This window comes from Populus nigra, chromosome 3, assembly GCF_951802175.1.
Source record: "Populus nigra chromosome 3, ddPopNigr1.1, whole genome shotgun sequence".
In the NCBI taxonomy this organism is placed as follows: Eukaryota; Viridiplantae; Streptophyta; class Magnoliopsida; order Malpighiales; family Salicaceae; genus Populus; species Populus nigra.
Window position 1 is genome coordinate 9,764,209 of NC_084854.1, and position 72,089 is coordinate 9,836,297.

The window sequence follows — 72,089 nt, forward strand, 5'->3', positions numbered from 1 at the left end:
AATGAAAAAAGATATATTAACAACAACTGAATTTAATGATATATTTCATTTAAATTAATCTTACCATCCATTTCGCATGTGTAGCAAACGAAATGGAGCCGCCAGTGTGAGTTGTCACCCCGCCATGAATTGGCCGATTCCTGTTGCCAGCACCGGACTGTGAGCGTCATGTTAACCGCTCAGACGTCACGTGCTCAAGATAGTGCGGCCATATATCTTCCGGGATGTATATCGGTTTGAAATCCCTCCAAACCGCAACATCGTTCCAGCCTTGGAAACCCCTATCCCTCGCGGTTTTTTTTGCCTTTTTCTGTGCTTCATACCAAAAATCACACAACCTGCTTCACGTAACCAAAAATTACATTTCGAAACATAAATTTTTGTCTAAAAAAATCCTGTATTGTTTTCGATCTTACCTAGTTGCCGTGTGATTTTCCCACACGCTCCTCACAACAGTGTTATACTCAATGTCCCAACAGAATTTGTGCTTTGTATAAATAAATAAGTTTAAATAAAAATAATAATTTATTTACAATTATATTAATAAGCTGAAAATTATAAATTAATACCAACCTCAAACCTGTTAAACCATGCATTGATTTGAGGCATCCATTCAGGATGCTTGGATATCTGACTCCATTGAAACAATGGAATCTCCATCAACGATTTAAACGTCGATGATATTACTCGGGCGGCTTCAATGTTTGTGAACCTGAAAATAAATGAAATAAATTCAATAGTGATTACTTCATAAATTATGTTGTAATTTTTTTTAAAAAAACTAAAACCTTAACAAACTTACATTGAAAGGTCGTCATTCCACTGTGCCTCGTACTGGCGGGTAAATTGATTCCGCTGCGAAGGCACGCCACCTCTGCGCGGTGAAGTACCGCTGGAAGAGGCAGCATCGGTTGACGGCGCAGGTGGTGTAGGTGCCTCTTCTTGAGAGGCACCTAAGGAAATATCATCCTCGCTGCTAGACGAACTAGCTGCGACCGCACCTGAGCGACCAGCTCTGGTTTTCGTTCTACACATCTACATAATTTGATACAAATAATTATATAATTAAATTCAAATGTAAAAAAAAAATTCGACAGCACCTCCCCTATACCAAATACTACCCAAATCCACAAACCTGCACATATTAACAATAGCCACAACCAATTTACCCAATCTATACTAATTATTCCAACATATTCAATTACTAATCCTAAGGTAAATTCAACATTAAAAATTACAATTCAAGTAATTATTCAATAATTATGCCAATACAACAAAACAATAAATAAATAAAAACTCTAGAATAACAATCAAAATAAATGGAAAAAATTAAACACTAAGCATGCAATAATAGAGTAAAACTAATAATTATTCCAACATATTCAATTACTAATTCTATGGTAAATTCAACATTAAGAATTACAATTCAAGTAATTATTCAATAATTATGCCAATACAACAAAACAATAAATTAAAAAAAAAACTCTAGAATAACAATCAAAATAAATGGAAAAAATTAAACACAAATCATGCAATAATAAAGTAAAATTAATAATTATTCCAACATATTCAATTACTAATTCTATGGTAAATTCAACATTAACAATAAAAATTCAACAAATTAACTAATAATAATTATGCCAATACAACAATAAAAAATATTCAATAAATTCAAAAAACAAAGTATATACTTTAGCAATGAATTATGCAAAAAAAAAACTATAGACTTTATCTACATTACAAAAAATACACCAAAACAAAAAAAATAACCAAAAAATAGCAAAAAAAAACTATTAAAGTAAAATGAAATAGAGGAAACACTAATCTTTTAAACTGATGAAGATGATGAAGAAAACTTGCTAGAGATTGGAGGTGAAAGCTTTGAAGAATGGAGAGGATTCACCGAATAAGAGAAACGAAGGAGAATAAAAAATGAACTGAACGGGCGGTCACTTAAACTTATATGGCAGTTTTACCGACGGATTCACCAACGGATATAAAATTAATTATTATTTTAATTTATTCCATCGGTGATGTGTTAAAAATCCATCGGTAAATTTTGAATTTCGCACCAAACTTTTTAATGACCCTCCATATTTTTCGTGGTCCGTCGGTAATTCCGTCGGCAAGATTACGCGGTCAGAGGCGCATTAAATGCACAACCCTTTGAAATTCACGCGGTCCGTTGGTAATTTTGTCTGTAAAATTGACCCGCCGACAACTTACCGACAGATTTAAATTCGTCGGTGTAGCCGTCGGTGATCGGGTGGCATTTCAAGTAATTATTTTCGAACTCTCTGTGAAATGCCGACGGACTTAAGTCTGTCGGTGTGGCCGTCAGTGATCGGGTGACATTTCAAGTAATTATTTTCGAACTCTCTGTGAAATGCCGACGGACTTAATGCCGTCGGTGATTGGGTGGCATTTCAAGTAATTATTTTCGAACTCTCTGTGAAATGCCGACGGACTTAAATTCGTCGGTGTGGCCGTCGGTGATCGGGTGGCATTTCAAGTAATTATTTTCAAACTCTCTGTGAAATGCCGACAGACTTAAGTCCGTCGGTGTGGCCGTCGGTGATGGGGTGGCATTTCAAGTAATTATTTTTGAACTCTCTGTGAAATGCCGACAGACTTAAATTTGTTGGTATAGTCGTCGATGATCGGGTGGCATTTCAAGTAATTATTTTCGAACTCTCTGTGAAATACCGATGGACTAAGTCCGTCGATGTGGCCGTCGGTGATTGGGTGGCATTTCAAGTAATTATTTCATGTCACAAAATATATCATCCATGATCAATAATTATTTCAAGTAATTATCTCATAATAGTGGCATTTGAACTAATTATTTCAAGTAATAAATATTTTGTGTTTCAAAATATATATATCATTCATAATCTAAATTACATGAAAAAAAGGGTTTTACATAGGGCTTCATTTTGGTAGTTAGTCAGAATTTTCTTCTTCTTCGTCATCAATTGAATTGTCATCACCTTCATCGCAATCTTCAATATGAATATCATCTTCTTCATCGATATTTGGTTGTCCGCTAGAGCTCAAAACAAAATTTAACTCCTCTGCATCAACATTAACAAGACTATCATCGAAAACACGAAAATTTGAATTTTCTTCCAATTCAATCGAAAGAGCAACTCGATATGGTTCAACCACCTCACTAACTTGAAAGACTTTATCTCGCACACTTGTGTCTTCGTTCTCATCCTAAACAACCTCGACACGACCCCGGGGTTTTATTTTTAAAACGGACAACCAATCCACTCTTGATCGATCCTTTTTAAATGAAGGGGTGTATGTGTAATAAACTTGTTGACATTGCTTTGCAAAAACAAAGACATCGTTTATGTTGCAGAGTCTAGCTTTTGAGTTGATTTCGACCAGACCATAGTGTGGATCAACTCTGATTCCTTTGTCAGTCGTGTCATACCAATAGCATTTGAATAAAAACACTATATTCTGCTCGTTATGATATTACAGTTCGACGACCTCTTCTAATCTACCATAATAGTCAACTTCTAACTCACTACTAGTGGATCCCTTAACACAAACACCGATGTTGTATGTCTTTCTTCCTTGCCCGTATTCTTCAGTATGGAAAACATATCCATTGACAAAATACCCGTTGTAGCACTTACATTTTCTTTCAGGCCTCAGGCTTAGTGAAGACAATGACTTAGGTGCACTCCTTCCCATTTGATAAACCTTATATGTAATGTACATCAATAAACAGTAAATGAACGAGAATCTCGTAATGAAATGCATACGTACAGTAATTTTACAAGTTAGAATGAGTTTGTGATAGTGCTTACATGTGTTCTGAACCACGTGGCAAACTGCTCATCTTGTAATTGAAAGATCTTGGATTCGGTAAGCTGTGAGTTATTGGAGAGCAAATATTGACGATGTTGCCTACAAGTGATAATGAGTGTATGATATTACAATATATAATTAACAGTATATTACTAACAAAGTTTAATTAGTATAAACTTACTGAATAAAAGGTCTCAACTTATCATAGTTAAATAGAACATAGTTGTGTGCTTGTTTGAACTTTATTTCCGACAAATATCTTCCTCTTATGACATTTTTAGGTGTGGGTCGTCCAGTATTGGAGAATATTGACAAGTTCCCACTGGAAGGCACTTCATCGCCATCATCATGCCGTGGAACGCGATTGATTCTCGTTCTCGGATGAGGTTCGAAATAGTACGAGATAAATGTTGAGATCTCCTCAACAATATAGGCTTCACATATCGAAGCCTCAACATGCGCCTTGTTCTTAACCTTTTTCTTGAGATTAAACAAGTACCTGTATTGAATTAATTAAGTATTTTCAATTAAGAAAAACATAGAAAATACTTTTATATATGAATTACATTGCAACTGTAATATCTAACCGTTCGAATGGGTACATCCATCTATATTGGACTGGTCCTCCAGCTTTTGCCTCGAATGGTAGATGTATAGGGAGATGCTCCATTGAGTCAAAAAATGATGGAGGGAATATCATCTCAAGTTTGCATAGTGTCTCGACGATATTCGTTTGAAGCCTCTCAATGTGATCAACATTCAACTTGCTGGAGCATATATCTCTGAAGAAATAACTTATCTCTGTGAGTGCATCCCATATTCCCTTTGGCAACAAATCACGAAAAGCTAATGGGATGAGTGTTTGTATAAACACGTGGCAGTCATGACTCTTCATTCCATACAATCTGCAGTCCTCTATATTAACCAGCTTTGATATGTTCGATACATGTCCATCCAGAAAACGCAGACTCTTAAGCCATTTGTAGACTAGCAGTTGTGCGTTTTTCTCTAACACGAAGCTTGCTCTTGGTTTTGCGACCCGTGACTCATCATAAACCAACTCCATATTTTTACGGTTATAGTATAAAGCTATATCCAATCTAGCCTTGATGTTGTCCTTTGTCTTCCCCTTCACATCCATGACGGTGTTGAAAATATTCTCAAACATGTTCTTTTCGATGTGCATGACGTCAAGGTTATGGCGAAGCAGATTGGTCTTCCAATAAGGAAGCTCAAAAAAGATACTTCGCTTTACCCAATTATGGGTCAAACCAAAACCAGGAAACTTTTGCTTACCTGATTGAAGGCCAAACACAATGTCACCGTACTCTAAGACAACATCATGCAATTCTTCACCAGAAAGACGCGGGGATGCAACATCTTTTTCAACTCTGCCAACAAAGAAATCTTTTCTGTTCTTTCTGTACCTGTGATGAAGTGGCAAGAAGCGACGGTGACAGTCAAAAAAAGAAGCTTTACCTCCATTTGCTAGCATGAATGCCTTGTTGTTTTCCATGCAGTATGGACATGCGAGTTTCCCATGCGTGCTCCAACCAGAAAGCATTCCATAATCTAGAAAATTATTGATAGTCCACATCAATGCCGCCCTTATAAGGAAATTTTGTTTCCTCAATATATCATAAGTCAGAGCTCCGGAGGACCACAACTGCACCAACTCATCAATCAACGGTCGAAGACAAACATCTATATTCAGCCCCGGGCTTCTTGGACCGGGTATGACAGTAGATAAAAACATGAACTCTGGCCTCATACACATTCCCGGTGGCAAGTTATAAACTGTGAGTATGACCGGCCAACAAGAATAAGGAGCAGCAAATGACCCAAATAGGTTGAATCCGTCTGTATACAACCCTAGACGCACATTCCTTGATTCAGCTGAAAATTGAGAATGAACACTGTTAAAGCATTTCCACGTTTCACCGTCAGAAGGATGAACCATCACTCCATCAACCGCATGGTGTGCTTGGTGCCATGTCATGTGCTCAGCAGTCCTTGGTGACATGAATAACCTCTGCAGTCTAGGTGTGATCGGGAAGTATCTAAGTTTTTTATATGCCACTAGAGTCTTTCCCCTGCCAGTTCTAGGTTTGTAACGGGAATGCCCGCATGTCATGCATTCGGTCATCTCAGCATTTTCAAGGTAGTATAACATGCAGAAGTTAGGGCACATGTCAATTTTCTGGTATCCTAAACCGAGGGGTTTCATCATGGACTTTGCAGCATAGAAGTTCTCTTTCAGTCTGTTCCTTTCAGGTAAAATGCTTCTTGCCCATTCAATAATCTTGTCATACCCGGCCTCACTCAACCCGTGATCTGACTTGATGGTGAACACCTGTGCTACGGCCGATAATTTACTGTGGTTCGTGCAGCCATCCCATAATGGTTCGTCAGAATCTTTCAACAAATCAAAAAACCTAGCTGCATCTACATTAGGTTCTTCTTCTACAATTGGACATTGACTGCCATTACCTTGATTCATTCTCATTGCATCCATAACCATATTTCTGTAAGGATTAGTGTTGTCATTTGCCGTTTCATGCACGTTGCTAGCACTAGAAGTAGACCCAACCACCGTTTCTTCCATTCTCCTCTCACTCTCGCTAACAAATACTTCTTCATGTGCATACCAACACTGGTAATTCTCCATAAACCCTTTGTGTAGAAGATGCATCATTACAACATCTGGATGCAAATACTTTTTATTTTCACACTTCCTGCATGGACACCTAATACCGCCTCCAGTAAAATTTCTGGGAATAGATGTTGCGAAATTAATAAAACCCTGAACCCCATTACAATAATCCATCATCCGCAATCCTTAGGGTGAATCTCGATACATCCATGAATGATCATCCATGACTTATATCGAACCTCTATAAAATTATGATGACATCATGTATTAATTAACTAAGTTAGGTAAATAAACTTGTAAAAATATTACTTTACCTCGAGATTATCCAACAAACCAATCACAACTTCTCATAAATATTAAATATTCATTATCATTTATCAACGTCCATACGAATTAAAATATATAAATTTACAGAAATTACCACTCCGCAATACCATTGATAAAACTTTAAACGGGCCCATTAAGCAAGCTATTAATTATTTCAAAATAGCACATGTAATTCGGTAATTCCATAAAGAAATAACAATTTACAAACAAATACAATCTTACAAAATCTAAAACAAACCATAACAGGTACAAAATTATACATTCATATACTACAAGTTTGCTTGAGAAATAACAATAAAACATGTACATCTACTAACAAAATACATATACTAAAAAAACAATAAAATTGACATTTAATTAAATGTTAAAATTTAAAAAGATATAATTACTTATAAAAATTGATAAAATCCATCGGTAAATCAGAACACGGATGTTGTGACCACAAAACTTCAAGAAATATAACTTGTTGTGCTGATATGAGGAAGATTTTTTTTGGGGGGGAGGGGGGGCTGGTTGTTTGCAGATGGGGAGAGTTGGGATGAGGAAGAAGAATGAGAAATAGGGGATGAGAGGGTCAGTAGAGTTGTCATATATTAACTTTTTCTGATGGTTTCACTGACAGAAACTCCGTCGGTTATTACGTCGGTGATTCTGATGGAAACATAGACACGTCACCGTACGGATCTGCCATTTCAAATCTCTCGGTGAGTTCATCAGCAATTTAAACGGCGAACCGGTCGCATCACTGTACGGGCTGTCATTTTGAATCCGTCGGTGATGCCGTCGGAAAAAAATAACCCGCCAAAACCTCCACGTCAGCGACCCGCCTTTTTTTAAAATTTGAAAACTTTTCCATCCGTAATTCAGTCGGTAACTACCGACAAAAATTTTCCATCGGTAGTTACCAACTGAATTACGAACTGAAAAGTTTCTGTCGGTAATTACAGACTGAATTACAGACGGAAGGTGGCTGTCGGTAATTTCAACCTCAAAATATCGACAGAAATATTCCGTCGGTAAATCCGTTGGTATTTAGCGAATTTCTGGTAATGATTAATGCAGAAATTATGAATCGAAACACTAGAATTGAAAATTATTCTGAACCCTACTATTCACTAACACCAAAGTCAGGAATATCATATCTTTTTCATAATATTTACTAACACCAGGGTTTGAAGTATTTGTAGTTGAATATTCATTAACGTTAGAGTCAGAAATATTATAGGCAGATTATCAAAAGCATAATACAACAAATCCTTAGCAATTTAAGACAAAACCAACAATGCAACCTACCTCAAGTAAGACGTTTTAGGGATGATAATATCTTTTCTTTTATGTAACTAGTCCCGTACCATAGAATCTCTATACTAATTAGGGTTCATAGTGATCACAATACTAGGTGGCGACTCCATAAACCAGATCTTTTTCCCCTCTAAAAACAAGATGTCAGATGTCTATTCTTTTTACCTAAATCTTTAAAGATCGCTATGATGTCGAGTGCAACAAATTTGATTATTTTAAATGGATTTTACCATTGAATAATGGATAATGCAAGAAAATTTTAAGCCCCAAAAATTTCTTTTAAAAAAACAATATGATAAATAAAAATAAAAAATAATAATGATATGGGTTGTTTTGAAAGTTTAATAAGGTAGTTTGGACTAAGTTAGTTCAAAAAATGGTACCAAGTACTAATAGAAGTTTGATAAAATAATCAAGATAATAATTAAGGGAGATTGTGGGGCAAAATCACAAATAAAAAAACTATTCTCTCCCTTATAATCCTAGGAGGCTGGTGGTACAATCAAGAGAAAAAGGAGAGGGAGTGTTTGAATTTCTTCCAATTTCTAATGCTAAAAACTCCAAAAAAAAAAGGGTAAAATCAAGTGATTAGAGTGAATCTTGAGGAGAGAAATACATAAAAACACTGCAACTAAAGAAAGAGAGAAAGAGAGAGAGAGAGAAATTAGAAGGGAAAGTGAAGAATAGAGGGGAAGAAGGAAAAGGTTTTGGAAAACTTAACTGGGTGATCATTCAAAACTCAATTTATGATTCTATAAGATGTTTAGAGCTTGTTTATGTTAATTTTAAATGAAATTTGCTTGCTTTTCATTAAGATTCTAACATATTGATTTAAGGTTCTTGATGTAAATTTGGGGGAAAAAGAAAATTCCTTTGAAATTGATTCTTTAGGGACATTATAGATTATGGAATGAAAAGAATTATGATGGATTGATAAAAAAACAATTGAGGGGCTAAATAGGTCTTGATAGTCGGCCATGGGCAGGGAAGGAGAATAGTGATGGGTTCATAATAGCTTTTATAAAATTATGTTATAATTATGTATGAATGATGTGAACAATGATTTAAGGATGATTGATGTTACTTTACGTGATGGTAATGAGTTTTTAACGAATTAAAAATTTAGTTCAAATGGAGAAATTGTTGACTAAAAAGGTAGAACTTGATATTTACTATGTATACAACATGCTTATATGAAGATGTATTTTTAGAAATTATTAACAAAAGATTTTAGTGGTTTATTGTGTAAAATGAGTGATTATATCTCATTTTACTTTTGTTATCGTAAATTAGAAATGACATGTATTATTTTTGAATTGCTTATAATGTATTTAATTGTATAATAATGCCTTTACTTTTGATGCATGAATGTAAACATGCTCATTAAATTAAGATGTATTTTATAATTTTATAAATATATTTGATTTATAATTTACTTAGGATATATGAGTGTCTATGAATATTTCTTTTAGAATTTGGTGAAATGATGCATATATCATTGATGAGGATAAGATTCATGAAGATTGGATCTTGAATCGAAATGTAAATTAAAAATTTAACAGGTTATTGTTAATCTGGATCTCTAATTATAAAATAAATTCTGCTGAAATTTCATAAAATATTTTAAAAAATTGTTGAGTTTTTCATATGTAAAATGTTAATACAAAATGATTTTTAAAAAATAAAAAAATATCATCTTAATAAATTTCTAAATAAAAAACACTTTAAACCGCAATCGCTACCACAATCTCAAATAGGCCTCAATCCTTTGCAAATTCCAATTCTTTATTCAAAAGATCTAATATTTTACATTTGGAGACATAAAAATTTTATACAAAAGAGATTTATATTTACAGATCAAGTTTTAAAAACATCAAATTTTGATAATAAAAAATAAATAAAATGATGAGACTAATCTCATTCATATAAAAAAAAACAAGAAAAACTAGGTTGTTATTTTTTTGTTGATTGTAATTCAAACCAGAATTTAAGATTATAGAGAGAGAGAGAGAGAATAAGTAATACCAATATGTATTTGAGATTAGTATTTCTTATTAATTTGATGGGCTGAAGGTTCTAGATCAAGCCACGTGTTATCATAGAACATCATGATTAACAAGAGAGATTATTAAATAATTAATACAATTAATAAAGTCAAGTTTTAAGACGACAAGTTAACCTCTCAGGGAACGTAGTAATAAGAAAAATTGGCTTAGCTACCATTATCTACCTAACGTATATACTTAATAATAGTGTTATACCTAGGGTGTAACTTAACTTGTTAGGTCCTAAGTCTGTTTCATAGAAATCATCAATTCTAGTCTCACAAACCTCAGGATCACTAGAAACTTACATGGTCATTAACTTCAGGGCCCATGAGATTAATCGAGATACACACAAACTAACTCAGACATCAACATTTATAAAAAAATAATAATAATAGTGTTACACTTTACCTATAAATTGAATTAATTTTATTTACCATTATCATATAGTTTCCATGCCTCCTTTTATCCCTATTTCCAACAAGTTAGTTAATTAACTAGAAATCATTTAGAAGAGAAATAATTTTTTTTAAGCAATAGGAAATGAATTCTTATTTTAATTAACGATCCAGATAATAATTTTTTATATATTTTTTTTTTGTGTTTGCCACTTATTCTTTAAAAAAAAAAACGTTAACTATTCTCAACAGAAAGCAGAGAAAAGGGTAATATTAGAAATAATTTAGAACGTAATATTGTTAACGAGTTAATAAATGGTCATGGGTGTTTTTGTAACTAACCTAAAAAACTTCTTATCACTTAAGGACCGATTTCTAAGTATTTTATGTATGAGTAACTAGAATTTACATGTACAAAGGCAAAGGCAGAGTGGAAAACGTTTGGAAACATGGTTGTATTTGTGTTTTTAAAAAATTAATTTTTTTTATATATTTTGAATCGTTTTGATGCGCTGATCTAAAAAATAATTATTAGAAAAAATAAAAAAAACATTATTTTAATGCATTTTAGCACGAAATTTTTTTTAAAAAACAATTACAACTACACTACCAAATAGACTAATTGTGGCTCATTAAGCGAAAAGTCAAAAAGATCTAGGAGATGCCGTAAGAGCGATGGTAGTAGAAAAGGACATTTTTGTCCTGTTGTATTCACATATTAATCATACACAAGTAACACAACCCTTAATTTAGGTAATGATCATTTTTAAAGTAATTTTTTATTTAAAAATATATTAAAATATTTTTTTAATTTTTAATTAATATCAACACATTAAAATAATTCAAAAAACATAAAAAAATATTAATTTTAAACAAAATAAATTTAAATTTTTAACAAACACATAGCCACGCATTACCGAACATGTTCACGCATTACTGAACATGTTCTTAGTTGCTTAAGGAATTTTTTATATAATAATGTTTCATTGATTTTCCTTGTATTATAATGTTTTAAAAGAAAATAAAAAAACATAAAATATTATATAATGATAAATCCAAACCGCATTTTTAAAAAAATGTTTTTGCGTGTGAAACTAAATAAAATAATTTATAAATAACAATTCATTCACCATTAATACCACGTTACCTTCACAATCATGCATCCTTTAATTTCAACCTTCACCTTATAGTCACTCATGACAATCACTCACACGACAATCATTATCATTACAATCTTCGTCGTTAATATGTTATCATTTTCATATTATTACTTATTATCAAATATTTTTGTATTGCTGTCCTAATTAAGTACAAAGCTTGCTTTCGGCAACTAAGGACAAAAGCTATACATTTTACGTTTTACGGTTTTTTTGTTTTTTTTTTTTTTTTGTGGTAGAAACGGTATTTATTAGGTGACCTCAGGGGAGGGGAAAAGAAAGAGAAAATGATGGGTCTAACGTTAAGAGTGCAATGGTAACGATGGAAGTACGGTGTCGTTTGAATATTATGGCATAGCATTGCGTTTTGGGGTTATATGAAGGGTAAAGCCATTGACTGGCAGGTCACGTAATAGGCCCATTTTCCCTTATGCTTTAATTAATTTAGGGTTTTTTTTCGCCGTAATTAAAATAGGATTTTGTCATGTATCAATTCGGTTTTTAGGTTTTTAGGTTTTTTGTTTTTGTTTTTCTTAAAATACTCGATAACGAGTTTTTAAGCTTTCAAAACCATACCAAATGATCTTAAAAAGATGTGACGTGGTTGCTGATTTTGCTTTTTTCAATAGAAAAATTAAAATAAAATAAGTTTTTTGTTTCTGTTTTTGTTTTCAAAACAGTGAAAATAAAAACAGAAAAATAAAATTATAAATAACACCAAACAATAGTTATAAGTATTAATAACACTTTTGTTAAACATTGGAGAGAAAAAACTTGGACATACTTAGTAATAACAGTGTTTTCAAATAATTTGGATAATATATATATATATATATATATATATATATATATATTATTCTTGCAAACATTCTAGTTGCAATATTAATCCAATTAAACCAAATTAGCATCCTACCTACTTAAAAATATTAGTTACATACTAGATGTGTGCATGCGCTACATTGGAAGTCAATTTTATATTTTTCATAAAAAAATAATGTTTAGGTGCTAAAAATATATTTGAAAGAAAAATTTTGTCTTGAGTTATAGTCTTGACCAGTAAACAAAACTAATTTTCTTTTAATTAGATGATAAAAAATAAATAACAATAATAAATAAATAAAAAATAAAAAGAAATAACTACGATCTTGCTCATTGTATTCAACTGAGTTCTAAAAAATCTCAGCATTAGAAATATTGATTGTGCTAATTTTGTTATTTTTCCTTGATTTTTCTAGATTTATTTTTGTTAGTGTTGGATTTTGTTGTTATTTCCCTTTTTGTTTTAAGATTTTGATTTTTCTATCTTGTAAAAGGTTGGCTTATAAAGAAAAGCTGTTGAAAAACTGACAAGAAGATTCGTTCAAGGAAGAATTGTCATGGTTTTCTTCAAGCTAGCAAAAAAGTTTGTTTTACCATAGATTCATCTCGTGATTCATGCACATATATCATTTATGAGATTTTAACACATTCATCAATGGAGACAGGGTAAATGTAGGCTTTTTTTTGGTAAGAATATAACAAGCTCATCTAGAAGTCAACTTTCACCGAGCTACACAATCAAAAAAGTTTGTTTTACCATAGATTCATCTCGTGATTCATGCACATATATCATTTATGAGATTTTAACACATTCATCAATGGAGACAGGGTAAATGTAGGCTTTTTTTTGGTAAGAATATAACAAGCTCATCTAGAAGTCAACTTTCACCGAGCTACACAATCAAAAAACCACTACTATCTTTGATTTTTTTTACACGGAGTGTTGTAACCCATTTTTGGGTCCCCACAAAAAAATAAAAATAAAAAGCCAAAGGAGGTTAGAAAAATAACAGGAGGAAGGAGCGCTCAGAAAATGGTCGGAAAATTGGTCAAGGAGGTTAAAAATACAAAGATTTGATTTTTGACAGTATATTCTTGAAGGATGAGAGCCCTGTTGAGAAGGAAAATTTGAATTTTGAGGAGAAAACCCAAATTTGGATGTTTATGGACTTAATTGGATTTTCATTTTTGAACCTATAGAGGATTTGATTGCAAGAAAAATTGATTTTTAAGTCAATTTGGGCTTTAATTAGAAGAAATTAAAGTTCTGGGGCCAAATTATAATTTTTAGGATTTTATTAGGTCCAATCAGGGGCTTAATTGCATAAATATTGAAGTTTAATGGCTAATTAGGGACTTAATTGAGAAAATCCAAAACCAGGGACCAATTTGGAAAAGGCGCGTAAATCAGAGGGGCTGTATTGGATTTGATCCGGGGCCAAATTGAAGAAATTAAAAACTGGAGGACTGATTTGAAAACAGAGCAGGGAAAACCAGGTGACATGTCGCCTGTTACTGTTCACTTTCTTCCTCAAAAAGCTGCCTGAGTGGCTGCTTTCCAGGCGCATTTGCCGGCTCGTCTGGCCTTCAAATCAGACAAAACATGCACCAACATGTCCACATGAAACCCCTTTATCCCGGAGAATGGTCCGGTCGGGTCGAAAAATTTATAAACGGCTCCGTTGAGTGGCTCAAAGTGGCCACCTCGGGCAGTTCACAGCCTTGAGCTGCCAAATTTGGCAGCTCGAGGTGCACACTTTGAACCAACGGTTTGGATTCCTCGAGTCGAATCAAGGGCTGAAAATTTTCCCCAATATAGACAATATGACCCTCTTACACCACCTATAAATAGAATCTCTGTTGAAGACCTGGAGGAGGAGAAAATCTGTTCCAAAGTAAGCCAAAAAACCAGCATTTTCGCCCAATTTCTGCAGATTTCTTCCTTTACTTCCAACGCTGGCCGCCAACTCCAACCCCCTCCCCCTGGGCTCTTGATTTTCTTCTTCCCCTCAGCGACCAGCAACGAGGGACAGCCCCCCTCTCCTGCAAAGCCAAACCAGAGCAGCCATTTTGCTCCCACTCCATTTTCCTCAAAAAAAACCGCTACCCCCATTTCCTTATCTCCTCTCTCCCAGCCGGTTTTCTTCTTCCTCTCAGCAGCGTCTCCTCCTCCTCCAGACCATCAACGTTTTCCAACCAGTAGCAGCTCCTTCTTCCAGCGACGCCCAGCAGCAACCAGTAGCAGCTCCTTCCTCCAGCGACGCCCAGCAGCAACCGAAGCAACAGCAGTCCTCCATCCCCGCAGCAGCAGCAACACCAGGAGAAGAGCAGTAGCAGCAACCCCAGGAGGAAGATTCCAGCAGCCACACCAAGAACCACGGAGAGGGGAATACAGAAAAGGAGAACGTAAGGAAGCAGAAGAGGAGCTGACCGAACAGAAGCAGAGGACACGGTGAAGAGATATTACAGCACCACCATCTTCGCCGTCTTCGCAAAAACCAGGTATGCCTGCTGCTTTCTTCTTATAATGTTGTGTTAATATGCAGAAATGAAAAGAAAATCATAAGAAAACCATCACTGTTGCAACACTCTGTTATCCCGTTTTTTTGTGTCATGCACTGTAATGCAAAGGAAGGTGATGAACAGTGCGAAGGTGATTTAATTACCTTCGCACTGTTCATGCACGCGTAAAATATTACACGTGCAGGTGCGGACTGGAGGGACTGGTCATTGGCATGGGCCAGTGACCAGGCTGGGCTTGCTAGGCCCAGCCCAGCTATGCAGGTTGGCTAGGTCCAGCCCATTCACATGGGCCGGGCGGGGCCCAACCCGAAAAAATAAAAAAAATAAAAAATGAAATCTTCTTCGAAATTTATTTCAAAAAAATATGTGATGTTCTGAAATTATGTTTATTGTATTTTGGATCAATATAGTTTGTATTTTTATATTGTAAAAATACAAATTCGGTATGAAAATACCCGGTTTTCGTCAAGATATCAAAAAATAAAAAATGTTTTGTTTTCATGCATACGGCCAATACCCTAACATTGTTTTTACGTCTTTTATCTAAAAAACAAATATTTGAAGTTTCAAAAATGTGTTTTCGCACGGATTTCTTAAACACAACAAAAATCATTTTTCTTGCATTTCTGGATTTTACAACATGTTTGTAAAACTCCAAAGGGTATTGGCCAATATTCCAAAAAAATATAAAAATCTTATTTTGGGAAAATTCATCTATTATTCACCACTAATGTTTGGATAAAGAAATCCCTAAAGGACGAATATCCAAAATATTATTGGGGATAATTTGTTATTATTCACCACTAATGTTTGGATAAAGAAATCCTTAAAGGACGAATATCCAAAATATTATTGGGAGTAATTTGTTATTATTCACTGTTAATATTTGGATAAAGAAACCCGGAGTGGTAAATATCCAAAATAATTTTCTAGGAATAATAAATCCGCACACATCCTTGAAAGAAGCCTTGATTATAATCGAGGACATTTCAAATTTTTTTACTCCACGGTTTGCGAACCTTGAGAGTATAAAACACTAAGATAAAAATAGGTTTTTAAAGCACCCTAGATTTCGTTCATCAGAGCAGACTTATCCTAGGAAACTGATGGGATTAGAGAACATCAACATATTAACAGTTATAGGACAAATCAAACACCAAGCAGCTTACCTTAGGTAGGGCGTACTAGGGGTGCTAAAACCTTCCCTTTACGCAACCAGTCCCTTGCCTTAGAATCTCTGAAAGACCAGTTAGGTTTCCTAGTGACCATAATACTAGGTGGCGACTCCTTTTTTTTTTTCACAACAGAAAGACCCCAACATCAATCCCCGCAAACGAAGGATTGGGTCGCCGCGACGTCGAGCTCTCGGGAGGGTGCGACAGGATGGCGACTCCACTGGGGATCTTAGGACTAGGCTTGATAATTGGTTTGTTTATGCTGTGTGTTTTTGGTTTTTGTTTTCTTACATGAATGATACTTTGTTTAAAAGCTTTAGCATGCATCTTTATATTCTGTCATACATGATATAGTCATGCATCACTTATATTATTACTATCTTGTCAAGAGCACACATTAAACTTTAAGTTAGGTGGGGGACTAGCAGCTTGCCTTATGACTTGAGTCAAGGTTTAAGTTTGTGTAAACCCCAACTCTTTGCTGAGTGTTTAGACTGATAGTGATTGGTACATGTGCCATCCCACTATCTACTGAACCCCCATATTGCCTTTAAGAGGGCGATCACTGGGACAGCGAGAGACCCTTGTTTAGAGACCAAGTAGTAAACCTACCCTATGTCTCACATAAAGGAACTAGAACCTATCCTTAGGGTGTATGATCCATAATACCTTTTGCATCAAAACAAGTCTAACCCCCAGCATTTTGAATTGCAGGACTTGTGAACGAAATGGCCACCATCGCTACATTTTCCATCATAGAATATGGGAAAAACTCTGAACTGTCACAATTGACTGAAGGAGACTGCCTTAGAAGCGATGCTAAGAAACTGTCACCAATCAAGAACCTGAATTGCATTATGAATGAGGTGAACAAGTTAACGACTCATTTTCAGAATGTGGATAAGGATGCATTTTTTAATAAATACGGACGTTTGATGGAAATTGCAAGGGTAGAAGTTTTAAGCCCAGCTGTGCGAGCCATAGTTCATTTTTGGGATCCAGACTACCGGTGTTTTTCTTTTGGAAGCATAGACTTATGTCCCACTATGGAGGAATATGGGATGTTGACTGAGTTTCCAAACAATCTGTATCATGTTTATTTGCCTTTGAGATCTGACAAGATCATCCCCAAACTGTCAAAACTGCTCAGAATCTCCAACTTGGAAAAGTTTTTGGAAAAGAATGCTACCGGTCTGAAATGGAGGATGCTAGAAATTGAACTGGAAAAGAATTAGAAAAAGAGAGATTGATTGCCCTGGGCATATTTGGCCTTGTGTTGTTCCCAAGCCAGACGGGTTTAGTAAGCTTGGAGGCCGCTGCTGCTTATGTAGAGTTTGAGAATACACAAATCAATCCAGTGGCTGCTATTTTAGCTGAAACCATCTTGACGCTTAATCATTGTAGGAGGACCGGAAAAGGGGCAATGAGATGTTGCACGCAGTTGTTGTATATCTGGATGGTTAGCCATATCGAAGCAAAAAAAACCTATCTTCAATAATTTTTGGTGGTTCACCCAAAGACCCCTGAAGTTAGTAGAAGAAGAAGAATGGGGAGATCTAGACAACCAAGGTTGGGTTGACAAATTAGAAGGTTTGCCTAATAGTGATTTTAAGTGGAGAGCCCCCTGGATAACGACAGTGAAAGTCCTAATGAGTTGTGGACAAAGACGTTGGGTACCATTGGTAGGGATTACAGGTTATGTGAGTTATGCTCCTGCCCTGGTGGTAAGGCAACTTGGGGGCATGCAGTTTGTTCCAAGGACTATGGGAATTGCTCAATTCTTTGGTTTGTTCAAAGATCCCATTGCACAAGAAGTTTTGGAGATCATCAAACAAGATTGGAAGCATCTGGTTTTGGTTGAGATAGAAGGTTTGAAGGATCCAAGTGCAAGTGAAGGATATGCAAGATGGAGAGATTTAGCATCTTCAGCCATGCCTTATGTAGGGGTCAAATCTCCCCAAACTATAGAAGAGCCTATTAAGAGGAAAAGGGTCAATAATGAAGAGGAGTTGAGAAGACAAGTGGAAAAACTTCGGATAGAGTTGAGCAAAAGCAGAAAAGACAAGGCAATGTTGGAAGAAATGATGCTAGAAGAAGATAAAAGGAGAGCATTTCTAGATGAGCAAATACAATCTAGAGATGCGCGAATAACAAAGCTTGAGTTAAAGTTGGGTGAGGAGAAGATTGCTAGGGAAAGGAGTGAGAATGAGCTAAGAGGGATGAGTTTGGATTGGATGCAAAGTTGCTCTGAACTTGAAGCAATGGAGATTGACTTTAACGATTGCCAAGGAAGTGCAGAATATTTCCAAGAAAAATTTGCACAAGTCCAGTTCAAATTGATGGATAGGATTGGGAAGTATGAGGATTTGAGCAAGAAATATATGGAGTTGGAAAGCTGTTTAATGGTGATTGCAAAAGAAGAAACTAAAAAGAAAGGTTTTGAGGTTGTTGAAACAGAATTAGCGGTTAAGAAGAATGAGATAAAAGTCATGAGGACAAAGCTCGACAAGGAACGTGAAAAGGTGAAGAATTTGGACGAGAAGCTAGCAGCAATGGAAAAACACAAGGATCAAATCGACGCCAACAACACTGCTTTGAACAGAACCAATATGTTGCTCATAGAAAAGATGACCAAGACAGATGAGCAAATGGATGAAGCTGCTGCACATGCTCGAATTATTAGAATTAATGCGCGGAATGTGGGAGGGGACATCATTCGCTATCGCCGAAGCCTAGCTGAAACCGATGCCTTCCTAGGGAAGATTGAGAACCGTGGTTTTGCTTTCCTACCTTTGGCTAGAGAGTTTGTGGAGGAAAGGGATTAATAAATTTTGTATTTCCTTTTTATTTATTAATGTAATAAACTTATCAAACATTAATGAAAAGGGCGTTGACCCATCTCCTTATGCAAAATCTGTCTCTTGGTGAATATGATTCAAGCAAACGACTTGAAAGGTAGTACTCCTAGCAATGTGACAAGAACCTATGTTTATAAGATGGTGGCTATTATTCGTTCACAAGAAAGTTGCATCCATACCCAATATACAAATCATTCTCAATCATGCATTTTTCTCATACATCTATGCACGCATCTGCAGATTAAGAAACATAGGTCCCCCTTCTAGAATCCACAACACTCGACAAAGAAAAAGAATGGAAAACGAAGAAAGGCCACAACCAGAAGCTCAGTACCAAAGAGAACTTGAAGGAGTTCGGAATGATGTGGCGCACCTAACCAGTATGTTAGAGCAAATGTTGAGAGCCAGAGATGGAGAGGGAACGTCTACTCAACCTGATGAAGCACCAGCAGCAGCTCAAATTCCTGTCGCACCTATAAACGTGGGGGCAAATACACCAAATAAGCAGCATCCTAATCCCACTCGGCCCATCCAAATCCCTATTACAATGGATTTAACAAACGAGGACCCACATGACGTCAAACTCTCTAATCATGAAGGGTATGATAAGTGGACTGCACTAGAAGAGAGGCTAAGGGCAGTGGAAGGAAATGATTTATTTGACCCAGTTAGGGCTGCTGAAGTATGTTTGGTGCCTAACATTGTTATTCCAAAGAAGTTCAGAGTGCCAGAGTTTGTTAAGTATACCGGGATGGAATGCCCAAAGACCCATCTCCGTTCTTACTATAACAAAATGGCAGAAGTTATACACGATGATAAAATGTTAATTTACTTCTTCCAGGATAGCCTGACAGGATCGGCCCTTAGTTGGTATATGAGGCTGGACAATATTAGGATCAAGAAGTGGACAGACTTGGCAGATGCTTTCTTAAAGCAATACAAGTTTAATCTTGAGATTGCTCCTGATAGGACCAGTCTAATTACCATGGAGAAAGGAAATCAAGAGTCCGTAAGGGTTTATGCTCAAAGGTGGCGTGACCAAGCTATCAATGTACAACCTCCACTAATAGAGACGGAGATGGTGACACTGTTTGCTAATACTTTTAGGGCTCCATACTATGAACACCTTATGGGTAGTTCAGCACAACATTTCTATGATGTGGTGCGGATTGCTGAGAGGATTGAACAAGGAATCCGAAGTGGGAGAATTGCAGAACCTATAGAGAAGAGAGGTTTCATTGGGAAAAAGAAAGAAAATGAGGTGAATAACCTAGAAGGTGGATACAAAGGGAGAAGCAAAAACTACCAAACACCTACCACCCAAGTCACCAGTATCAATTTTGCCAAACCCTCCATCCCAAACCAACCCAATCAAACAAAATTCCCAGCAAATAACCAAAGCAATTACCAAAGAAGAGACAACCGACCATCGGAAGAACAATTACCACCTTTACCAATAACCTTAAAAGAGTTGTATGCCAAGCTGTTGAGTATTGGGCAGATAGCTCCCCTACCCGTACCACCTATGCAACCACCTTTCCCTGCCTGGTACAACCCCGAGGTGACTTGTGAATACCATGCTGGTCACGCAGGTCATAGCATTGAGGCTTGCTTTGCTTTTAAAAGGAAGGTGTTGCAACTGATCAAAGTTGGATGGGTCACTTTCGAGGATTCACCTAATGTGAATTCAAACCCTCTACCCAAACATGCTGTAGGTGGTAGTGGAGTGAATACTATGGAGGTCGATAGCAAAGAGAACGTGCTAAGAGTGACCATGGCAAGGCTATATGAAATGTTGGTACAATCTGGACATTTGGAGAAACCATCCGAACATTGCATAAGGGAAGATGATTTTTGCCCATTCCATAAAAAGAAAGGCCATCACATTGATGAATGCATTGAGTTTCATCAAAAGGTTGCGAGAATGCTGACTTTAGGAGAGCTAAGGATTGAGGCTGCAAGAGATAACAAAGAGATCATGATGATAGAGAATCAGGGGAAATGTAGAATCCAATCAACAGCTAATGGGCTCTCGAAATTGGTATTAACTAAGCCCCCGATGGCAAACAAAGCAAACTATGGAGCGATGCCTGGAGATTATGGTTATACCTCGAATATTGAAACTCCTTTGCCGCTGTTCCGAACTGAGATAAGTGGACTAACTCGGAGTGGTCGTTGTTTCACACCTGAAGAGCTAGAGAAACAAAGAAAGGCTAAGGGCAAGGAGGTGTTGGACCTCGATAAAGAGTTTGAGGTGAATAAACCTGTGACTGAGGAAGAAACAAATGAGTTTTTGAAATTGATGAAGCATAGTGAGTACTGTATAGTGGATCAGTTGAAGAAAACCCCTGCCAAGATCTCCATCATGTCATTAATACTCAGTTCCGAGCCGCATCGTAATGCTTTGCAAAAAGTACTGAATGAGGCCTACGTACCCCAAGATATTGAACAAAAGACTATGGAGCATCTAGTAGGGAGGATCCATGCTGCCAATTACTTATATTTCACGGAAGATGAACTTGACGCTGAAGGAACTGGACATAACAAGCCCTTATATGTCACAGTCCGATGCAAAGATTGTCTCATTGGTAAAGTTCTCATCGATAACGGCTCAGCCCTTAATGTGTTACCAAGGCATATGCTGGATGAAATGCCAGTGGATCCCTCACACATGCAACCCAGTGTGATGACGGCTAGAGCCTACGATGGCTCACCAAGGCAAGTGATGGGGACAATTGAGGTCGAACTAGCTGTGGGTCCACAAGTCTTTCTAGTAACCCTTCAAGTGATGGATATCCACCCTTCCTATAGTATGTTGTTAGGAAGGCCATGGATACATTCTGCGGGAGCTGTCACCTCCTCGCTGCATCAATGTTTGAAGTACATTGCCAATGGCGTTCTGGTTACTGTTAAGGCTGAGGAGACTATATCAATGGTAAGAAATGTGGCGGTTCCATTCATTGAAGCCGAAGATTGTAAGGATGGAAACCTTCATGCATTTGAAGTTGTGAATACCGAGTGGGTACCCGAGAACACTGTGGTGAGAAAACCAGAACTCTCGGAGGCCACCAAAATGGCCGCTAAAAGCTTTTTGAAGCACAAGATTCCTTGCCCATATGTCATCGAGAAAGGAAAACTTGAATGGATTGATATAATCAAGCTGAAAGCTGCAGAACAGAGGTTTGGGCTTGGATATAAGCCCAAGAAAGAGGATTACAAGCGAGCTGCTGGTGCAAGAAGGGAGAAAAGAATGGCTAGGATTGAAGGAAGGAAGCCTGAAGAAGAAAGCCTAGTCATCCCTCCAATCAGGACTTCTTTTCCAAAGGCCGCATATGTGATGCAACCTGATAAGGGACACGGAAACCTCTTTCAGAAGTTTTTTTCAATAAACATAAACACTCTGGAGGAAGACCAAGTCAAGAACATTGCTGAGAAAATTGAATCTGGAAGAAAGGATGAAGAGCTGCCACAATTAACCATCCACATTTTGGAAGAAGTCACCGACAGGACTTTCATTCGAAAGCTAGCCGAAGGAGAGAAGTTCCAGAATTGGGAGACCCAAGAAGCTCCATTGGTTTTCAAAATGTAATCAACAATGATTTGTTGGATTATAATTTTATCTATGTTGTTTGCCTTTTCTTTCTGTTTTGTTTTTATTCATTGACAATCGAGGCTCAAGATGTTAATTGGATTTTATTTTTGTTTTTGAGCCAATCCTTTCCTTTTAATGAGATCATGCATTTTCAAAATTCATCTTGATGTCTTACTGTGCATTTACACACTTTCCGCTTTCAGGAACCCTGAAAGCGGATCCTCCACAACAACACCTGCACTTTACATTGAGAATGAATGGCCAAACTTTAAAGAATACATAGTAGCTGTAGAAGATGAGGAATGGGAGGAGAAAAACATAGGGGAATTCACAAAATTAATAGAACAGCATGAACAGGCTTGGAGGCCCGCTAAAGAGGAACTTGAAACCATAAATGTGGGTAATGAAGAAATCAAGAGAGAGCTGAAAATAGGGACTTTGATCACTCCGGAAGAGAAGGAAGAGTTGATTGCACTGCTCCGAGATTACGTAGATGTCTTTGCCTGGTCCTACGAAGATATGCCTGGTTTGGATACGGACATCGTAGTACATAAGATACCACTGGTGGAAGGATGCAAGCCGGTTAAGCAGAAGTTAAGGAGAACTCATCCAGAGATCTTAATCAAAGTAAAAGCAGAAATTGAAAAGCAATGGAACGCTGGTTTTTTGGAAGTAGTCAAGTATCCACAGTGGGTGTCAAACATAGTGGTGGTACCCAAAAAGGAAGGTAAAATCAGAGTTTGTGTGGACTTTAGGGACTTAAACCGGGCTAGCCCTAAAGATAATTTCCCTCTACCACACATAGATATGTTAGTTGATAATGCAGCACGCAGCTCCATATATTCCTTTATGGATGGATTTTCAGGCTACAATCAGATAAAAATGGCGCAAGAGGATAAAGAGAAGACAACCTTTGTAACACCGTGGGGAACATTTTGCTACAAAGTCATGCCATTTGGTTTAAAGAATGCTGGGGCCACCTACCAAAGGGCTATGGTGACTTTGTTTCATGACATGATGCACAAAGAGATTGAAGTATACGTGGACGACATGATTGCTAAATCTAGAGAGGGAGAGAATCATGTCCAAATATTGAAGAAATTGTTTGAAAGACTAAGGAAATATAAGTTGAGGCTTAACCCGGCAAAGTGTTCGTTCGGGGTGAAATCTGGGAAGTTGTTGGGATTTGTGGTGAGTGATAAAGGGATAGAAGTAGATCCCGACAAAGTAAAGGCTATTCAATCTATGCCACCTCCCAAGACTGAGAAAGATGTGAGAGGTTTCTTAGGAAGGTTGAATTACATTGCTCGGTTTATATCTCAATTAACCACGACTTGTGACCCGATCTTTCGTTTGTTAAGGAAGAAGAACCCTGGAAGTTGGAATGAAGAGTGCGAAGAGGCTTTTGAGAAAATCAAGCAATACTTGTTGAATCCGCCCCTGCTTGTTCCTCCTGTGCCAGAAAGGCCATTGATATTATACCTAACGGTAACAGAAACAGCAATGGGATGTGTGCTTGGGCAACACGATGAAACCGGAAGGAAGGAAAGGGCCATTTATTACCTAAGCAAGAAGTTCACGGAATGTGAGTCTAGGTATACTGAGATCGAGAAGCTGTGTTGCGCACTGACATGGGCTGCAAAGAGATTACGTCAGTATATGTTGTATCACACTACGTGGTTAATTTCCAAATTAGACCCGTTAAGGTACATTTGTGAAAAACCCTATCTATCTAGCCGAATTGCAAGATGGCAAGTTCTATTGGCTGAGTATGACATAGTATATATGACAAGGAAAGCTGTGAAAGGGAGCGTTATTGCCGATCACCTAGCTGACCATGCTATGGAAGATTATGAGTCATTAGACTTTGACTTTCCAGATGAAGATGTGCTTGCAATCGAGGAAGAGAAATCAGATTGGTGGATTATGTACTTTGATGGTGCTGTAAATGCATGTGGTAACGGAGCTGGTGCGGTGATAATCTCTCCTGACAAGAAGCAGTATCCGGTTTCAATCAAGCTACAGTTTAGGTGCACCAACAACACGGCTGAGTACGAAGCTTGCATTCTCGGTTTAGAGGCTGCATTGGGGCTAAACATCAAAAAGATAGATGTGTATGGAGACTCAATGCTGATCATTTGCCAAATAAAAGGAGAATGGCAAACCAAGGAAGAGAAGTTAAGGCCTTACCAACAATACCTGTCTAAGCTGACTGGAGAATTTGAGGAAATAGAGTTCACCCATCTAGGAAGGGAAGGAAACCACTTTGCAGATGCTTTGGCTACACTAGCATCTATGGCCAAAATAGACTTCGAGCACAAGATACAACCAGTACCCATCAACATCAGAAATAACCCAGCTCATTGTTGCTCAGTCGAAAGAGAAGTGGATGGAAACCCTTGGTACTATGATGTCAAGAATTTCATCCAAAACCAGGCATATCCCATGGGGGCATCCAAAATCGACAAGAAGACCTTGAGGAGGTTGGCAATGGATTTTTATCTTGATGGGGAGATTTTGTACAAGAAATCATCCGACGGGACTTTGTTGAGATGTTTGGATGAGTTTGAGGCAAAAAGAGCATTACGAGAAGTCCATGAAGGGATTTGCTCAACCCATGCTAATGGACACGTGATGGCTAGGAAGATACAAAGAGCCGGTTACTTCTGGATGACGTTAGAAAAGGATTGCATCGACTATGTCCGAAAATGTCATAAGTGCCAAGTATACAGTGACAAAATCAACGCCCCTCCAGCTCCTCTATTTAACTTGACATCTCCATGGCCCTTCGCGATGTGGGGAATTGATGTGATTGGACCTGTAAACCCAAAAGCCAGCAATGGTCATAGGTTTATTCTCGTGGCTATCGACTACTTTACAAAATGGGTAGAAGCCGGGTCATTTGCTCATGTGACGCAAAAAGTAGTGAAGAAATTTATTGAGAGAGATTTGATTTGTCGATATGGTCCACCAGAAAAGGTTATCACTGATAATGCCCAGAATTTCAATGGCAAGATGATAATAGAACTTTGTGCTAAATGGAAAATCAAGCATTCCAACTCTTCGCCGTATAGACCAAAGATGAATGGTGCGGTAGAAGCTGCTAACAAAAATGTCAAAAAGATTATTCAGAAGATGGTAGTCACCTATAAGGATTGGCATGAGATGTTGCCATTTGCCCTTCATGCGTATCGCACTGCAGTCCGAACCTCAACAGGAGCCACCCCATACACGTTGGTATATGGAATGGAGGCGGTTATGCCTTTAGAAGTGGAAATCCCCTCATTGAGAGTACTGGTAGACTCTGAGCTGGAAGAGGTAGAATGGGCAAAAGTTAGATATGAACAGCTAAATCTGATCAGTGAAAAGAGGATAGCCGCAATTTGTCATCATCAACTTTACCAAAGAAGGATGGCCAAATCATACGACAAAAAGGTTCGACCTCGAGGATTCCACGAAGGAGATCTTGTACTGAAGAAAATATTGCCCTTACCAGGAGAAGATCAGAGTAAATGGGCGCCGAACTATGAGGGCCCTTACGTAGTAAAGAAAGCATTCTCGGGAGGAGCTTTGCTGTTGTCTAGAATGGATGGAGAAGATCTAGTTAGGCCAGTGAATTCTGACTCTGTAAGGAAATATTACGCTTGATGTATTCCGTAATCCCCCAATCAATAAAATAAAGTTTGGCTATGAATTTTCTCTGTAAAAAACCTTTCTTCATAGAAAGCATGATCTCATAGCATTTGAAATCTTTTACTTAAACAAACTCTTTTCTTACACATGACTAAGGAGATGACTCCATCAATTGGAGAGAACCAAATCAAATCTAAACTTGGCATATTTATGCACACCACACTGGGGGCAAGAAGTGTACGAAGTGCACATAGGGGTCCATAGTGAACCAAAGCCCAAAAGGGTATACCATAAAACTTCTAAAAACATCTTTTATGAGAATTGCTAATTGCATTGAAAGTTTTCCTTTTGAAATAATAATAAAGCACAATACTCAATGGAGCAAGAAAGGGCCCCATAAGGAACCAGAGATCTCTTCATTAAGAGGATATGGTATATTTCAGTTCATGAGAAAAGGTTGAAACAAGAGCTCGAAGAAGTTTACGATGAAAGGGGGACCTATGTTTCCAAGATAGGTAACAAAAACATACATGCATATTGACCATAATGCATTGCTTTCAACATGTGTCAGATCGGTGTTTCATCACCATTTCTCAGGTAGTGTGTTTTCTAACCCTTCCTCATTTTGAGCGTGCCTTTGAGCCCTCACTTCTTAGGTAGTGCGTTTTCTAACCCTACCTCATTCCGAGTGTGCCTTTGAGCCACCACCATTCAGGTAGTGTGTTTTCTAACCCTACCTCCTTTTGAGCGCGCCTTTGAGCCCTCACTTCTTAGGTAGTGTGTTTTCTAACCTTACCTCCTTTCAAGTGCGCCTTTGAGCCATTGTCAACATTTTTTCTGGGTAGGTCACCCATCACAATGAGACCATAATTTTGTTTCTGGGTAGGTCACCCATCACAATGAGACTACTATCTTCCATTTGGGTAGGTCACCCATTATAACGCGACCACTTCACATTTTTTCTATCTTCCACCTGGGTAGGTCACCCATTATAATGCGACCACTTCATATTTTTTCTATCTTCCACCTGGGTAGGTCACCCATTATAACGCGACCACTTCATTTTTTTTCTATCTTTCCACCTGGGTAGGTCACCCATTATAACGCGACCACTTCACATTTTTTTTATCTTCCACCTGGGTAGGTCACCCATAACAATGAGACCACTTCATATTTTTTTCCATCTTCCATCTGGGTAGGTCACCCATTATAATGAGACCGCACTTCACATTCTTTCCATTTGGGTAGGTCACCCATCATAATGAGACCGTTTTTCACATTCTTTCCACTTGGGTAGGTCACCCATCATAATGAGACCATCATTTTTTTCTGGGTAGGTCACCCATTAGAATGAGACCATTCTTCATTTTTTTTTTTTTACTTGGGTAGGTCACCCATTATAATGAGGCCATTCTTCCCCCTGGGTAGGTCACCCATAAGAATGAGACCACTCTTCCCCTTTTCCACTTGGGTAGGTCACCCATCACAATGAGACCATTTTTTCTGGGTAGGTCACCCATTAGAATGAGACCATTCTCCATCTTTTTTTTACCTGGGTAGGTCACCCATAATAATGAGGCCATTCTTCCCCCTGGGTAGGTCACCCATAAGAATGAGACCACTCTTCCCCTTTTCCACTTGGGTAGGTCACCCATCACAATGAGACCATTTTTTCTGGGTAGGTCACCCATTAGAATGAGACCATTCTCCATCTTTTTTTTACCTGGGTAGGTCACCCATAATAATGAGGCCATTCTTCCCCCTGGGTAGGTCACCCATAAGAATGAGACCACTCTTCCCCTTTTCCACTTGGGTAGGTCACCCATCACAATGAGACCATTTTTTCTGGGTAGGTCACCCATTAGAATGAGACCATTCTCCATCTTTTTTTTTACCTGGGTTGGTCACCCATAATAATGAGGCCATTCTTCCCCCTGGGTAGGTCACCCATCACAATGAGACCATCATTTTTTTTCTGGGTAGGTCACCCATTAGAACGAGACCATTCTCCATTTTTTTTACTTGGGTAGGTCGCCCATAAGAATGAGACCACTCTTCCCCTTCTACACTCGGGTAGGTCACCCATCATAATGAGACCACACACATTTTTTTGTTTTGGTTGTGGTTAAAGGAGATCGCTAGATGGGATCTCAGGTTAACCCAACCCCACAGAGTTTAGTTTTGAATCACCGAATGGGATTCCAAAGTGAGTAAGCTATAAATATAGGTTTTGGCTAAGGAGGTCGCTAGAAGGGATCTCAGGTTAACCCAATCGTAACACCGATTTTAACTTTGGCTAAGGGAGATCGCCAGATGAGATTTCAGGTTGGACAAACTACAAATATGACTTTTTAGAGACCGCCATAAGGGATCTCGAATGGAATTCCATATTGATCAAACTGAAGTGAGAATTCAAAGGAGATGGCCAGAAGGGATCTCAAGATGACTAAATTTTGATCATAATTTTTGGGGGCTGAGGAGGATTGCTGTAAAAGACAAGTTTCAGATCAATCAAACTTCGACCTGATCAGTTTCGGGAGTTCTGTTTTGGGTTTATCTTTATAAAACTTACTGCGCAAAACCCTTGCTCCGTAAGCATTATAAAGAGGGGGCATCTGTTGTAACCCATTTTTGGGTCCCCACAAAAAAATAAAAATAAAAAGCCAAAGGAGGTTAGAAAAATAACAGGAGGAAGGAGCGCTCAGAAAATGGTCGGAAAATTGGTCAAGGAGGTTAAAAATACAAAGATTTGATTTTTGACAGTATATTCTTGAAGGATGAGAGCCCTGTTGAGAAGGAAAATTTGAATTTTGAGGAGAAAACCCAAATTTGGATGTTTATGGACTTAATTGGATTTTCATTTTTGAACCTATAGAGGATTTGATTGCAAGAAAAATTGATTTTTAAGTCAATTTGGGCTTTAATTAGAAGAAATTAAAGTTCTGGGGCCAAATTATAATTTTTAGGATTTTATTAGGTCCAATCAGGGGCTTAATTGCATAAATATTGAAGTTTAATGGCTAATTAGGGACTTAATTGAGAAAATCCAAAACCAGGGACCAATTTGGAAAAGGCGCGTAAATCAGAGGGGCTGTATTGGATTTGATCCGGGGCCAAATTGAAGAAATTAAAAACTGGAGGACTGATTTGAAAACAGAGCAGGGAAAACCAGGTGACATGTCGCCTGTTACTGTTCACTTTCTTCCTCAAAAAGCTGCCTGAGTGGCTGCTTTCCAGGCGCATTTGCCGGCTCGTCTGGCCTTCAAATCAGACAAAACATGCACCAACATGTCCACATGAAACCCCTTTATCCCGGAGAATGGTCCGGTCGGGTCGAAAAATTTATAAACGGCTCCGTTGAGTGGCTCAAAGTGGCCACCTCGGGCAGTTCACAGCCTTGAGCTGCCAAATTTGGCAGCTCGAGGTGCACACTTTGAACCAACGGTTTGGATTCCTCGAGTCGAATCAAGGGCTGAAAATTTTCCCCAATATAGACAATATGACCCTCTTACACCACCTATAAATAGAATCTCTGTTGAAGACCTGGAGGAGGAGAAAATCTGTTCCAAAGTAAGCCAAAAAACCAGCATTTTCGCCCAATTTCTGCAGATTTCTTCCTTTACTTCCAACGCTGGCCGCCAACTCCAACCCCCTCCCCCTGGGCTCTTGATTTTCTTCTTCCCCTCAGCGACCAGCAACGAGGGACAGCCCCCCTCTCCTGCAAAGCCAAACCAGAGCAGCCATTTTGCTCCCACTCCATTTTCCTCAAAAAAAACCGCTACCCCCATTTCCTTATCTCCTCTCTCCCAGCCGGTTTTCTTCTTCCTCTCAGCAGCGTCTCCTCCTCCTCCAGACCATCAACGTTTTCCAACCAGTAGCAGCTCCTTCTTCCAGCGACGCCCAGCAGCAACCAGTAGCAGCTCCTTCCTCCAGCGACGCCCAGCAGCAACCGAAGCAACAGCAGTCCTCCATCCCCGCAGCAGCAGCAACACCAGGAGAAGAGCAGTAGCAGCAACCCCAGGAGGAAGATTCCAGCAGCCACACCAAGAACCACGGAGAGGGGAATACAGAAAAGGAGAACGTAAGGAAGCAGAAGAGGAGCTGACCGAACAGAAGCAGAGGACACGGTGAAGAGATATTACAGCACCACCATCTTCGCCGTCTTCGCAAAAACCAGGTATGCCTGCTGCTTTCTTCTTATAATGTTGTGTTAATATGCAGAAATGAAAAGAAAATCATAAGAAAACCATCACTGTTGCAACACTCTGTTATCCCGTTTTTTTGTGTCATGCACTGTAATGCAAAGGAAGGTGATGAACAGTGCGAAGGTGATTTAATTACCTTCGCACTGTTCATGCACGCGTAAAATATTACACGTGCAGGTGCGGACTGGAGGGACTGGTCATTGGCATGGGCCAGTGACCAGGCTGGGCTTGCTAGGCCCAGCCCAGCTATGCAGGTTGGCTAGGTCCAGCCCATTCACATGGGCCGGGCGGGGCCCAACCCGAAAAAATAAAAAAAATAAAAAATGAAATCTTCTTCGAAATTTATTTCAAAAAAATATGTGATGTTCTGAAATTATGTTTATTGTATTTTGGATCAATATAGTTTGTATTTTTATATTGTAAAAATACAAATTCGGTATGAAAATACCCGGTTTTCGTCAAGATATCAAAAAATAAAAAATGTTTTGTTTTCATGCATACGGCCAATACCCTAACATTGTTTTTACGTCTTTTATCTAAAAAACAAATATTTGAAGTTTCAAAAATGTGTTTTCGCACGGATTTCTTAAACACAACAAAAATCATTTTTCTTGCATTTCTGGATTTTACAACATGTTTGTAAAACTCCAAAGGGTATTGGCCAATATTCCAAAAAAATATAAAAATCTTATTTTGGGAAAATTCATCTATTATTCACCACTAATGTTTGGATAAAGAAATCCCTAAAGGACGAATATCCAAAATATTATTGGGGATAATTTGTTATTATTCACCACTAATGTTTGGATAAAGAAATCCTTAAAGGACGAATATCCAAAATATTATTGGGAGTAATTTGTTATTATTCACTGTTAATATTTGGATAAAGAAACCCGGAGTGGTAAATATCCAAAATAATTTTCTAGGAATAATAAATCCGCACACATCCTTGAAAGAAGCCTTGATTATAATCGAGGACATTTCAAATTTTTTTACTCCACGGTTTGCGAACCTTGAGAGTATAAAACACTAAGATAAAAATAGGTTTTTAAAGCACCCTAGATTTCGTTCATCAGAGCAGACTTATCCTAGGAAACTGATGGGATTAGAGAACATCAACATATTAACAGTTATAGGACAAATCAAACACCAAGCAGCTTACCTTAGGTAGGGCGTACTAGGGGTGCTAAAACCTTCCCTTTACGCAACCAGTCCCTTGCCTTAGAATCTCTGAAAGACCAGTTAGGTTTCCTAGTGACCATAATACTAGGTGGCGACTCCTTTTTTTTTTTCACAACAGAAAGACCCCAACATCAATCCCCGCAAACGAAGGATTGGGTCGCCGCGACGTCGAGCTCTCGGGAGGGTGCGACACGGAGCATGATCAGAGCATGAATATAATTTTTTTTTATGTCAATTGACACTTCAAAACTCCATCCTAAAATGTACTTTGATTTCCTATCTAACTATATGGAGATTGTGACATTAACAAATTAAGGTGTCTTATTCTGTCATGAATACCATGAACGACGATATTATATGTGCAACCTACAACCAAATAATAATAGAAGATCCCTATTTCAAATACACAATACTATTTTTGTAGAAATCAGTATGATAGTAGAAATATCAAAGCCTTTGCACTAGTGAAATATCCAAGTTTTGCTGGCATGATAAATAATTCTATCTACATCATTGCATTGGATGTGAATTTTTTTGACTCAAATACTTGGAGACAGAAGTTGTTGAAAAAAATAAATTTACTATAAGAAGAGTTATTTTGTTGCATAACAAAAATATCTATGAATAGTTTATTTTATTAGCTGGAAGAGAAATATATTTATATTTTATTAAAATATAGAAAACCATAGTTTTCAATTTCCCTACCAACTTTTAAAAACATTGGAAATAAAGATATTTATCGAATACGAAGGAAAACTTCTCATAACCTGCATTGATTAAAAAACATTTCATGGAATTATAGTTCATAAATGATTATAACAGAAATTAATAGAACAAGAGGCAGATAATAAACATAAAGGCTTTATTAAGAAAATAACCTCGTGTGATTCCTCTTGCTTTATGCAATGCTGACATTATACTAATACGATAATATTTTCCTAAAGTAATGTACCTCGACTAAATAACCAGAAGCATTGATATGCTATTATTAAGAAAGGGTTTACTTCATGCGTGTCTCCCATTTCAACCAACTTTTATTGTCGAGGAAGAGGCATAGTTGGAGAATGGTTATAAAAAAGAATTGATAGCCTTGAAGAAGAGTTTGCAAAACCCAATTGCTGTTTAAAAAAGTCCTAGGAGGAGAAAAGACATCTAGCCGCAGTCAGGGTTCTAATAAATACAGTGAATTTAACCATTTAGGTGGTGGTCCAGTAGTAAGAACTTAGAACCAAGAAGTTTGCTCCCTCTATAGTCTCAAGTTTGAGCCATGTGGTTGCTCATATGATGTCTACTGGAAGCTTACATGATCGTTACTTTCAGGACCTGTGGGATTAGTCAAGGTACACGCAAACTGGCCCAAACACCCACGTTAAACTAAAAAAAATATAGTCAATTCCTAGCATGCAACCAGTACCACCATGTCTAAAATGGTATAAGCCTTGACTAAGCTTGTAAAATCATTCTAGCATGGTTCGACATAATATTGAAAGTTATCATGCCTTCAAGAACAAGCTCCTCCATTGAATTGTAGTTTTTCCAACACAATGCCAGGGTATAAAAGGGTCGACTTTGAAAACTATAAATGTTAGAGCTAGGAAACCTAATATGAAGAGGAGACAGTTGTTGCAATTTTTCACATATTTTGGGAATTGCAAGGCATTTTTAATAAAGCATTCTTTTATGTCTTATTGTTGCTACAAAATCCTGAGATAAATATAAAAAGACAAAGCTTCACGTTTATTCTCATCAAAAACCATAAAAATCCATTTCAACCCTATATAAAAAGGAAATATCTTGCTAAAAAAATATTATTTAAAATAAAATTGAATAATTTAATGATGGTAAATGAACTGCATTTAGGTTGTGGACCAACCAGTCCCAAATAAAAATATTATAATTTTTTTGCTTTTCAGATTGTATTTTAATTATATAATAAAGAGGTATGCACCAATAATATTTTTGAGTTTGATGATAGGTAAAATAATTATAAAACTGGTAGTAGATAATTGGCTTATATAATTCAGAATCTATTATATAATAGATCATTTGAAAATTTGAAAATAAACAAAAGATGATACAGACCAACGGACGGGTCTTCCACTATATATTATACAAAAGTGAGAGTCTGCCCTATTAATTACTCGACATAGAAATAGTCCACACCTAATTAAATTAAACAAAAAACTAGGCATTGTTTATATCATATATTTTTTTACAATTTAATAGTAAAAAATGTTTATTTACTTTCTTTAAAAACTAAGCTAGAATTTTATACTACTCCAAGAACAAGTTATATATATATATATATAGAAGAAACCAGGCCTCATTGTGATATATTTTTTATATCCATCTCTCTTCGAAAAGTAAAATTATGGAATAACTATTAAATAACAACATAATTTCTTACTTTTATTCTAATTCATTGGAATTCGTACTACCATCAGATATGTTATGTGTGCTCTTCAATTATTTTTTCCTTGTTATTTTTTATTCTATAATTTAATTGTTTGTGTAGCTATGCTGTTTTCATTTATTTATATTTGGTGGTACTAAAAATTCCGTTATCATAGTGGTAGTTGTTTTTCAAACTAATTTTTATTTAAAAAAATAATAAAATAGTATATTTTTTATTTTTTAAAATTTATTTTTATTAATAGCATATCAAAATAATTCAAAAACAATGAAAAATTAATTTAAAATAAAAATAAATAAATTATTTTAACAAAAACATGTTCAAACTCACTCGATCCTGGGCACCAACAAATTAATATCTTCTTGCATATTATAATGCATGTAACCTTTAGCAAACATTTATTTACAATTTATTTACAAATCTTTTAATGAACTAAAAATTAGAGGAAAGTAGCTAATAAGAGTACGTACAACACGGCATCCAGCTGCTATTAATTTCGTGGTTTCACTTCATTGAAACATAAATATGGAAAACTCGAAACATAAAAGGAACTTCAACTCTAAGGTAAATTACAATAACTCCCTCAGGTATCATGAAATTACAGAAACCATCAAAAAGTTAAGAAATTGACAAAAAAAAAAACCTCCTATTATATCTAAAATGCCCTTATTTACTATTTAGGAAAAAATAGTTGAATTAAATATTTACTAATTGTCTGAAATTAATATTACTAGTTAGGTGGCCTGCATTACGCCGCAAGCTTATCTTTTAAAATATTATAAAAATTTAAGATCCAAAAGTATTGAGTTTGGCTGCAATGTCAGACCCAAGAGCGTTGAGTCTGGCTGCATTATTATAAATTATGTTTATTTATAATATTTATATTAATATTTATAATATTAATCATAATATTTAATTTATCTGCAAAAAAAAATTATGTTTTTAATCTTTCAAAAAAATTATAGTTTTTCTTCGATAGTAATAATAGTTTTTTTAAAATTTATTAATAATAATAATTTTACACTTCAAATCAAATCTATGGTTGTTTTCTAATATTGATAATAATTTTTTTTCTAATTTATTAATTATTTTATTAATAATATTAAGTATAATAAACATAATAATATTTATAACACAAATAATAATATTTTTAATATTAATACTTTTAATTATAATAAAAATATTTATATTTATAACACAAATAATAATATTTTAGATATTAATACTTTTAATTATAATACAAATAATTATATTTAGAAACCTACGACCTAAGAACCTTGGGTCCTAACGTAGGATCTATTAGCCCTAGGTCCTCACGTCGGACCTAAGAGAATTGAGTGCCGATGCAGGATCCATTAGCTTTGGGTTTTGACGCTGAACCTAAAAGCATTGGGTCTTGACGAGCCTAAGAGAATTGGGTCTTCACGCAGGACCCAAAAGTCTTAGGTCCTGCATCAGAACCTATTAGCCTTGAATCCTAACAAAAAACCAAATAATCTTGGGTCAGATGTGGTGCAAGACCCAAGAGATTTGGGTTTGTATTCTAGCCACACCCAAGCTCTTTAGGTGAGGTGCCCCTTTCCAGACCCAAGTTTCTTGGGTCTGGAAGGAGGATGTCTGACTTAAGTTAATAATAATAATAATAATAATAATTAATTTTACCCTTCAAGTCAATTCTATATATTTTTTACAAATTTAATAATATTAATGAATATAATAATATTTACAATATTAATAATAATATTAAACTCGCCATACCTAAGTTCTTATAATATTTATAACATAAATAACACTATTTTTTTATTAATACTGTTAATTATTATAAAAATAATAATATTTATAACATAAAAATGCTATTTTTCATATTAATATTTTTAATTATAATAAAAATAATATTTATAACACGAATAATACTATTTTTTATACTAATATTGTTAATTATAATAAAAAATAATATTTATAACACAAACAATACTATTTTTTATACTAATACTGTTAATTATAATAAAAAATAATATTTATAACACAAATAATACTATTTTTTATACTAATACCGTTAATTATAATAAAAAAATAATAATTTTGATAACAAAAATAATACTATTTTTTATTTTAATACTTTTAATTATAATAAAACTAATAATATTTATAACACAAATAATACTATTTTTTATATTAATACTTTTAATTATAATAAAAATAATAATATTTATAACAGAAATAATACTATTTTTCATATTAAAATTTTTAATTATAATAAAAAAATATTTATAACACAAATAATACTATTTTGATATTAATATTGTTAATTATTATAAAAATAATAATATTTATAACACAAATAATATTATTTTTCATATTAATACTTTTAATTATAATAAAAATATTAATATTAATATTAATAACACAAATAATACTATTTTGATATTAATATTGTTAATTATTATAAAAATAATAATATTTATAACACAAATAATATTATTTTCATATTAATACTTTTAATTATAATAAAAATAAAAATATTAATATTAATAACACAAATAATACTATTTTTTATATTAATAATTTTAATTATAATAAAAATAAAAATATTAATAACACAAATAATACTATTTTTTATATTAATACTTTTAATTATAATAAAAAAAATAATATTTATTATAAATAATAATATTTTTAATATTAATAATAATAAATTAAAAAAATTTATAATACAAATAATAATATCCTTGGGTATGGCTACACAGCCAAACCCAAGGATATTGAGTCCCGTTGCCTAGCTAGACCCGACCCTTTTTTGAAGTGTTTTTGGTCTGGTTAAGTCATACCCAACACTATTGGGTCTGTTTGTGCAACATGACTCAACGTTGTTGGTTCCTTTTGGAAGTGTTTTGGGCATGGATTGACAGCCAGACCCAATAACTTTTGGTAGAGGAGACAATGCCCCTAGTCGCAATTCTTGACAAAAAAAACACAACAAAACATGCCCCCGGGGCTCTACAATATTTATAACATAAATAATACTATTTTTAATATTAATACTATTAATTATAGTAAAAATAATAATATTTATAACATGAATAATACTATTTTTTATATTAATACTTTTAATTATAGTAAAAGTAATAATATTTATAATACAAATAATACTATTTTTATTATTAATACTTTTAATTATACTAAATATAATAATATTTATAACACAAATAATCTATTTTTTATATTAATACTTTTAATTATAATAAAAAAATATTTTTAATATTAATAATAATAAAATTTAAAATATTTATAATACAAATAATAATATTCTTAAGTATGGTTGCACAGCTACACCCCAAGATCTGTGGGTCTGGCTATCAGCCAGATACAGTCTCGTTTTGAAGTGTTTTGGATCTGATTTAGCTAGACCCAACACTATTAAGTCCTGCTAGGCAGCAGGACCCAACACTGTTGCTCTGTTTGGAAGTGTTTTGGGTCTGGCTTGGCAACCAGATCTAACAGCTTTTGGTAGAGGAGGCAATGCCTCCGGCCACAATTCTTGACCAAAATACAGTAGAGGAATGTCTCCCAGGGCTTTATAGTGTTGTCCACAGTGAAAACAGTTTATAACTATAATGTCATCTACAGTGCAATGTGTCTGTGTCCACTCCCACACGTTTTGAAAGAGCCCAGCAAAAGGTAAACCCAAATAATATAATCCACAATGAAAGCACTCATAATCTATAGTGATTCGAAACAATGCAATCCACCTTTGTTTCCTGTACTGCTGCCAGGCGCGCGGGTCTGACCCTAGCGTCTTGGCTTGAAGCCAAGCGTCCGGTGTCTATAGCTTGGGTCGTAAAGCCCCACCAAAATCTGAACTAATCATTTTCTCTCCAACCAAAAAGACAACCTCACCCCCCGCAGTTTTTGCAACTTTGTGGCAAGGGCAGCCTTGCCATTATGTCTCCCCAATCCACAATGCTTTTAGCAAATAATAAATTTAAATAGTACAATACATAATGAAAACACTCATAGTTTCCAATAACTCTTGCTACATGTCAAATAGTAAAAGCATTTACAATTCACAATAAAAGTATTTCCAATCCACAGTAATTCCCACTATAATAAAACACCAATCCTTTTTAGTTATAGTTAATTACCAAAGGGGATTGTGTAATGTTTTATTAAATGCGAAGAAGTTTTTAGTCAAATCCTCTAACTTTTAAATAATATTTGTAATTATTATAATTTACACTAAATTCCAGACACAGTTTCATGAACTTGTTGTCCGTTGAAAGATAAAACATCCCAACAAAAACATCACTTCTGAAGATGAATTTTTTTAATTACTAATGTCCTAAAACAAATCAAGAACAATTGAAGATGTTCAGGCACAGAGTTGTATCCATTAGGCACCACAAAACTATGGCTCACTCTTACACTATAAATATATATAATGAATAAAGCTTACCCCCCCCCCCCCCCCCTTTAATGTTGTTTTTCTCTCTGGATACCTGGTGGTATATATACCATATTAACTACACCTGCCTCCTAGGTCAACAGAGGCCATCAATCCCTGGGCTAGGGGACCAATAGTTATTTTATAGGCATATATATCATACAGATTGGGGGGGAACTGCCCATCTATGAGTGGAAAAAGTGAAGGCTGTTCGTATACCCTCCTACAAGTGACATAGCAGTTGATGCAATATGCTTTGGACTGAGTCCTGCCTCTTCAATTTGGTCTGTTTGAGATCCATGGTCAATATATCTGTCTGGGAGCATCATAGGCCTCCACTGCACAGACATTTGAAAAGGAAGATAACAATTTATAAGCAATTGCATGTTGAAGAAATCGAATAATGATCCAACATAATGGAAAAAATGAGAGGGTAAGTGAGAATAAGGTCAGGTTGTAAGAATTACTTTGATATTTCCATCCAAGAGTCCATTCAGGCTTAAGAAATGAGAGACATGAGAGCTGAATCCTCCGATTGATCCTTCTTCGACCGTGATGAGGACCTCATGCTCTTGAGCTAGCTGTCTGATCAACTCTCCATCAAGAGGCTTGCAGAATCTTGCATCAGCCACTGTTGCTGAGATGCCCGTCTCTTCAAGAAGCTTTGCTGCTTGCATACAACTTTGAACTATGGTTCCATAACCCAAAATAGCCACCCTGCTTCCCTCTCTAAGCACTCTTCCCTTGCCAACCTATAAACCAAGTTCTTGTTTAGCAAACTATGCAAGTAGTATGCGTAAAAGCAGAGAAATGGGTAACTGATTTTGTGCTTAGATACCTCTAGAGGAGTTCCTTTGTTGTTTGGTGGAATAATGGAACCAATGCCATTTCCTCTGGGGTATCGAAAGCAACTAGGCCTGTCATCGATGGCTGCAGCCGTGGCCACCATGTGCATTAGTTCAGTCTCATCCGATGGTGCCATGACCACCATATTAGGTAAACTAGCCATGAAAGTTGTGTCAAAGGCACCGCAATGGGTTGGACCATCTGCACCCACAAGGCCAGCCCTGTCTAATGCAAATCTTACTGGAAGTTTTTGAAGGTCTACATCATGAACTACCTGCATCACCACCAGCACCAGGAAAACTTTAATTAAAGATGTGCACCAGAAAATGCCCCAAAATGAAATAGGCATCTGTTAACATAATTTTATAAGTGTCACTGGCAAATTAAAAGATATCATATTGTGAAAATATGAAATTTTCGTGGAAGCTTTCTCTCAATAAAAATTACTTTTACACAGAAATACAGATATTTAATGGAACAATGGAGAAAATTCAATGGGTTCTTGAGTTACTCCTTCAGGGACCTTCTATGAAGACAGAGTATATAAAAATTACTTGCGTGTATTAGTAATTTTATTCACCTGATCATAACCCCTTTGCAGGAAAGAAGAGTAGATGGCACAGAAAGGCTTAAGTCCTTCAGTTGCCAGACCAGCAGCAAAGGTCACAGCATGTTGTTCTGCTATACCAACATCGAAACATCTGTATGGGAATCTCTTTTGGAACAGATTAAGTCCTGTTCCTCCTCCCATAGCAGCATGGATGGCTACAATTTTATCATCTTTCTCTGCTTCATCTATCAAAGACTCTGCAAAGTACTGAGTGTACGATAGAGTATTTGATTTCGACTTCAATTGCTTCCCTGTCTTGGTATCAAATTTCACAACACCTATTGAAAACAAGACTTGTTAGGTTAATTGGAAAGGAATGACTTCACAGACAACTATAGAGATTTTATTATCATTTTAAGGAACGGTAAGTTGTACCATGCATCTTATCAGCTGCTACTTCAGCTGGAGTGTAACCTTTTCCTTTCTCGGTGATAACATGAATAAGAACAGGTCCTGGTGCTGGCATTGCCTTGACCTTCTTTAGTATATCAACAAGGTCTTCCACATTATGGCCATCAACTGGACCAATATAATATAGTCCTAGCTCTTCAAACAAGCATGCGCCAGATGCTCCTGTCATTCCTCTCATATAGGAATCCACTTTAGCTGCAATTTCCTGTGTTTGCCCCCCAATTTGTTTCGTGATACCCTGTTGATTTATTGAGAGCAGATAAAATGATTTTGAAGAGCACACAAATTCGGGAAACTACTGAATCGAAGAATTGTTGGGATTACACTTGAGCTAAAAGATCCTTATGATCCAAGAAACAGTAATTAGACCACGATATGAATTTTGCATTTATTTTGATGTGGTATTAAGCTTGAACTCGATACAAGAGTTCAAAACTAACCTTTGCAGCTTCGCGTAATTGGCGAAATTTTCTACTTGAATGTAACCTTGTCAAGGCTCTGCTCAGAGCGCCAACAGGAGGTGCAGGGCCATCCACTGTAGCAGTTGGCAAAGAAACTTGCCTGTTGTCATTCAAGATAATGATGAGATTTGAATCAAGATAGCCTGCATTGTTCATTGCCTCGTATGCTTGTCCTGCCGTCATGGCACCATCACCAATAACTGCAATTACATGGTTGTCCTTCCCTAACAAGTCTCTACCAACAGCCATACCTGAAAAGGTTGGAATTCTAATAAGTTCATAATCAAATCTAGCTATAGATCACAGTTTCTTCACCTGGACTATATATCTTTCGTGTGTTTACACGACTGCTATTTGTTAGATTTGTATACCACCGAGATACTCGTAGGGATTATTAGTATTTGTCACGGTGACATGGAAAAACAAGAAAGAATTAGAATTACCCAAGGCAGCTGAAATACTAGTAGAACTATGGCCAGCTCCAAAGGCATCATGTTCACTTTCCTCCCTCTTCGGAAACCCTGCAAGGCCAAATGTTTGACGAATTGTATGCATCCTCGATCTCCTGCCAGTTAAAATCTTGTGTGGATAGGTCTGCAAACACAAATATAAAATTCAGTGATTTTGACAGAACAGAAAAATTGAGTAAATTATATTTGTCAAACTCTAGTAGTTCTGCAAATCCTAAACAGCTCACCTGATGACCAACGTCCCAAATGATTTTGTCTTCAGGAGTGTTGAATACATGATGAAGTGCCACTGTTAGCTCTGCCACCCCTAAGCTTGAACTTAGGTGACCTCCTGTTTTTGACACTGTGTATACTATCTCTTCTCTTAATTCATCAACCAAATTATCAAGTTCCTGCAGTTTTATCAACATAACATCATTTGAGATACTGACTCGTGTAGGTGTCGTCCCAAAACCATTTTAATTACTTCCTTAACTAACAAAAATCTCTAGATTTCTCAAACATGATCTGTGATGTACAAAATGTCACATTAATAGCCTTTTTTAACGTGAAGCCACTAGCCAGACAACTTGATTTAATTTCCTTACCTGAACGGAAAGATTCTTCATGTGAATTGGATGGTTAATGGTATCCAGAACTGGAGTGGAGGGCTTGTTTCCAGTGAAGTTGAGGGACCTTTTCTGTTTTGTTTCTTGGTATCTGTTCAACCGATCCCTTGTATTATTGTCCAAGGAAGCCAGTATTACTCCATTGAACTGAAAAGAACAAGAGAAGAGAAAGGGCATCATACATCATTTTCTCATACTTTCAAGAATCAGAATGTGTGCGCGCGTGTGTGAAGGAAGAACTATTTCTTTTAGAGTAATCATAGCTACCTTAGAGAGACTGGTAAAGGTGGGTTGAGAAGAAAGAAAATTATTAGGAAGAAAACTTGATCCAAGGACTGAAGAAGTTGCCATTTCCTCCTAATATGCAAAAGATGATAAAATCAAAGTTGGTTCTGCTGTTAAAGGAAGAGAGTTTATTAGCGGTGGCAATAGGTGATTTGCCAGATGCAGCTGGAGGGGTGATCCAGTTCAAGGTTACGCAGGAGCTTTATAGGCAAAATAAACTGGAGTGAGGAATTCATAAAAGAATCTTCTTTTTCTTTTTTTCCAGAAATACCTGAATATTACAGCCGGCTTAAGTTAAAGGGTAACTTGATAAATTGCTCAAAACCCCGCTTAGTTTAAAAAAAATTAAAAATAAGGTATATTTATAAAATCAAAATTTTACTCCTTTAATAAAAAAAAATTAATATAAAATGAAGCTTGTTCAAATCTTCAGTCGTAAATATACATAAAAAATAAAAATAAAATAAAAATTTCTAATTATTTTAAAATACTTAATAAAAGATGTCATACATAAAATAAGGATAGCTAAAAACACCACTTATAAATATACATAAAAAAAATAAAAAACAATAATATTTCTAAAATATTTTTTTATAGTTTTCCTCGGGACCTGATATGAATGAAGATTGATCTAAAGATCTCATGAATAAAATAAAGATAGCTAAGAACATCACTTATAAATATACATTAAAAAAATAATAAAAATAAATATTTCTTAATTATTTTAAAATATTTCTTTTTATAGCTTTGCTCCAAATGAACCCTTTCGCGTATGTTAGGCGGCAATTTCAAAATCGGACCGGAGACAGAGCACCTTACCGACTTGCATTTAGTATTAAGATAATTCATCCACTCATGTGTCAACATGTAAGCTTTGGGGTCCCTCAATCAATTATATTATGAAACTAATGGGACGTTGATGCTCCAGTCCACAAACAGAATATAAACCCAAGATTGAACGAGCTTGATTTTTTCACGATTTGATTCCTCTTGGAGGGAAGTTTATGATAAGAAAATCAGAATTATTGGTTATAATTAAAAAAAAGGTTAAAAAGTTGAGTAATATGTGGTCAGAAATTCCTCCTTCCATTCGTTAATATGAATATACCAGTTTGTCCATGCCATTCTGTTTCTATGAAACATAGTTATTAAATTTAAATTTAAAATCTTATTAGGTCTAAAGCGGATTTATCGAGTCATCTAAAAAATAATATTTAAAAATTTTGAAGATTTTTTAAATAATTTTTTTTAAAAAAAATTAAGAGTTAATCCTAGTAGAATTTTATCCAGATTTCATCGAATTAACTAACTCAATTAAGTTTGATTAGATGAATTTTCAAGTTAGATTGAAATACAATATATTTTATACTATGTTTTTTATCAGTAAATTGACTAACTTGACATGACAGGGTAAATTAGGTTTAATAATTATGTTTATTTTTTAAATAAAAAAATGAATGATGAATTTCACAATAATAAATAATATTATGAGGTCTAATTTCAATCCCTGTAATGTATTTTTCCTTTTTTCTTTATGAGACCTTGATTAGAGTCTTGATTGTACAAGGTGGTCAGGTACAATTTGGCATTGTATGTCTGATACGTTTATCACATGTATCATGCAAGGTTGTCAATTCTGTTCTATTTTGTTTGGAATTGTCAAAATATTCTATACTAATTCAAAAAACGGAACAAAACAAAACAAATTTCATCTCATTTTAAATCTCGATCCATTCCGGATTTTTCAGCTAAATTCCACTCGGAACGTTCCTGTTTCATTCCACATGTTCCGTTTCACTCTTGAAAAGTCATTGAATCAAATTGAACTTTGTTTAATTTAATTAATTAAACCACCCAATTTTAAAAAGTTTCTTTTCATTACAATTTTCAATAACAATGATATTAATAATAATATTGAAAATTATTATTACTATTTTCATTAACAATGATATTAATTTTTTAAAATTAGATTTATCACTAATATATATGGTTTATATTCATGTTGTTTTTTTCATGTTTATACTTTGTATAAATTTGAGCAAAACAAAGGATGCTTTAGATTCCATTAGCCTTGATAACTTTAACCTAACTTTATATTTAAAATATTTGTGTTAAAACATTTTACTTTCATAATATTTTGATATTTTGTTTAAATTGAATTACTTTATGTTAAAGATCTATTTAATCTTGACTATTTAGAAATATTTTAAATTTTAAAATTATATTTGTTTGGCATTGTGTTTATATTGCATAATTTATAATTAATTTATCTTGAATTTGATTTATGTTTGTTGAATATATATATATATATATATATATATATATATATATATAAACAGTACAACCCCGAAACGGCACGCCCGAAATACTCCGAAACTGAAACATTCCATTCCAATCGAAAAAACGAAACACCTACTGAAACGGAATTGACAACCTTGGTATCATGTATGTCTAGCGATGGCCGAGGAGACATTGAGAATAGAAAGGGTACCAAACGGGGCACTTCATTATTATTGTTATATAGAATATTCTAAAAGATGTGGGGGAAATTATGTAGTTTTCCCCATAATTTTTAGACTTTTCCACTATTTTTATTATTTTTATTATATTATAACTTATCCTCAAAACTACTGTACCTGTTTCTTTTTCTTATTTTTCTTCTAATGAATTTTTTTTAATTTAGTTTGTTAATGTTAATTTTTTTATTTAGTTATCAGACTTTCATGACATGGATCTCGGGTTTGATGGATTCATTTAGTTTAGTTTGTTAATGTTAAATTTCTTTCTATTTAATTATTAGATTTTCATGATACGTATCCCAGACTTGACAGGTTAACTTGGTTTGATGGGTTAACCTAGTTAATTCTAGGTAAACCAGTTAATTTTTTTTTCTATTTAGTTATCAAACTTTCATGAAGCGGATCCCAGGTTTGACGGATTAACCTGATTTGAAGGGTTAACCCAGTTAATTCAATTTTTTTTCTTTTTCTTCATTAGTTTTTTTTTCTATTGGTCTTTTTTTTGTTTTTTTTTTAATTAATCTATTTAATTATCACACTTTTATGACACAATCTTATAGTCAGACCCACGTCCAATGCTTTTGGGTCTAATATTGCAGCTAGATTCACATAAACTTAAGTCATGTAAGTTTAATATTATTATTAATATTATAAATATTACTCTTGGATCAAGCGTTGCAGCCAAACCCAAGATTCTTGGATATAATTTTATAAAAAAATCTAATACTTTTAAATTTTAATTTTTTTAAAATATTTTTTATATTTAAAAAAATTAAGTCACGACATCACGGGTGATGGAAGCAGTATATATCCACTCCTCGTACAGAAACTACCGAGAAATTAAGAAACTCGTTTTCTCAATGTTTGTCACGTGGTAATGCATCCTGCACCACAAAAATGTTGGAAATTTAATAAAAGTCTTGCTTACTTTTGCAGTGTTGTCTTTTTCGTCGTGTAAAACGCTGGAGCTGATGTTTGGAATGATTGGACATTTAAAATAATACCAAACAATGTTTTTATTTTTAATTTTCCTGAGCTGCAATATATTTGTTTTTGTTTTAATTGGTGTTTTTGAAAATCTTTTAACAAAATAATTAAAATTGAATTTTTAATAATTTTTCATTATTTTATGTCTTGATATCAAAATTAAATTTTAAAAAAAATATAAAAAAAAACAGTTTGAAAATTAACCTATATTATAATTTAAAAATATTACTTATAGCCAACATCGAACAAGTTGTCATCCACACGTTGATTAAAATACAAGATTGCCATACAGACTATCTATGCTAATTATTGTGCATCCAGACGATAGACACGTAGATTATTGGTCATGGCTGCAGACACAGCTCATACAAGATTGGCATAAACATGATCCATGCAGATTAATTTATTATTTTGCACTTATCATTGGTAGAAGTGTAAAGGAAAAATTGCCTTGAAGCTTTTAAGGTTTGAGCACAATAATATTTTTCCTTTTACATTTAAAAAATTACACTTTATATATTAATTCAAAATCAATTTTAAATTTTATATAAAAAAAACTGAAATGCTCCTATGTTATCTTAACTCAAATCATAAAAACAAAATTCTTCTCTTTCTCTCTTCAATAAAAATCTTTTACCCCTCTCTCTCAAATGTTCTTAAAATTTACATCAAAATTTTCATGATGCCATCATCAATTTCTATCAAACACAATCACACCAAAATAAACTCATAAAAAAACTTCAAAAAATTAACAATTCTTATCAAAAACATTGAGAGAGCCAAGAAGAAAAGATAAATCCCTAAATCTGCTACAATTAAAATTAGATTTTATAGTTTGTGTGTGAGCATTTGGTTAGTGGTGAGGAGTTGGACTAGTTCAGGTTTGGTTGAGGTTTGGAAGGTGTCTATTGGTGGTTGGAGGTCTCGGTGTTATGAAAGGTTATTAGTGGTGAGGAGTTGGACCAATGACAGTTTTTAGCATGTACAAACCACCATAAAAATTATAGGCATAGCTATGGTGTGTAGCCGTGGGTGTAGTTGTAGGCATAGTCATAGATATAGTTTTGGGCATCACTATGGTTGTTATAATGGGTGTAGTCGCTGGTGTAGCCTTTTGGGGCATAGTCGTAGGCATAACAGTAGTTATAATTGCTGGCTTAAGCATGTCATTGGCGTGGTCATGGATATAGTCACTAGCATAGTTACGACTGTGTTGGGGCTTTATCGGCTATGAAAAGAGCTTTTGAGAAATATGAATGAATTGGTTTTTGTTCAAGTTCCCACATATGACACTCATGATGAGGTCCAAAAAACTCCAAGTACCTCAGGAACAAGGCTTATGAGTTGGATAATCAGTTAATCTCTTAGTTCCAGCAATCTGATGCATTCTCCTTAGCCAAGATGGTTAGTGCCTAATGCTTGGTGTTTGGTACGCCAAGATGGCTGGTACCTGTAAAAAATCTTATTTGATAGATTTAAGAACTCTCAAATGCTTAAGTAAATATCTTTTTAAAGAAAGAAAGTTAAACAATATTTTAGAGAGATAAACTCTTAAAATATGTATGCTAAAAATATTGAGAATGAAGAGATTGTGAGCTTAGAGCTTTAAGGATTTATGGGGAATTTATAGCTTATAAGTCTAGTTTTTTTTTTTTTTTTGTGAAGAAGAAGGGTTGAAAAGTCACTTCATCTCTGTGATATTTTGAGTTGTATGACACTCAAAATAATATGTATTGGATTATTATAAAAAAAAATTGAGGAGTCCTTATAGAGGTCCGAAAAAAATACCAAGGAAATGTTAGGATCAAGCAAGTTACCTAAACCCATTAGGAGCGGAAAATGGGTCCAGGAAGCGCCTATAACCATTCTTTTTAAGTCATTGAGGGTTTTGAACTCGTTAAATTTGAGTTCATCAATTAATGTATTTATTGTGGTAATTTATTAAAATTATATTCAAAGTAGGGTACCAAGGTACATATGAAGAGCACAGACTAAATGATAATGATTGTATTGATTATTTCCTTCCCTTTTAAGGCTTTAGATTAATTAAACATATTATGTACATATGAATTTGAAGGATAGAGTAGATAGTTTGGATTGGAAGTCAAATCATTGCGTGAATTATTTTCATTACCAAAAAATTAGAAAAAAATAATGAAAATATCGATGTAAAATATTCCATCACAATTTATCTATGAAAAATGCGATGAAAATTTTTCATCAGTAATTTCATCTGGAAAAGATGATGGAATAAAAAAATTCATTGGCATTTCTAATATGTCAAATCATCGATGTAAATTTCATTGATGTAAATTCCATCGATAACACGATCAAAGAGTTGATATCTTATCCCAAGTGCAGAAGTGTCGAAGTAATAAATAACTTAGCAAGACCGGAGTCAAACCACAGGGAGGTGAACTATATAGAATTATAAATAAAAGAAGAGATTTGAAGAGAGCTTTGAGATGTGATAATGATGTAAAGATTTAAACAAAAATAAAACAATTGACAAGGTTAGAGGATCCACTAATGGTATTTCAAATAAGTATAGTATAAACTTTTTTTATTACTCAACTGGAAACCACACACAAAGAAGGTTCCAATCGGATTATAAATTGTTAACATTGTCGATACACGACGTCGGGCGACGGCTCCCGCTTTTTTTTATTTAACAAAAATGGTTTTTTTCTCGATTGGGGGAAACAAAGATTTTATTGGAGTCGCCATCTAGTAATTTGAGGGAACTAGAAATCCCAAATTAGACACTGGTCCCAGAGATTCGGGTACGGGGTTAGTTATGATTAAGGGAAGGTAGACACCACCCTTAAAACATCCTTTCAACTGAAAGGTTACCCTTACTTGTGTGTTTTCTATTTGATTCAAATGCGATTATATTTTGGGCTGATTTGTAAATTTTTTTAATGATTAATGTCGGTCCCTAAAAATAGGAGACACATTAAAAATGACATCAGTCCCTAAAAATTAGGAGACTCGTCTAAAATATTGACGCTTGTCCCTAAAAAAGGAGAATTACGTCTGGATTACCAAAAGAAATAATGGATATAATCCATTATATTTTGGGTTTATTGGTAACTTGTTTTTTTTAAAAATGGTTAACGTCGGTCCCTAAAAATAGGAGACGCATTAAAAATGACATCAGTCCCTAAAAATTAGGAGACTTGTCAACTTTGGTTTTTGTATTTTTTTTTACAACATGCAAGAAAATTTACAAGCATTTATATATAAAAAATATCAAAAATACCAGTTGAAACCCAAAAAATTACCTGAGTATCAATGTATAGGTAAAAGACTGAAATACCCTCGGATTTCTCGAAAAAATACGAAAATGCCACTGGCGGCGCGTGTGGCACACGCGCGGTTACTGTGGGCGGCGGCGAGATTTCCCGGCGAGATTTCTGTCCAACCGACGGTCGATCCTGGTAGATCTGAGAACGAGGATCCTGATGGAGGTGGTATCGTCGGCCGTTGATGGCTGACGAAGGAGAATCGACGACTTGAAGCTTCGGTGGCCGCCGACAATCGCGGCCCTTTTCCGGCCAAATGAGGCGGCGAAATCAATGAAAACCACCGGGGTTTTTCTTTACATCAGGGGAGAAACCTTTCTGTGGTGGTGCGGAGGCAGGAGGCGGCCGGAAAGTGGAGATCGGATGAGAGAGAGAACGTCGCCGGCGAGAGGAGAGAGAGGCTCCGAGATTACGCTACGGTGTGAACGCGTATATGGTACACCTGTACATCTGAAGGCTGTGAACCGTTGGATCTCCTTTGAACTGATCTTGCGGCTGCGATTGGCTGGATCTGGAAGTTGATCGGACGGTCCGGATGAGAGGAGCCTTGATCCGGTGTGTCGCGGTGCACCGAACGCTCGGTACACCGGATGACGTGGCGCAACGGATCTAAAGGAAAATTGTTTTAAGGGCTGAGATTGATTTGGGTTTTAATTTGATGTGGTAAGCTCTATTGTACCCTATTAAATCAACGGTTCAGATCTAAACACTCTAGATCTAACGGTTAGGATATATTTAATATTTTTCAATTTGTTTTTTTTTGAAAATCAATATCCTACTCGCATGAAGAAATAGTGAAAAAAACATGAATAGTAAAAATTTTTTCTTTGTTTTTTTCCCCTTTTCTTTTTTTTCTTCCTCCCTTCTTTTTTTTTTCCTCTTCCTTTCTTTTTTTTTTCCTCCCCTTTCTGGCTTTCTGGCGTACTGTCACTGGCTATTTATAGCCACTGACAGGGGACAACACGCATCTGCTTTAAGAAAAATTGTGTACGCCAACTACTCCGCCTACAATTAGTGTAACTGCCCCGCCTAATATAACAAATTTGTATTATTAATTTTGTTTTATTATATATAATAATATATATATTTATATAGATAAAATTAAAAACTCAAATCAGTATTAGAAAAACCTCGTTTCAACCGCTAAAAATTAATTTTAATGACCGAAAATAATAGTTTTGACCCAAAATGACCCGAAACTCATTTTTTACCCCGGTCGACATAGTTTGACCCGTATTGACCCGGTGGACTCGGTTTTGGTCAAAAATGACGGTTTTGACCCGAAACGACCCGAAACTCATTTTTTACCGTGGTCGACATGGTTTGACCCGTATTGACCCGGTGGACTCGGTTTTGGTCAAAAATGACGGTTTTGACCCGAAACGGCCCGAAACTCATTTTTTACCGTGGTCGACATGGTTTGACCCGTATTGACCCGGTGGACTCGGTTTTGGTCAAAAATGACGGTTTTGACCCGAAATGGTCCGAAACTTATTTTTTACCCTGGTCGACATGGTTTGACCCGTATTGACCCGGTGGACTCGGTTTTGATGGAAAGATGCGGTTGACTCGAGAAAAGTATATTTTTGAATTTTTAAACTTTTTCTTAATTTTTTTGGATTTTTATAAATAATAATAGAAATAAAATAACATTCGAGAAAATATTGGTGGATCCAAAATTGGGTTACAACAGTTGCCCCCTCTTTACAATGCTTACGGTGCAAAGGCATTGGAAAATTCATTTTCTTTTGACTTTGCATAGTAAGTTTTGTAAAGAAAAACGATGGTAGTGTTGAAAAATGCACAGATTTTCAATTGGTCTAATTCTTATGGGTGACCTGCCCAAGTGAAAAACATGAAAGTGTTTTCAATATTGATCTTGTGAAATACATGAAAGTGATTTCAAATTAATGTTGTGAAATACATGAAAGTGATTTCAGATTAGCATTGTGAAATACATGAAAGTGATTTCAACAATGGTTTTGTGAAATACATGAAAGTGATTTCAAAATTGATTTTTTTTTTTTTTTTGTGAAATACATGAAAGTGATTTCAACCTTAGTCTTGTGAAATACATGAAAGTGATTTCAACATTTGTTTTATGAAACACATGAAAGTGATTTCAGATTAGCATTGTGAAATACATGAAAGTGATTTCAACAATGGTTTTGTGAAATACATGAAAGTGATTTCAACATTGGTCTTATTTTCCAGGTGACCATCTTGATGATAAAATGCGAGGAAACTCGCAAGTGGTCTAATTGTTCCAGGCGACCTGCCCGATAGTAAAATGCGAGGAAACTCGCAAGTGGTCTAATTGTTCCAGGCGACCTGCCCGATAGTAAAATGCGAGGAAACTCGCAAGTGGTCTAATTGTTCCAGGCGACCTGCCCGATAGCGAAAATGCGAGGAAACTCGCAAGTGGTCTAATTGTTCCAGGCGACCTGCCCGATGATAAAATGCGAGGAAACTCGCAAGTGGTCTAATTGTTCCAGGCGACCTGCCCGATGGTGAAATACTTGAAAGTGATTTCAATATAATTTTGTGAAATACATGAAAGTGATTTCGGCAATGAGCTTCAGGGTTGATGAAAAATTCTAAAAGAAGTCATACCTGTATGGTTGAAATCTGATTTGTAAATCGATCTCAGAGATGATGAAATCTTCTCAAGAAAGTCTTGTATGTACGGTTGGGATGTGATTTGTAATTGGATCCCAAAGACGAGGAAAGCTTCTCAAGAAAGTCTTGTATGTACGGTTGGGATTTGATTTGTAATTGGATCCCAAAGATGAGGAAAGCTTCTCAAGAAAGTCTTGTATGTACGGTTGCGATTTGATTTGTGGATCCCAAAAATGAGGAAAGCTTCTCAAGAAAGTCTTGTATGTACGGTTGAGATCTGATTTATAAATCCCAAAAATGAGGAAAGCTTCTCAAGGAAGTCATGTATGTATGGTTGGGATTTGATTTGTGGATCCCAAAAATGAGGAAAGCTTTTCAAGGAAGTCATGTATGTATGGTTGGGATTCGATTAGTGGATCCCAAAAATGAGGAAAGCTTCCCAAGGAAGTATTGTATGTACAGTTGAGATTTAAGCTGTCGTTCAAAACGATGGTAGGAGTAAATTCCTTATAAATCACGCAGTATTTGGCAAAAGACATCATCAACTTCTTGCATTTTCAATACTCTCAAAGTTCTTAACTTTTGAAGCTTTAATCATGTCTTCCTCTTCTTCCAATGCTAACCCAAACCCTGTTCCTGCAGTAGAGCCTGCAGTTTGGCGTACTACCTTTGAAGTGAATGGTCGTCCGGTTACAATAGAGGATACTGTAATGGACAATGAAGATATTGCTGTAGCCGTGGCTAGAGACATGATCCTTCCTCGTGATGAAATAATGCTAGCTGCCAGGACCGATATTGAAGCGGTGAATCAGTCACTTGCTCTCAGTATCAGAGCTACTTCGTCTTTGGTGAACGTTGCAGAGCGTCTTCATGCCAGAAGACTTGAGTTGAATACTCAGGTTCTTGATCTCCATCATCAGATTGAGAATTTAAGGGATAGACTCCGTGATGAGAGACGTCACAGAAACAACTTGGAGAGGAGAAACCAAGAGCTGAATACACGTGTTGACTTTTGGCGGGACTATGTTAACACACGACACCTTGAGTTCGAGGAAGAGATGGAGCGTATGCATAAACAATTTGAGGAATTCCGAGGCATGATTAACCATCAAGATGAAAATATCCCTGATCGTCCTCGCACTGTTTAACATTTGTACTTGTAAACCCCTTTTCCCATGAATAAAAATCCATCTTTCTTATCTTCATTTATGAATTTTGCTTTTGTGGAATCGCCATCCTTGATGTGATTTAAAAGAACTTCAATTCATGTGAGTCTCGTTGGATCCCAGTGGGGATATTGTTTCGTGAAATATCTGCAAAACAAATATGCAATGCTCGTGAAGTTAGATGATATGCAATGAATCTTACCTGTTTTTGAAATATAGGTTCCCCCTCTTTGATGCTTCATCGTCATAGGGTGGCTTTGTTTGCATTCCAAAACCTTATTTGTTTTTCGATGCATTGGCTTATTCATGTGCTAGCCATCCGCTTAGTTGTAAATGCAGTGTCCATCTTGGGCTGTCCGCGATAATTACTGCTCTTACTGTTTATCAAGCTTGACAATGCCCCCAAGTGTAGCGTTGCTTGATTCATCATTAAGAAGTTTAACAAATCGTTCATCTCCTGGATTCTTTCAAGAATTGTTCTCTGATTAATTGTGCGCATCGTGCCAACACCCATCAAGATTGTCAATCAGTTATGAAGTCACCTCCAGTTGAAACATACCCTTCAAGTATATGCGGTCATCCACTTTCATGGAACTGTCATGTTATTCAGACCTGCATTTCATACTTTGCAGTACAAAGCTCATCGTTGTATGCTCAGCTTCTTTCTCAATAAGTTTTTCTCAACTCATCTAACCAGATTGTGAAAAGAAGTGTCTCAGCCTCATCAATGATGTTGCTTTTATCACCCATACTCATGTGGTGCAATGCGCATTTGAGCTTTAAATCAGATTGGCCCACGGCCAGTCTAGGTGGGTGCGGTGCATTCATTCAAAGGCAATCATGTGATAATATCTTTCAATAGTCATAGCCATATTGGAGACGATAAACCAAGATGAAGATATGAAGATGTCTTTCAGGTACATCCTTGTTCTCAATTGTTGTCGGGGTTTACTGGATCATAAACTGTTCTTGAACATCATTGCCCTTAATTGATCTGCATGTGCTCATTCACTGATTATCTTTCTTTGAACCATATTGTCCTCAGTTCATTGATTCATCATTTGATCATCTTTACCCCCAGCTGATTTAAAAACTGTTTGTTTTCCTTCTTGAAGGTCATTGTATTGTCCCAGGAGTGTCGAGGAGAATTGATGTCATTTCTGTCAGGAATCTAAGAACTCGGTCGATGTTTCTCCTGTTTGAAAATCTTTCTTATTTTGGAATCAAATCTCACATTTCAAAGATCATGTCAATTCAAGTCTGATTGTTGAAATGAAATCAGAGAGATGTCAATTTTTGAAAGTATTTTTGGAAATCAAGCTTTGTTGGTCAAAGAGCCAACACACGCTATTCAATGCAGTCCTTTGATTGTCTTGTATTTTGAGAGAGAGAGAAAAAAAATTGACTCGTTGTAAGATTAAAATGGCTATTTCCATGGTTTTTTGTATCCATTTTAAACTCTAATTTTGGGTATGAGGTGACCTTTTATGAATTTCAAGAAAAACAAGGTACCCGAGTCAAAACTTGAGGCTTAATCAAGAAAGATTGTTTCTTTTTCTTAGCACCAATTTTATCAGCATGCATAATAATCAGTAGCTTGATTCATGAAGTCACGACCTGTATGAAATAACTCTTCAAGTTTTGAGATCGCCATTTATCGGTTCAGATTGCTTACTTGATTAAAAAGGACTTTCTAAAGCACGTAATGTAGGCTATGGTTCATGGTTATGAAAGAAAGGAATTTCACAATCTCAAAAGGTGTTTGAGGGTTTCAAGAACTTAGGATCACCATTAATTACTCATCAATCTCTTTTCCTCACGTTGTCTTTGTAGAGATAGTGACATATAACCTTGTTAATCTCAAAAATCAATATTTGTTTAACATAGGTCATAACGCAAATCCAACTTTTCTTTGATGAATAGCCAATCTAAACTTTTGAAGATCATAGAGGCTTTACCATAGACACACCAAAAGACATAACGCTTGATTTTTCGTGTTAACTTTTGGTATTTGTTGTGTCTTTATCAATCTTTGGCTTTCTTCTTCTAGCCCTTTCTCAATCATTGGACTTTTGTTCTAAGCCTTCCCTTTATCCACTGACTCTAACATTGTCTTCGTCTTTTCTAGGAAAAGATTCTCATTGCCCCCAGTGTGGGGTGTGATCCTAGTCAGGGTTTTTTATGAAAGAAATATTCTATCAGCTCAAAATGGGACTGCAAGGGATATATATTTCAAGAATTGTGAAAGGATGAAACAAAAATGGCCTTTTCTCATTTCAAGCAAGGTCGGTTAGAACCGATAAATTTTGACCTCATCCAATGTAATGGTTGAGACTTGTAAGAATCATAATTCACGAGTCCATAACTACTGAATCCACTACGTGTCATTATGCATACTGCTAAAACTTAGCTATATGGTATGTGGTTCAATTTCATGTGTGAGCTCAAAAGTTTCTTGGTCACCTCATGTCATTTCAACAAGCATCGAGTCATTCAAGCAAAATAATTTTAATCTTCAGGATTGACTAATCTTAAACGCATGTTGGAGCTTGATCAAAATATTTTGTCAAAATAACCTTTGAAAGAAACATCTCATGCTTTCAGAACAACAAAGGGACAAAGAAAAGACATGTTTCATTAAAAGATGAGATGTGATCCCAAAATAAAATGCAGAATGACAAAACTCATAACAAAAAGGATCGACAGTTTAACACTCTTCTTGGATAAGCTTTTCTGGCGATATCTGTGTTTTGCCAAGCATTTCGATCACTTGTCATTCTGAGGATGTTGAGGTGACAATATGGCCGATGATGTCATTTTTCACAAACTCAACTCGATTCTTGAAACTCTTGCAACTGTTCAACTGAATGGCATAAAATCCCCTAATGATATTCATGTATCTTTTACTAAGGGATGAGGGCTCAAAGGCGCACTCAAAAGGAGTTGACGGCTCAAAGGTGCACTCAAAATGGACCTAAGGGATGAGGGCTCAAAGGCGTACTCAAAATGAGTTGAGGGCTCAAAGGCGCACTCAAAGGGAGGTAGGGTTAGAAAACGCACTACCAAAGGGATGAGGGCTCAAAGGCGCACCCAAAAGGAGTTGAGGGCTCAAAGGCGCACTCAAAAGGAGGTAGGGTTAGAAAACGCACTACCTAAGGGATGAGGGCTCAAAGGCGCACTCAAAATGGAGGTGAGGGCTCAAAGGCGCACTCAAAATGAGTTGAGGGCTCAAAGGCGCACTCAAAAGGAGGTAGGGTTAGAAAACGCACTACCAAAGGGATGAGGGCTCAAAGGCGCACCCAAAAGGAGTTGAGGGCTCAAAGGCGCACTCAAAAGGAGGTAGGGTTAGAAAACGCACTACCTAAGGGATGAGGGCTCAAATGCGTACTCAAAATGGAGGTGAGGGCTCAAAGGCGCACTCAAAAGGAGTTGAGGGCTCAAAGGCGCACTTAAAATGAGGTAAATTGGCGGAGTCAAGGCAATAAGTCCAGAGTCTAACAGATGCTGGTAGACAAACTCGAGTGGTCGAGGGATGTCAATCTTAGCAAAGACATTTGAGCAATTGATGCGACAATGAGACCTGGGTGGACCACATAATTAAGGCTTCCCATCGTCAGGGTCATCCTTTGATTCATCTCTCATTATTGTTCTAGAATTCTTGGTAGAATCTTCAATCATTCCCCTCTTCATAGCTTGTTCAATTCTTTCGACAATCCTCACAACATCATGTCAATCTTCCCATGTTATTGTGGTTATTTGTGGATTGGTAGAAACTTTCCAACAGCCAGTGATCTTAGTAACGCATAGAAACATGCAGCACCACCACTACCGACGTGTGGAATCACGCGTTGTCTCAACTGGAAGAGAAAATGATGAATCTGAAACCATTTTGTCTCCTCTTCGATTCCTCACTGGCAGTACATCAAACAAACACCTATAGTAGGAATTCTGCTTTGTTAAAGTTGCAATGTTTGCTCTTGTTTTTCTTAGATCAGCATCTGATGCTGCTGGACCGGAATGGTGTTTACAATAGAGATGTCTGGAAAGAAGGCCAATGCACCAGGAACAGAAAGCTAGCAGCTATTATGTGCTCTTGGAATATGTGCAGGCTTTGAGCGACTATCAGTGTAGTTGAACGAGAACAAAGGTTGTCGTCATTAATTGATGACTGAAGGCATTGTTGTCATTGTTCACGATGAAAAAGGAAAGGTGCAACTTCAATGGAACGTGGACAAGTAGTGTTCCCAGCAAGAGACTGTGCAAACGTTCCCTTTCCATTCTTGAAGCTCAACATTTATTCAAACAGATTTATGAGTCGAGCTACTTCAACTTTACTGCTCTCAACTTCCTTTATCAAACCTCTGTCTAACCTCTGTCTTTATCAGTCCATTAGACCTCAGGTAGGGGAACGTATGTTTCAACCGTGTGCATGCTCGATAAATGAATGAAATGCCTAAATGGATGTAAAATGCCATATGTTTTATGCATGTTTGTTATTTGTTTCAAGGTTTCCTTATGACGAGGAATAGACCAGATCAGACTCTCTTAAGAAAGTTCTCACTGAGGACTCCAAACCTACAGGAACTTGAACCGATTTGGGGGAGAAATTTGATGCCATAAATCAGAATAAAAAATAAACATTTCTCATGAAACTCAAATTCTGATGGCAAACAATTCCCTTCGTCATGTTGGCTCAATTCTGATCTGATCAAAAAAATTCTTAATAGTAATGGGTTTTTCCATCTCACACTTCCTGTAAGGATCGGTGGAGATTTAATGAGCATATGAAATGTATATGAACATGTATGTTCATGTATTTACATTTGTTCGTGTCCTAATGGGTATATCCTACTTGATAGGATCTAGCTCATAAGGTTTGACTGAGTTTAGTCTATCCTTAAAGATATTTTTTGGTTCTTAGATTGCCCGAATTACTCGTGAAGTAATCGGCCTCTTAACCTTATACAACATGAGTAGGGGAGAAAGACTCCACAATACTAGTTGCATAGGGTGAGTTACAATCCAAGCGAAAGTCCAAATGAGCATCAGTGGACATAAGTCACACTTGCCACTTGAATCTCTCTTTTCTAACCTTAAACAGGACGAGCTCGGGTCCAGAGCTTTTATGGGTTCACCGTGAAGTGTGTGAATACACAAATAAATAACATGTATGCATGTGACAATATGAAAAATTAAAAAGAATCACAGTAGATATTGCATAAAATAAATAATGCAAATAAACTAAATGCCCAAAAATAAATAGCAATAAGAAACAACAAATGAAAAGTAAACACAAGCAGTTGGCTCAACCCTAATTCCCCAGTGGAGTCGCCATTCTGTCGATACACGACGTCGGGCGACGGCTCCCGCTTTTTTTTATTTAACAAAAATGGTTTTTTTCTCGATTGGGGGAAACAAAGATTTTATTGGAGTCGCCATCTAGTAATTTGAGGGAACTAGAAATCCCAAATTAGACACTGGTCCCAGAGATTCGGGTACGGGGTTAGTTATGATTAAGGGAAGGTAGACACCACCCTTAAAACATCCTTTCAACTGAAAGGTTACCCTTACTTGTGTGTTTTCTATTTGATTCAAATGCGATTATATTTTGGGCTGATTTGTAAATTTTTTTAATGATTAATGTCGGTCCCTAAAAATAGGAGACACATTAAAAATGACATCAGTCCCTAAAAATTAGGAGACTCGTCTAAAATATTGACGCTTGTCCCTAAAAAAGGAGAATTACGTCTGGATTACCAAAAGAAATAATGGATATAATCCATTATATTTTGGGTTTATTGGTAACTTGTTTTTTTTAAAAATGGTTAACGTCGGTCCCTAAAAATAGGAGACGCATTAAAAATGACATCAGTCCCTAAAAATTAGGAGACTTGTCAACTTTGGTTTTTGTATTTTTTTTTACAACATGCAAGAAAATTTACAAGCATTTATATATAAAAAATATCAAAAATACCAGTTGAAACCCAAAAAATTACCTGAGTATCAATGTATAGGTAAAAGACTGAAATCGAAGGAGAATCGACGACTTGAAGCTTCGGTGGCCGCCGACAATCGCGGCCCTTTTCCGGCCAAATGAGGCGGCGAAATCAATGAAAACCACCGGGGTTTTTCTTTACATCAGGGGAGAAACCTTTCTGTGGTGGTGCGGAGGCAGGAGGCGGCCGGAAAGTGGAGATCGGATGAGAGAGAGAACGTCGCCGGCGAGAGGAGAGAGAGGCTCCGAGATTACGCTACGGTGTGAACGCGTATATGGTACACCTGTACATCTGAAGGCTGTGAACCGTTGGATCTCCTTTGAACTGATCTTGCGGCTGCGATTGGCTGGATCTGGAAGTTGATCGGACGGTCCGGATGAGAGGAGCCTTGATCCGGTGTGTCGCGGTGCACCGAACGCTCGGTACACCGGATGACGTGGCGCAACGGATCTAAAGGAAAATTGTTTTAAGGGCTGAGATTGATTTGGGTTTTAATTTGATGTGGTAAGCTCTATTGTACCATATTAAATCAACGGTTCAGATCTAAACACTCTAGATCTAACGGTTAGGATATATTTAGTATTTTTCAATTTGTTTTTTTTTTAAAATCAATATCCTACTCGCATGAAGAAATAGTGAAAAAAACATGAATAGTAAAGATTTTTTCTTTGTTTTTTTCCCCTTTTCTTTTTTTTCTTCCTCCCTTCTTTTTTTTTTCCTCTTCCTTTCTTTTTTTTTCCTCCCCTTTCTGGCGTACTGTCACTGGCTATTTATAGCCAATGACAGGGGACAACACGCATCTGCTTTAAGAAAAATTGTGTACGCCAACTACTCCGCCTACAATTAGTGTAACTGCCCCGCCTAATATAACAAATTTGTATTATTAATTTTGTTTTATTATATATAATAATATATATATTTATATAGATAAAATTAAAAACTCAAATCAGTATTAGAAAAACCTCGTTTCAACCGCTAAAAATTAATTTTAATGACCGAAAATAATAGTTTTGACCCAAAATGACCCGAAACTCATTTTTTACCCCGGTCGACATAGTTTGACCCGTATTGATCCGGTGGACTCGGTTTTGGTCAAAAATGACGGTTTTGACCCGAAACGACCCGAAACTCATTTTTTACCATGGTCGACATGGTTTGACCCGTATTGACCCGGTGGACTCGGTTTTGGTCAAAAATGACGGTTTTGACCCGAAACGGCCCGAAACTCATTTTTTACCGTGGTCGACATGGTTTGACCCGTATTGACCCGGTGGACTCGGTTTTGGTCAAAAATGACGGTTTTGACCCGAAACGGTCCGAAACTTATTTTTTACCCTGGTCGACATGGTTTGACCCGTATTGACCCGGTGGACTCGGTTTTGATGGAAAGATGCGGTTGACTCGAGAAAAGTATATTTTTGAATTTTTAAACTTTTTCTTAATTTTTTTGGATTTTTATAAATAATAATAGAAATAAAATAACATTCGAGAAAATCTTGGTGGATCCAAAATTGGGTTACAACAAACATGATTGCATTAGTGATCTTATTTGAATAATGCTAATAGTTATAAATGATGTCAGGTATTCATGATGTTAATTTATGTTAACAACAAATCAAGTTCCTTTCTTAGCACAGGTGTTGGTTATACCATACAGTTAGGCTATGAAAGTGCCAAGTATTTGTTGTACCAAGGGTTATACAACATAAATCTAAATTAACCATTTAACAAGTATTAAGAGTGAATAAGATAACAAATACAAAACATGTTAGTATAAAACATTAAAGTCCATATTGAGTTTATATTATACTTATTCTTACACCATTAATGTATCATTTTCACCTTGACACGATAAACTTAGCTAAACATGATTAAGAAGAGAAACATAAACAAACTAGATAAGAACATGGTTATAATGAAAAGCATAAACAAGAGATTAATGAGAGCAATACTTAAACAATACAAAAATATAAAGAAAGAAAGCAAGAACATGATTTTGATTTGAAAACCAAGATGCCTAAATGCATGGAAAATGTCTCCTTTTATAGGCCGAAATTCAGAACTATTGATATGATGACTGATTATTGAGTGAGTGGTCACATCTTGACTTAGTGACAATCCTTATCTTATTGTTTGAACAAACCATCATTGCTAACATCAGAATTTGAACAGATAGTTTTCATGACAGTTCTGGGCAATTGTCACAGCTTTCCAACAAAACACGAATCGACGCATTTGGACTTCTAGAACTCGAGATATGGGTTGAACACTGAACAATGTCTGGGCTACAAGACAAATTCCGACATTGTTGCTCCAATTTGAACTTGAAAACGGTCCTTTTAAATTTTGGACTCTTCATGAAAGTTCTAAGGCTTATGTCTTAGCTTTCTATCCATATAAACCAGACCTAAATCCAAGTTCTACAGCTCCAGTTATGATCCAATAATCAAATGGTGTTCCAATTTGAATTCAACCAGCATCTCTTTTCCAAGTTTATCCCTCTCTTTATCTTTTCAATTTCAGTGGTTAAACTCATCAATCAATCCTTTGATTTATGTGATAGGCATGTATTTAAAATGAATATTTACCATAAATTAAAGGTATATGATATTATCAAACTTGTTATTATAAAACATGCTCTAGTTAAGGAGTTATTGATACTTCAAGTGCAAAATGATGATATAAAACCTTGATAAAAATACATTTTTAAGTACTAATCACATCCCCCAACTAGCTTATTACTAGTCCCTAGTAATCAAAGTGTTAAAATAAAAAAACAATTTACAAGTTCCACAAAGTAAGGCATTCATAATTCAACTTCCATTAATCTATTCAAATAAACAAACTCTCATTAAATTTATATATTTGTTGCATACTGTTGAAACAAAATATTAATAAACCTTCTTTTCATGTGCTCAATGTATGAAAACATAGATGATGGGGCTTTTATTGGAAGAAAACAATATTTTATCCTAATGTTTTTCTAAGGTTAACTTCCTTGGGTTGGGATTATTATCTTTTCTTCTTCTTCTTTTAAATATATATACATATAACTTAAAACACAATGCATCTTTAACCCATGTAACGAGCTTTCGGCTAATGACTCCCAGACCAGTTGGTCTAAGGGCATTAGGTGTTAAGACACCCTTACGAGCTTAGTAACTCGGGTTGCAGATACTAATACATAGATAATGCAATGTTTAATTCCCTTAACCTTTTCTTCTTAACCCGTGTAACAAGCATTAGGCCAATAGCTTCCAATTTAGTTAACTTTAGGGTATTAGGTGTTTAAACACCTATTCGGGCTTAATTGCTTAGGTTAGGGAGGCTATGAAACCAAACTTATCTACGTTTTTATTATCATCAATATTTTGTTTTTGTTTTTGGTTTTTTTTTTTTTGCAAATGATATACTATCATTTTCTCTTAGTTGTTATCTTTAACAAAATAACATAAATAATGTAATAATCCAATATGCAACCCACAATCATATGTTAAAGTGTGTGTATGAAAATGAAGGTTTAAGAATACTTGTTAAATGAGTATATGAGTAGAATCAAGTGATAACAATGCGAGAGGTTGAAAACCTGAATATTTCAAGAAGTATTCTAATAGACCTTGATAAGAATATTTACTAAGATGCGTCTCAAAAGTCAATAAAATTCCACCTTACTCTATCATCCTAATAACAGTTTTATCAAATGGTGGTTTTAATATTAGCAAACAGTTAGTAAGTTGGTTTTTTTTTAATGTCAACTGCTACCACAAAACAAGACATTCATCATTCAACTTCCATTTGATTAACGCTTTGATTACTAGGGTCTAGTAATAAGCTAGTTGGATGGTGTGGTTAAACTCATCAATCAATCCTTTGATTTATGTGATAAGCCTGAATTTAAAATGAATATTTATCATAAATTAAAAGTATCTTATATTATCAAACTTGTTATTATAAAACATGCTCTAGTTAATGAGTTATTGATACTTCAAGTGCAAAATAATGATATAAAATCTTGATAAAAATACACTTTTAAGTATTAATCACACCCCTCAACCAGCTTATTACTAGTCCCTAGTAATCAAAGCGTTAAAATAAAAAAAAAACAATTTACAAGTTCCACCAAGCAAGGCATTCATCATTCAACTTCCATTAATCTATCCAAATCAACAAACTCTCATTAAATTTATATATTTATTGCATACTGTTGAAACAAGATATTAATAAACCTTCTTTTTATGTGCTCAATGTATGAAAACATAGATGATGGGGCTTTTATTGGAAGAAAACAATATTTTATCCTAATGTTTTTCTAAGGTTAACTTTCTTGGTTTGGGATTATTATCTTTTCTTTTTCTTCTTTTTTTTCTTCTTCTTTTTTTAAATATATATACATATAACTTAAAACACAATGCATCTTTAACCCATGTAACGAGCTTTCGGCTAATGACTTCCAGACCAGTTGGTCTTAGGGCATTAGGTGTTGAGACACCCCTACAAGCTTAGTAACTCGGGTTGCAGATACTGATACGTAGATAGTGCAATATTTGATTCCCTTACGCTTTTCTCCTTAACCCTTGTAACAAGCACTGGGCTAATAACTCCCAAGTTAGTTTACTTTAGGGTATTAGGTGTTAAAACACCCCTTCGGCCTTAATTGCTTAGGTTAGGGAGGCTACGAAACTAAACTTATCTATGTTTTTATTATCATTAATATTTTGTTTTTTTTTTTTTTTGCAAACGATATACTATCATTTTCCCTTAGTTGTTACCTTTAACAAAAGAACATAAATAATATAATAATCTATTATGCAACCCACAATCATATGTTAAAGTGTGTGTGCGTGTGTGTGAAAATGAAGGTTTAAGAATACTTGTTAAATGAGTATATGAGCAGAATCAAATGATAACAATACGAGAGTTTGTAAACCTGAATATTTCAAAAAATATTCTAATAGATCTTAATAAGAATATTTACTAAGATGTGTCTCAAGAGTCAATAAAATTCTAACTTACTTTGTCATCCTAATAACAGTTTTATCAAATAGTGGTTTTAATAATAGCAAACAGTTAGTAAGTTAGTTTTTTTTTTTAATGTCAACTACTACCACAAAACAAGACATTCATCATTCAACTTCCATTTGATTAACGCTTTGATTACTAGGGACTAGTAATAAGCTGGTTGGAGGGTGTGGTTAAACTCATCAATTAATCTTTTGATTTATGTGATAGGCCTGAATTTAAATGAGCATTTATCATAAATTAAAGGTATCTTATATTATCAAACTTGTTATTATAAAACATGCTCTAGTTAAGGAGTTATTGATACTTCAAGTGTAAAATGATGATATAAAACCTTGATAAAAATACACTTTTAAGTACTAATTAATCGATAATTTTAAAAGAAATTAAAACTCAAGGTTAAGCTCTCAACAACACATTTTCCTCTCATTCTATCAAAACAAAAACCTGAAAACCTCTCACTTTCTCTCCCTAAAACCTGTCAGCCACCTCCATAAATTCAGCCACCACAACCCGTCAACGTCGGTGTAACAACTCTCTCAAGGCCTAAACTTCCCTTTGTTGGTTCCTTTTCTTGTCAAGCTTCATTACACCAAGTAGGCACCACATATTTATGTTTTAAATTAATATATTGAAATTTATTTGTAATATTTGTAATTTGCTTATATATTAAGTGTTTTACTTGTTTTATAATGATAATTTTATTGTATTAATGTAAAATTTATATTTTATGATTGTTTTGGGATTTGGGTAAAATATATTTAATTTTTCATTTGATAAAATTGAGTGTGATTTCGCAACTTAAATGTGTTAGAATTGAAGAAATGATTGGTAATTTAATAAGTACCAATTATTATTTTTATCAATTTTATGGTTATGTTTAAAATTTAGGGGAAATTGATTTTGTATAGGATTGATAATAATTAAAGGTATTAGTTTATGTTGAATTATTTTGAATTATAGAAATGATGAATAATTAGTTGGGTCCAAATTAATTTTAGTCAATTTAGGGTTTTGTTGAGAATTTAGAAAACAAATACTAAATTAATGTGTAATTGATAATCATTAGGGTATTAATTGATTTTTTCTATTCTTGAATTGAATAAATAATGGGTAGTTAGTTAGTTACCGATTAATTTTATGGTTTAGTCAAAAAATTTGGAAAATTGAGTTTATATGGAAATGATAAAAATTAAGGTTAAATATGTTTCAACTTATAAAGTGTTTAATAGTTATTGCATTATAATTATTTTTTTCTAAATTGAGAAAATTAAATTACTTTGAAATTAAATAAATGATGGGTTATTGAGTTGTTATTGTGAATTATTAGTTGGTTTGTGTAAATTAATTGTGATTTCATTTTTAATAAATAGTTGAATTTGTTATTGATATGAGTAAGACATTTGTTGTTACTTTATAATGCCATATATTTATATTTATTGGATAATTATTTTGTATATATTTCTAATTTGTGTTCATTATTTCCTTTTAAATACCATATTTTCAAGAAAACAAAGAGCGCTCATACTTTATCAAGTAGTAGTGTTGGTGATCATATTGTGAATCTATAGGAGGGTTATGAAGAGGCACCTAATTTAGAAGTTACCGATCATGGCTCAACCATTGATGATGATAGATCGAGTATCTCTTATTTGATAAAGTTTATTTCAAGCAAATGGATATCAGAATGAAAAGGCGATCTCTCAATGTAATTGTGTTTATCTCCTGATGTTTTTAACTTTTATTGAGTTATTTTAAGTTTTACAATTAAATAAAAATGACTTTCTTAAATTGATTTTTATGTTTTCTAATGTTGAAGTTGTTTGTTTCATCACATTTATGATGAAGTGATCTCCTTTGAAATGGTTTGAAATTGCCAGTGTTTCCCCCAACAAAGGGATTGCATCAAGGAGACCTACTTTCGCCTTACTTATTTGTGATGTGTATGGAGAAGCTTGCTTGTCTTATTAATAAGAAAGTATTTTATAAAACCTGGTTGTCAATTTATGTCTCAAAGGGCGGCCCAAGTATCTCTCATCAACTTTTTACGAATGATGTCCTTTTGTTTACTAAAGCTACCAAGGCGCAAATGCTTATACTTGTTAGTGTCCCACAGCTTTCTGCAGTGCTTTAGGTCTAAGGGTGAATTTTGATAAACCAAGAGTAATGTGCTCCAACAATGTTAGTAGAAGGGTGAGGCATGACCTCTCACAAATCTCTAATATTAAGTTTGCTAGCAATCTTGGTAAGTACCTTGGCTTCCCTTTAATTCAGGATAAGGATAAGAAGTCATATCTAAATTTCATGATGGAGAGTATTCAATCTAAGTTTGCAACGTGGAAAGGTCAGTTGATGAATAAGACTAGAAAGTTTATGCTAGCAAAATCAGTTTTGGCGGCAATCCCTACATACTCTATGCAACAGATTTGGCTTCCACAATCGGTTTGTTTGGAAATTGATAAAATGGTGTGAAATTTCATATGGGGCGGACATACTTTAAGACAGGGAATTCATTTGGTGAATTGGAATATTGTGTCCTCACCAAGAAATTATGGCAGATTGGGTATTAGGTAGACAAGATTGGCTAACATGGCTCTTTTGGGCAAGTTAACTTAACATATCATAAATGAATGAAGGAAATCAGGGATATCAATACTGTAGCATAAATATTGTCAACATTCCATTTTGTTAAATACTCACATTGTGTCCCAAAATGTTTCTATTACAAGGCGGTCTTTGTATAAGGCATTTAATTTTCTTCATGGTGGGTTCATTTACAAAGTAAGCAATAAGGATTTATCTTTATGGTTTGACCTTTGGCTGCAGGACGATATATTGGGGTTAGAAGTGGACGTGCTACACATTATTGATCTATATTTCAAAGTTTTAGATTTGTGGTGTGGTGGAAAGTTGAGCTTTTGTGTACTAGCTACACAGATTTCAGATTTAGTAAAATAGAAAAACATGGTGATACCAATTCCATCTTGTCCAAGGAGTTGAGCTTTTGTGTACTAGCTACACAGATTTCAGATTTAGTAAAATAGAAAATCATGGTGATACCAATTCCATCTTGTCCAAGGCCAACGGATTATATTGTGTGGTCTACTAACAAGAAGGTATGTATACTCTTAATTCAGCTTGTTCTTGGTTTTTGTTCGAAGTTAGAAATCTTCTTCCAGATGCGAGGTGGACTTAGAGTTGGAAATTGAAGGCTCTAGAAAAAATCAAGATGTTTATTTGAAAATTATATCATAATAGCCATCCCACTAATTTATTGCGGTTTAAACGCAATATTTCCTCATCTCTAATCTGTGGTGGTTGTAACCAAGAGGACGAGGACATTTTACATTGTATTAGAGATTATGTGTTTGCTAAGAGTATTTTTCTTGGACTAGGTCTTACAAACCGACAAGGGTTTTGGTGTTTTGATGTGGTAGAGTGGGTTCAAAGATTTGCCTCGTCCAACATTTCCTTGTTATTCTTGCCTACTCTCTGATGGATTCGAAGGAGGAGAAATATTTTAGCTTTTGGGGATGAGTTTTTGGGGGATAACTGGTAATTACATCAAATTCACTTTCTAAAAGATTTGTGTTGTGATGTTTGGAATAATCCAAAGGTAGTGCGTAGGCACCCCACTATTATTTCATGACTTAAGCCTGAAGAAGGATTTATTAAACTGGATGTGGATGGCAGCTCTCTTAGGAACCTGGGGAGGATTGGATTTGGGGGTCTCTTGAGAAATTCTGAAGGGAGATGGTTGATGGGTTTTACGAGCTATAGAGGTTTTGGTTCTAGTCTACTTCCAGAACTGCTAGCAATTAAATATGGTTTATTGGTGGCATGGGATAGAGGTTTCAGAAAGGTCATATGCAACTCTGATTCTACAGATGATATTCGATTGATTAATGATAATTTTAATAAGTATCACTTATTCGAAGCTGTTATTTTTTACATAAAAGAACTCCTGAAATGAAATTGAAAAGTTCGTCTGCTTTATACTTTGAGAGAAGCTAATTCATGTGCTGACTACATGGCTAAGCTTGCAGCTAAAAGTAACTCTGATTTATCTATTCAGGAGAACACTCCTCCAGGAGTTTGTCCTTTATGGTTATCTAATTCTCTAGATTCTGTTTACCTTAGAGGATTTTAGTTTTTCTTTTTTCTTTTCACTGTACCAAAAAAAAAACTGTTTTTTTAATTAAGTCAGCTTGATGACCATCTTGAATAAAGGTATATGGTAAATACTTGGTGGGAAAAGTTTAAAGTTAGATAAATAATCTAAAGTTTGAGTAATTAGTTTTTAAATTATGAAAACTAATTCATGTATGAAATCAATTAAGGAAGAATTTTGGTGGAACAAGAGCAGCGAGGTATTTGTGAGGAGTATGGACAAACCACAATACATAACCAATATTCAATATGTTTTTATAGTTAAGTGTTATGTTATTCTAACCTTGTGTTTCTTTTATTTTCTTACCTAATTTTTATATAATAAATTGAAGTCATATATGAGTTAACTATTGGTTGTACCAGGTTGTGTGATATTTTATATGATGCTCATGCAAGAGCAATGGAGAAGATCAAGTTAAAGGACACAGAGATATGAAAAATGTATAAAACAAAGAATATCACGGACCATAATTAGGCATTGTATCTTGAATTTTTGGTATACAATTATGCAAAAAAAAAAGTTCAAAAACAAGTGGTTGTTGAGTTAGAGAAGATGAGTGCATAACTCCTCGAATAAAATAGGATGAATTGGGCTCAATTAAGTGCAACTATGGGTACACCTTTTTCTCCCCCTTTCGCACCTTCCACTTCAGAATTCTTTCCTCACTTTTATTTTCACCTTCAACACCTTCGATGTAATGTAACGAGTATATACTTCACCTTGTTAATGTGATTATATTTCAATAGGAATTTTAATGGTTTTCGACTAGGTATCTTTTATTGTTCATTTTGACTCTTTTTTAATGTTTGTGTATGAAATTTATCTATTTCATTGTTGTGCACTATTTATATGAATTTGTTACTTAAATCTTCTAACTATGAAAATTCATAGGCATTTCTATTAAAAATTCAACCTTTTTTAATTTTTTACTCCGTCGGCAATTTTCAATTCCGACCGAATTACCAACGAAAAATATGCTATAAAAGCTAATTTTTAGGCATTAATATTTTGGTGACGATTCCTTCAGCATTCGATATTGCCAAAGAAATTGTCGACAAAATAAAAATCCTAAAAAATTAGTTTTGGATGATAATATTTCATTTTTTATTTTCATCGGTAATTTTCAATATTAATGGAATCTTTTTTATATACCAACAAAATATTTTATCAATATTTTTTAATTTTCTAATAGTGTGTAATTGTTCTACTTTGCCAAGTAGTTGTCATTCAGGTAACAAGGGCACTACCAAAACTTTGAAGTAGATCACCACCTCACAATATATATGCATCAAGTGATTGTCCATAATCAATAATCCTCCTATGAATCCCGCTAGTAGAAATTGCTGCTTTTTTCCGACTTTGAATAGAGACTCAAGCTTCGTCAGAAAAAAAATGGTCCAATAATATGTCCGAGTCTCGTATACGAGGTAGGGACAAGCATACAAGGTAAAATGTCGTTTTTCTATTCTAAAAGTAGAGCGTACTGGTGATTTGTTTCTATTATTGTTTTTACACGCCAGTGATGGGTTCCAGGCCAGCATCAATCGAGATGTTCTTGTATTTTATGTTTTTAAATTATTTTAATGTATTTTTAAATAAAAAGTATTTTAAATCATAACTGTTCCATTAACAAAATAATATACATATCTCAAGTAAATAATAATAATAATAAACAAATAAAGAATGAATGTTCACGGATAAACGATAAAATTTCGAGTTTTACAATATTTTTTCTTCAATTGATGTATTGTTTGTTTTTATCTACAGAAGGTATAACGACCGAAATAGTGAAATTATATAACTTGTTTGTTTCCTTCTTGCTCGATGATGAAGAACAGAAATGATGACGTGGCTCAAGACAAGATTTACAAATGTCTCCTAGTAAAAGGAATTTGGATCGCAAAGATGCCACTTAAGGTATGAACGTTGTGTTTATGCAAAGACCTTGGACAAATCTTCAAGAAATAAGAATATAATTGAAATTAGATCTAAGCACATAGAAGGAGAAACTTCAACCCGCAACTATTTAGTTAGGGATTATATAAAACGATGTCATCTAGCTTTGTAGAAAATTGATAGTGACATGATAACTCATTACGCAGTAGTGACAAATTGTTTTACTTGTCCAGCCCATGGGAATCTTCTTTGGTATACCCTGGAGTTGTATGGATTGATATTATTTTATATTTTATTTTTATCAAATAAATAAAAATATAGAGATAGGTTCGAACACTTAACCGTATGGTTATCAAGATTTTGATATCATATTAAAAAATCAACTTAACTCAATGCATGTAACTTACAGTGTTAGATGAGATTTCAAGATATAATTTATATTATTCTCTAATGTATATTACAAAGTAAAATATATAGTTATCTCAATAAGAAATTTTGAGTTAAAATAAGGGATAAAAGACTGGAGAAGAGGAACAAAAATCTTAATTTAACTATCGTGAATTACTTTTTAGTAAAAAATAGATTTTTTTCAATAAATTTCTCCATGTTGATCATATTGTATAGAAGATACGTGACATAGCAATAAAAAATCTTAACCAAAAAGTTGAGGATGCTCTTAAATCTTTTAACCAATCTAAGCTACCATCCTTTAACAAAGCTTAATACTGTTTTAAACGTGGAAGTGATGCTACTCTGCCATGAATGACATGGAAGATGTGATAATATTCATGGATTCTCATGGAGTGGTCCAGCATGGAAGTCACAGGAGTCTACGTTAGATAATCAAATGACCCCATGCAAATTTGTTTAATATTGAGCACAAGAACCTTCCCACGCAAGGAGGTTAAAAGGGTATGATTTGCGTGCCTTTTACAAGACTCACATCTACATCGATCACAAGAAATTATCCCATCTGAGAACAATCAGTTTTGAACATCTATCTCACGATTCTCACATGGTAGTTCTGCTTCTCATGAACAAAAATAGAATTTCTTTAATGGTGACAGAGCATATGGAATGTGAGCTTTTTTCTTTTTGTTTGGTCAAAGAACAGCCTATTGCTAGGATTGGAAGCTCAGACTGGCAAATGCTGGAGCCTTTCTTCGGTCATCCGAACGAATACGTTCTCTTACAGCTGTGGATGCCACGCTATGGACAGACCAGAATACGTTCTGTGAGCCTGTGGCTCCTGAGGTATGGACAGCCTGATTGCATGTTGCAATTATCAGCATAAAGAAAATGGCACTCAAGTGACTGAGCAAAGTCTTTTTTCCGATCACATAGTACTGTCAAGCAAAACTAAATGAGCTTCACTGTCCAAGAAAAGGCACTTGAATAAACAGCATCAACCATAATGCACAAACAAATCTATCAGGGCATATTGACCTCTTGGTTTCAAGCAAGAAACACACTTCAATATCATTATGCGTTATTGTATCCCTAATAGAGGCCCTCTTAGCAGACATACCCAACCCACAACTATTCCAAAATAAAATCTTCATTGATAAATTACCAAGTTATACTGCAAATTGGAATTATTGGGCTGCATTCCGATCTGCAATCTTCCTATATATCCACCTGGCTTCTAATGCCTGCTGTCAAAACTGTCAAGTCCTCAGCATTCCCAAAACCCTAAGCAAAAACATCCCCTGCACCTCATGTTCAACAATACATTCTGCAGTTGCAGCAGAACTGTAAGTTATGATATAACGAAGATTCCCTTTTCCGATTCTAGAATCCAGTCTAATTCAATTCAATATTGTTTTTGATTGGGAATTAGATTTCATTATTTATTTTAATTTATTTTATATTAGGTTATTCCGGCATCATAACCCGAGAATAGTGTTTAACGAGTTAACTCGGATTGATTTGACTTTTTTTTGTTATTTTTTTTAATTTTTTTTTTCATAAATTTTATCATTCAGCATTGGAACTGAGTTTATTGGGAATTGAGTTTTATAATTTTTTTTATCTGCTCTCTATGGTGTTATCTCAATAACATGACAAAAGTCATGAATTTGACATATTAATACAGATTAAATCAAGTCTTTTTTTTTCTTCTTATATAATTATCTTAGTGTCATAACTCAAGTCATGGATTTGACGGATTAA

At 35.2% G+C, this 72,089-nt stretch overlaps 2 protein-coding genes across 2 annotated transcripts; one reads left to right on the top strand and one right to left on the bottom strand.

Moving 5' to 3' along the window:
* The first annotated feature begins 19,377 nt into the window (after window positions 1-19,377).
* Window positions 19,378-26,322, top strand: LOC133688620 (uncharacterized). Its single transcript, XM_062108167.1, has 2 exons — window positions 19,378-22,667; window positions 22,878-26,322. The coding sequence occupies exons 1-2, from the start codon at window positions 19,378-19,380 to the stop codon at window positions 26,320-26,322; spliced, it is 6,735 nt and encodes a 2,244-aa protein (XP_061964151.1).
* Window positions 26,323-38,413: 12,091 nt separating this feature from the next.
* On the bottom strand, window positions 38,414-42,439 carry LOC133689978 (probable 1-deoxy-D-xylulose-5-phosphate synthase 2, chloroplastic). The gene is made up of 10 exons (XM_062110102.1): window positions 42,222-42,439; window positions 41,934-42,101; window positions 41,574-41,738; window positions 41,320-41,470; window positions 40,856-41,127; window positions 40,380-40,653; window positions 39,975-40,282; window positions 39,387-39,668; window positions 39,016-39,300; window positions 38,414-38,886 (listed from the first exon to the last, which is right to left on the bottom strand). The coding sequence occupies exons 1-10, from the start codon at window positions 42,303-42,305 to the stop codon at window positions 38,734-38,736; spliced, it is 2,142 nt and encodes a 713-aa protein (XP_061966086.1). The 5' UTR covers window positions 42,306-42,439; the 3' UTR covers window positions 38,414-38,733.
* Between the last annotated feature and the right edge of the window lie 29,650 nt (window positions 42,440-72,089).

Bases quoted from the DNA above. Each gene is read 5' to 3' on its own strand.
- LOC133689978 (XM_062110102.1), bottom strand. From the start codon at position 42,305: ATGGCAACTTCTTCAGTCCTTGGATCAAGTTTTCTTCCTAATAATTTT. The intron at 39,669-39,974 runs GTGAATAAAATT...GTGGTGATGCAG, and splicing joins TGCAAAGGGGTTATGATCAG to GTAGTTCATGATGTAGACCT. The intron at 39,301-39,386 runs GTATCTAAGCAC...CTTGGTTTATAG, and splicing joins ACAAAGGAACTCCTCTAGAG to GTTGGCAAGGGAAGAGTGCT.
- LOC133688620 (XM_062108167.1), top strand. From the start codon at position 19,378: ATGGAAAACGAAGAAAGGCCACAACCAGAAGCTCAGTACCAAAGAGAA. The intron at 22,668-22,877 runs GTAATCAACAAT...TTCCGCTTTCAG, and splicing joins GCTCCATTGGTTTTCAAAAT to GAACCCTGAAAGCGGATCCT.